Raw genomic sequence first — 72,089 nt, forward strand, 5'->3', positions numbered from 1 at the left:
ACGTTGGTCAGAATAACAACAATATTATAATCAATTTAAAACATATCCATTTTCAAAATGAAATTCTCCCGTTGGTTCGAATTTAATAATGAAAATTACATCTTTAAATACGCAGCGGAAACTTTAACATTTAATAATCTTTTTCCTATTTTCCAGAAGCAAATTTACTATTTACTGAACAAAAAATATCGTTGGATAAATTTTGTACAGAAAATTATCATAAAAAAAATCAATTCAAATTGATCAAACTGTTTTCTGGAAAATAAGAAAAACAAAAACTGTGACTTTTCTGTTCATTTGACCATTTCGGCCCAGCCAGCACACGCGCGGCCCACGGCCTGCTCACGCGCGCGCGCCAGCGCACTCGGCCCAGCTGCCGCGGCCCATCCGCGCGCTCCAGCGCACCCGGCGCCCAGCCGCGCGGCGCTCTCTCCCCCGCGCCCAGGCCGCAACCTGGGCCTGGGCCGGGATTTCGGCCTCGCGCCCTTTCCCGCCTGGGCTGCGGCGCTGGCCCAGTCGCTCGTGGCCGTCCATCTCCATCCGACGGCTCTCCTTGCTTTTCGGCCGGATAAAAAACGCACCGGCCGCTCCCCTCCAGAAACCCTAGGTTCATTCTCTCCCTCCCCTTCTCTCTCCACACCGCATCCGAGTGACTGAGCACCAGCGTCAGCCGTCCATGGCGGCCGGAGAAAAGAGAGTACGGCGTCGCCGCGGGCCCCCTCGCCGGTGCGCGCGCTCCCCTTTGGGTGAGCGCGCCGCCGTCGAGCGGCCTCGCGTTGGTGCCCTGAGCGCATCCGCCGGCGACCGCGCGTGCGTCTTGGCTCTGTCCCGCGCGCCATTCTGGAGCGACGCCGCGGTCTCCTTTCCGCGCGGTGGCGATGCCGCCGGCGGTGGGGTAAAAGCCCAGGTAGGCTTCCTTTTAGGGTTTTGGTTTGCTTTTCCGATTTGAAATCGGTTCTTCTCCTTTCTCAGTCAGTCACCGAGCGGGCGCCGGATCCCGGCGAGCTATGCCCCCCGGCCGGCCTATCTTTTTCCCACGCTCCGGCGTGACTGCAGTGCCGCGCAAACGCGAGGTATGCTACCCTCTTCCCCTTTCGGTTTCTTTGATTCGGATTTTTGCACGATTTTCCCGATTAGGGTTAGGGTTAGGGTTAGTCACGACACTGTTTTTCTTTTCCCCGAATCACCTTCGGGTTTTAGGGTTCGATCTTTGCATGAAAACTGAGCCCTTCTTCTTCTTTAACCTCATTAGGGTTAGGGTTCATCCGAACCATATCTTTTCTCAGATCCGACGGATCGAGTTAGGGTTCAACCGAACGTCGGGTGACCCTATTCTGCTTAGATCCACACTGGATCTAATCAACTTTTCCTTTTCTAATCGGTACCCGTTCTAGATCTACTTGCTAGTAGGCTCTGGTACCATTGTTAATATTCTGTGGATCGACTAGGGTAGATCTAGTCGGATGAACACTTAGATCCGTGAAGCACATGCACATTTAGACCTAGTACACTACATCGAGAGGGAGATAGGGTAGAGAGGTGCTGGTGATGAACTTGAGCCTTCAGACGAAGTTGCGGTTGTGCTGGCCATCGCTGGTTCGGTGATGGAGACAGCACACGGGCAGCGACGGGTAGAGTAGAGGTTGCACGGACGTCGATGCAGTGCGGTCGGGCGTAGCAGTGACGACGGTGAGGATCAGCGGAGCTTCCCGTCGCTGGCTGCGCGCCCTCTTAGATCGGTCTAGGGTTTGTCGGTGGGGTTTACGGCTCACGGCGAACCTCGTGCTTTGAGCCGCCGGCCCCCACCTCTTTATATAGCGCAGTGCGACGGGGGCCCACCAACCATGTAGGGTTGGGCGCCTCCGATCAGGGCGCGAGACCAAGGCCCAATAGGCCGTTGGACTTATTGGTCAAGAGATCAATCTAACAGAGATTGGATTCGATTTTTCTTTGCTTTGACGCAGCTCCTTCTGCGGCGAGAGGACGTCTAAGGAGCACCGCCGCAGATTGCCTACGCACGACGAAACGGAAGGTGCAGGAACAGAACGGAGGTCATGGATGACAGATGAGTTTAGAGTGCAATTGAGCCGGAGATGGGCTGGGACGGGCTGAGCCCAGACAGGACAGTGGGAAATAATTACAAAAATATTTAATTAATTAAATGGGTTGCTTTAAGATGTATGCAATTTTTAAAAGGAGTACATCCATGCTAATAGCTTTCCATTGACAGTGGATCAACTTGAAAGTGCTCCTGTGATCTTGGAAATAGTTTTGAAAGAAGCAACTTCGGTTGACTGGTACGATCTACCAACGTGGTTTTTTGGTGAGATCCAGAGGGAGCTCAGTTCGTGGTTAGCATTTTCTTCTCATGGTCTTTTTTTTTTTAATGCTATGTCTCCTTGCTTCATGCTTCATGCTTGATAATACGATTCCTCTTTTTGTGCAGCTGTGGCAGTGGTATCGATTTCGATGATTGCAAGCTGTTTTGGTGATTCGATGCTGCTGCGTGCTTGGATTGACATAGAGAATCTCCATGTTCTGTAGATAAAGATCTGAAAGATGCAGATGTAATAGTAATATATGTAACGTATGGATCCCGATGCAGTACAGTTGAATTGAATATATATATATAAAAGATGCATATGCTGCCTTGTTCGTCGCAGCCACGTCTGCGAATGCGAGCACACGACCTCCACGACGATGGGCATTGGTTATACGAATGCAGTGGCCATGTCCAGAGGTGCTGGAGCAGGACTCGATGCTATGGGATGAGTGCCCATGTACGACACCGATTGGAGGTCCAATCATGATGAAGGTACACGTGCACCAACTCAGTCACGTTTTCTACGTACTCAGACGTAGGCAGGGGAGGAACGAGCGGACGCCGGCGTCGACGCAGCCATGAACGACCACGTACCCAGCTTTTGTTGCCCAAGCGGTCATAGGTCATTCTTTGGGATGCAAAATCCTTCTCTTTTGTTGCTCAAGTGGTATCGGCCTCGTTTGTTTTCCTCACCGGTGTCTGTGGTTCAGTGGGACACTGTGAGGTGACTACCCAGTCCACCTTAGCCAAGATGAAGACCAGGTCAATCTTTTTCTTCCACTCTGTGTAGTTGTCACCTTTGAGAGTGGGATCTCTTTGATACAACCCATCAAGTTGTATCCGCCTGAAAACACAATTCATATAGTGTGAGAACATAAATAATGACAACAATTGTATGCCTTGATTCCAACGTTGTTAAAATAAAAACATACAACTGTTTATACATTAAATCCACATCACCATTGGGCAGAAATAGAATTAATGTATGACAAAGAACTCATCATAATATTGCCATTAATAAACGTTGGTCAGAATAATAACAATACTATAATCAATTAAAACATATCCATTTTTAAAATTAAATTCTTCCGTTGGTTCGAATTTAATAATGAAAATTACATCTTTAAATACGCAGCAGAAAAATAATTCAATTTAATGAACTTTGCCCACAGGACAAATCTCTTTTCTATTTTCTTTAAGCCATTTATTCATTTTCCAGGAGATAAGACTTTTACTGGAAAAAGAAAAAACAAAAAAATGGCTCAAGTTCGTACTGTTCCTTCGGCCCGGCCAGCAAAAGAGAGACAGAGAGGAAAGGGAGAAGGTGTTGAACCTGACACCGCAAAAGGGGACGGTTCAGCGGACGCCATCACATTCGTTGATGTAGTCTGCGCACGGGCAGCGACGGTCGGTGAAGAGGGCGATAAAGACGTCGACGTCGATGGAGCGGACGGCGCGGCTGGTGGCTTCCAGTCACTGGCTGCGCCCCTCTCTGATTGGATTAGGGTTTTGGTGTTGGTGGGGAGCTCGACTCAGGTCAACCTCATGATTAGAGCCGCCAACCCTCACTTCTTTTTTATAGCGCAGTGTGACAGGGGCCCTCCAGCCATGTTAGGCTAGGCGCCTCCGATCAGGACGTGAATCAAAGACCCAACTAGACCGTTGGGTCCGGTTAGGATTAGAGATCAAGACGTAGGCAGGGTCGGAACGAGCGGACGCCGGCGTCGACGCGGCCATGAACGACCACGTACCCAGCTTGTTCACGGCTCCCCCGACGACGCCGGGAGGACAGGCTGCCTCCTTTTCGCAGATCGGGTTGTCGCACCCTGCGCAGCGTTTGGGGCCTCGCGTCAGCAGCAACCGGCGCGTCGCGCTGCCTGACACCGATGGCTGGCAGCACGTTCTGCCGCGACCAAGCCAGGCGTAGCCGCCAGCACACCGCCAGGCGCCCCAGTTGCTTTTCGGCCGACCTCGAGGCCTCGAGGGAAGATGCCTTAACTACTTGTCGCAGAGCCACCGTCGCGCTACTTGCAAGCTGCCGCCACGGTGCTTGCGTTGCAAAGGTTCTGTCACATCGCCAAGGACTGCAAGAGGCCACGACGTCAAGCGGATGCAGCAACAGCAAGGAGACCACAAAATACTCAAGAACACCAGGATCCCAGGGTCAGCCATCGCTCGGACTCCTCGATCTTGGTAGGGTCTGTTCAATGCCCGTTGGCCACTGGGGATGTCGAGCCGGTACGGTCGTCGACGCCGAACCATGCAGCCAGGTCTCGTGCGCTCTAGCGTGACGCGGCATGCTCCAGAACGCAGGCGACGACGGGTGACCCACGACACGAGTCCGAGTCTGCCTATGTCATCTGGGGCCAGGACTGCCAGAGTGATTCGGACCCCTTTCCTCGAGCTGGATCCACTGCTGCGGCTACGCCATGCCGTGACGCCCGCGTTCCTTCCCGGGTTCGATCCATTGACGTTGTCGCTGCGCATGGATGCGGGACATGCTGGTCGGGACGTAGCAGATGACCCGATGCTGCTGGAGCTCGTCGCCTCGATCCCTGTCATCCGGACAGCTGAAGAATTGGCAATGGGGCCTCTGTCCCCTGTGCGGGCTGTTGCTGCTTCCTCGGAGGACGGAGCCCCCAGACCGTCGTCTTCGCCTTCGCGTAGTTGTGCGCCGCCGCATGGGGATGGGCCGCCTTCGGATCCGTGGATCCTTCTGGGATGGGTAATTGGCCATCCGTGGATCCCAAAATTCACCTGAACCTCTCTAATGCCTTCTCATCATTCCCATCTCTGCATTTCGCAGAGGTCAGATTTTAAAATTCAAGCAATTGACGACCACTGTTAGCTATACAAGAATTATTTCACTAAGGGCATCAATCCTCAAAAAAGTATTGGCGAAACTGGATAGCTACAAACTTTTGTAACCAATAAGGGTAGTTCAGTGAGACACAAAAGTAATAGATAGTTAAGACATCATCCTTTTTTGAGAGGAGTTTCTTTTTGGGAAGTCGTGCACAGCGACATGGCGACCCATGGCGGGCGTCCTTGCCTTGCGCAGCCTTGGCTGGGCCTTCAAAGCGGGGATGCCAAGGGAACTAAAACCATCGACCTGAATTCAGCAGATTTAGCTGTTGGGGATGCAAGCGGTTGCTTTTCACCTTCAACGTCATATGTGTTGATGGTCAAATTTGACATTATGAGTATATTTGAGCCTAACAGTCTTGTTAAGAATTTTATTTGGACAGATATGCAGAGCTGCTATTAATGATAACCATATCTGGGCCGCTGCATGAAGCATACATTAGTTTTCATGGACCTTTTCTTGCATGTACAGCTATTCCTAGTATATCTACAGCGGTAGGCAAGGATCTGTTCGGCTGGTATTAAAGCCGGCTGATAAGTCGGCTGAAACTGTTTTGTTGTAAAAGAAAAATAATATAGATTTTAGCTAATAAGCTGGCTGAGATGTACAGAGCCTTCGGATGACTTCTGTCTCGGGTATCCAGATATTTGGTGCGATCCTGTCCGGAGTCTACAGGAGTTTCACGGCAATACAATTGAGTCCAGACAGGAAATTAATATGGCCAGAATCGGCAGAGAAGGAAATAATTTCCCTGCCTTGGTGCAGTCGGAGTCATGCTAGCAGTTCACGAGATCAAGTTGGCCGGTGGATTAGTACTCATGCGGTCGATTAGTACACACGTATACATATATATTTGGACAGGAAGATATTCACGTAGCTGGCCGATCGTGAGTAGGAAGGATACGCGCCTCCGACTCTGTTTTCTGCACCGTAGAGATTTTGTACACGGAAAGACCAGCCGCCCTATAAATATAAAGGGTTATGGCCGATTGACAACACACAATCGACATATCAATCTACTACATTACTCCCTCTGTTCTTTAATATAAGTCATATAGTTTTTAGCACCAATATTAACGTACGGCTTGGGGAAGGATGTGAGACCGAGGAAAAAAAGGAAAATCATGTCATCTTCTCTCTCCCAATCAGATTGCTTCCTAAATCTAAGGGATTGGTTGGGGCATGTGCTATGTACGGTGGGAATGTTTCCAAACTAATCAGCGTGAGAGCTGATACGTACCTATATTTTGGAATTTTCTTTAGAAATCTATATGGCTTATATTAAGGAACGGAGGGAGTATTTTGCATCTACTATTTTCTCTTTAGTTTTTGCTTCTTATTCTTCGTTGCCGTCTAATTCGTTACGACAGCGAGCACAAGGTCCTAAGGGCGGTCAAGCCGACCTAGGGCAGCCCATCGCCGTCGTTCTCCCTGACGGGGTCCCTTCCGGGAGCGTGGGGTGTCGGGTTTCAAGATCTCTCGCCGGCGTGTCTTGCATATTACGCTCCCGATGAGACTCCCCTTGCGACGTGTCTTGCGCATTGCGCTCGTCGCCGGGGCACACGTGACGTGTTCGTGTGCGAACACACTTTTTGACGACTCCGCTAGGGAAAGAAGAAAATAAAGTTACATCTACACCGCCGTCCATCATGTCTGGCAATAAGATCCCAAAGCCTCCAGATATTAGCACCGACAACATTATCAAGTCTAGCTTTGATGATTTATCCGAAGAGCACCGCCAAGCTTATGAGGCATATAAGAAGAAGCGTGATGAGGAAGATTGGACAGGTTTCTCGCCAACTTCAACAAGGATCGGCAGGGCAACATCACAGCGGTTGGCGACATCACGTTCCCTCCTCTACAAGGCAAAGAAACGGTGACATCACGTTCCCTCCTCTACAAGGCAAAGAAATGGTACAAAATTCTGTAAGTAGCGCTTTTTCTCCTGAACAGTTGGCTGAATTACAGTTTTGCGTTGCACAGAATAACAATCTTCTTAATCAATTTATGATAGATATGGTGAACGCTAAGAAAAATACACCACAGCCCTCTAATAATAGACATGCTGGTGCATCCACTAGCGTAGTAAACCGTAACCCAACAACACCTATTGATTCATCGGAATTGCTGCAACAACCCCAATATGGCATGCCGATGAATTTCTTTCCTAGACAGCAAGCTAAACTTGGAGGTGGATAAATGGTAATGCCTACATATCCTAATCCCATCGTTAGCATACCATCTTTGGGAGTTTCGGCGCCAAGTAAAACCATGCCACAATTTTCTGCAGCGCCGTTGCCTACATCACAGATTTTAAATATGTGCAACACTCCTATAAATCCTATGTCATCACCCAAAGGACTCCCAACCAATTTAGAACAAGTTATGGCTGGGATACGAGAAGATATGCATAGGATGTTTGTTGAATCTTTTGGAGTTGAACCGAAGGTTAGAGGACAAACTTATCAAAAGCCATACCCATCTTACTTTGATGCAGGTATAAGGTTCCTGAATTTTCTAAATTTAATGTTGAGGATAGCAAAACCACATGGGAGCACGTTAGTCAATATCTTGCCCAGCTAGGTGAAGCGGGTTCTATGGATGAACTGAAAGTTTGTTTATTTCCTTTATCTTTAACTGGTATAGCTTTTTCATGGTTTTCTGCTTTGTCCCCTGGTTCTATTACTACATGGTCACAGCTAGAACAAAAATTTCATGATCATTTTTACAGCAGCAATAATGAACTTAAGCTATCACATCTTACATCGGTTAGGCAAAAACATGATGAATCAGTTTCAGATTATGTCAAAAGATTTAGAGATGTTAAAAACCGGTGCTATAGTCTTGTGATAGGAGAAAGAGACTTGGCTGATCTTGTGCTTAATGGTTTCAAAACTCGCATTGAAGAAAAATGAGAAGGCTATGAATTTCTAACTGTTAACCAAGTCTTGCAGCGAGCTTTGGCTCAAGAGAGCCAAAGCAAAGATGTTAAAGATAGTTATAAGACTAAAACTGATCGCCCTCGCATGCATGTTATTGAATATAATTCTGGTTCGGATGATGAAGTTGATGTCTGTGCTGCTGAATTCGTTTGGCCCTCAAAGACCAAACCATATGCTTGTAGTGCTCTTATGCCGATTCGCAAGAATCGTGAAGAAGAGATGAAATTCACTTTTGATATTGCTAAATGTGATAAGATTTTTGATGCTTTGCTGCAAGACAAGTTCATTAAAATTTCACATACTTTATCGCCGTTTGAGGAGCTGAAATGGCGAGCTTATTGCAAGTATCATAATTCTTTTTCTCATGCTACTAACGATTGTAATGTTTTTCGGTGACAGATCAAATCGGCTATCAATGATGGACGATTGAGTTTTGCTGAAATGCAAGTTGACAAGGCTCCCTTTCCCATGAACACTTTAAATTTGGAGGGCAAGAAGGGGTTACTTCGGCCTGAACAAGCCGAAGCTGCTAAAGGGAAGTCAAATGTTATTATCGGCGAACCCAGGGTCATAACCGCCGATGATAAGGTCTTGGGAAAAAGGGTTATGCTTGGGAAGGCCCCCAATGGCAAGGAGACATTAAAAATCACTATGAAAACTTCTGTACCTAGGGGGCAAGTGCAGCAAGGAGGTCATGTAAAATTCATCAAGCCCAAAGGTCCAGAGGTTGGCAAGTGGAAGGTGAATGAGTCAAAAGTGCAGCAGAAGAAAGTCAAGCCAACATTTGATATGCTGCTGTCCAAGTATGCTAAACAAGCGGCCTATTCTAGCTCTAATTGGTCATTGCAGTTGAAGCGTCCAAGGTCACCTCCACGCCATCAATTTCAGCATCAACATGGTCCATATGGACCACGGGCTCCTGCACCATGGATGGTGCCACTTCCCTATGGGCCATATTATGCGAGAGATTATTATGGAGTATGGGAGCAGACACCAATGGCTCCATATGCTTTTCATCCTGGGTGGGCAGCACCTAGAAGACCTGTATTTGAGAGGCTAATTCACTCCACAAAAGGCCGTTTGGACAGTGGTACTAATCGGCCATCACAAGCCTCCCTAAAGAAGAAGGTCATGAAGCAAGAATGGCGTCCTAAGTTACCACATGCTGAAATTTCAGAATTAGCAAGCAAGCAAGAAGGGAGGTCAACAAGTGCCGACATTATCAAAATTGGTACTAAAGATGTAGAGATGAAGGAGCTGGGTGAAGGGCCGAATATTATTGATAATCCGGCTAAATCTAGTGGTACTGTGGTTGCTGTACAGTCAGGTTCAGCAGCTAATGATCATGAAGCTAGTACCAGCGGCACCAAGAAGATTGATCCTAAGTATACCCAGCCGAGGTGGTATCCTCCCGGCTTGTCCAAGACTAAGAAGAGGAGGTTGCAGCGCATGAGAATTCAGCAAAAGGAGGAGGAAAAGAGCAAGAAGTAAAGGGACGAATTCTTTAACCTATTTCGGCCCGTCATCAGTCCAAAACAAGTGTGGAAGCCTAAGGTTGATGAAAAAACAGCAGCACCTCCACCTGTTCCAGCAGCTGTTACTCCAATTCAGGAAGTGTCTGAAGCTATTCCCACCTCACCCATGTCACCTACAGCATCTCCTTCATCACAAACATCAGTATTCACCTTAGGAGATGACGATGAGAAGGTGGAATTTGAGCCGACACCCAGCAGGGAAGGTATGGATATTAATATGGTTTATTACTTACTCGCTGAGTATCGTGCTGTTGATGAAGATGGAGAGGTAGCCCAGCTCGATTTTGGCCCTAAGAATGATATCTTTGAGAAGCCTAAAGAACTGGTGAAGCACTTGAAGCCGCTGGGTCACATCAATGGATCGCCGGTTGCTAGAATGCTTGTTGATGGTGGAGCTGTGGGAACCTTATGTCATATTCAGTTTTCAAGAAATTAGGGCTGCGAGATGAAGACTTGAAGAAGACCAATATGGCGCTCAATGGCTTTGAAGGCAAAGAAGGGATAGAGGCCAAAGAGTTATTTGTGTGGAGCTCACGGTTGGAAGCAAGACTTTGCCTACTGCGTTCTTTGTCGCTGAGGTGCAAGGTAATTACAATGTGATATTAGGCCACGATTGGGTACATGCTAACCAGTGCGTGCCATCTACCATGCACCAATTTCTGATCCAATGGGTTGAGGATGAGGTGGAGATTATTTATGCAGATGCATCGGCTTGTGTTGCCTTGGCCGATGCTATGATGGTGGATTGGCAACATCCTAAAGCTACTTGTTTGACGGGACGTAATGATCTTCCGGAGTTTGATTTCCTTAGTGCTACAAAAAAATGGTTTTGTGCCCATCATGTTAAAGCTGATTGGTGGTGATCGGCTCAAAAATATGTTATGAATAGATGGATCCTAGCTTAGATTGGTTGCAAAAGCATCTTTAAAATTATCGGTCTCAAGAGAACGATATGCATGAATCTATAGAAGAGCTAGAAAATATGGATAAGCTAGGACAAGGTTTTACATCGGCTGATCCATTAGAGAAGATAGATATCGGTGATGGGTCAGTTCCTAAGCCGACTTTTATAAATAAAAACCTAAAAGTCAATTAAAAGTTGAAATTAATCAAGCTATTAAAGGAGTATGTCAATATCTTTGCTTGAGCTGAGAGTTAGTAGAACATCGGCTGCCCATTAAGAGTGGTTTTAGACCTTTCAAACAGCCGGCTAGAAGGTTCAATCCCAAGATGTATGACCGGATCAAGGAGGAGATTGATCGGTTGCTAAAAGCTAACTTTATTAGACCTTGCAGGTATGTTGATTGGATCTCCAATATTGTGTCTGTGGAGAAGAAAGAATCCGGCAAATTAAGGGTGTGCATTGACTTCGGAGATTTGAATAGAGCTACACCAAAAGATGAGTATCCTATGCCTATAGGTGATATGCTTATTAACGATGCTTCTGGACATAAGGTCATTAGCTTTCTTGATGGTAACACGGGGTATAACCAAATTTTTATGGCCGAAGAGGACATATCCAAAATGGCTTTTCGCTGTCCCGGTTTTCTTGGTTTATTTGAATGGGTCATAATGACCTTTGGTTTGAAGAACGCCGGTGCTACGTATCAAAGAGCTATGAATTTAATCTTTCATGACTTGCTTGGGGTCATCTTTGTTGGGGTTTAGTCCCACATCATGTAGCGATGGTGGGGGAGCACAACATATAAGGCGGAAGAAACCCCCACCTATCAGGCTAGTCTTTTGGGTTGGGAAGGCCTAAGGCCTTATATGTTGTAGCTCCGGAGGACCTGAGACCTGTGGGAGCGCAGGCTCGTGATAACGAGCCAGGCCGGCTGTAAGCCAGCTCTAAGATCGTGAACTCGGTGGTCACCACCGGTTCCAATAATGTATTGTGTGGGTTTAGACCCACATCGTGTAGCGATGGTGGGGGAGCACAACATATAAGGCGGAAGAAGCCCCCACCTATCAGGCTATCGCTACACGATGTGGGACTAAACCCCAACAATCTCCTCCTTAGTCACATATTGGGGTGCCCCTGCCATATGTGTGACGCTTAAGATTTTTTATTGGGTTTAGCTTTTCTGACCACGGGCTCCGATACCAATTGTTGGAACTAGTGGTGACCACCGAGTTCATGATCTTAGAGCTGGCTTACAGTCGGGCCGGCTCGTTACCACGAGCCTACGCTCCTATAGGTCCCAGGTCCACCGGAGCTGACAACATATAAGGCCTTTGGGCCTTACTCAACCCAAAAGACTAGCCTAATAGGTGGGGGCTTCTTCGGCCTTATATGTTGTGCTCTCCCACCATCGCTACATGATGTGGGACTAAACCCCAACAATCTCCCCCTTAGTCACACATCAGGGTGCCCCCGCCATGTGTGACGCTCGAGATTTTTTATTAGGTTTAGATTTTCTGACCATGGGCTCCGATACCAATTGCTGGAACCGGTGGTGACCACCGAGTTCACAATCTTGGAGTTGGCTTACAGCTGGCCCAGCTTGTTACCACGAGCCTGTGCTCCCACAGGTCCTAGGTCCATCGGAGCTACAACATATAAGGCCTTTGGGCCTTACTCAACCCAAAAGACTAGCCTAATAGGTGAGGGTTGTCCCGCCTTATATGTTGTGCTCCTACACCATCACTACACGATGTGGGACTAAACCCCAACCGTCTTGATGCCCGAGCAGCTGCAATTGTTATGAGGACAATGAGGAATACTGTTGATACAGGTAGAACTATAGTCTGCACGATTCATCAGCCTAGCATTGACATATTTGAATCATTCGATGAGGTGAGCTTATTTATGGTGGATCTTTGTCCTTTCCAGTGATTTCTTCTTACCAACATTACTTTGCATCTGGATAACTAGGCTGATTTTGAAATTTAATCGACCATAGTTAGTCTTATAAATATGATACGAAACAATGTTGCAAAGTCTAAGGTGTTTGATGAATTGTTGCAGCTTTTCCTTATGAAGCAAGGACAAGAGGAGATCTATGTTGGTCCACTAGGCCATCATTCTTCTGAGCTGATTAAGTATTTTGAGGTGTTGTGATATTACAAGAATATTAAAATAATTGCTCAACTTTATTGCTTCAATTTACTGATTACATTGTATTGCTCATATTGTCTAGGGAATTGAGGGAGTCAAGAAAATTAAAGATGGCTACAATCCAGCAACATGGATGTTAGAAGTTACAACAGTCTCACAAGAACAGAGACTAGGTGTTGATTTTAGTGGCCTGTACAAGAAATCTGAATTATACCAGTGAGTAACTTACAACCCTCCTATTCACTTCATCTCTAGAATTTCCTATTGCCCCTACGTTGCCTTTAGTTTAAACTACACCACTAGCAGTCCTGGTGAGCAAAATCTATGTCGAAAGTCTTTATTAACCCTTAAAATATAGGGTCCAATCTACCCTGTAATTGTGGTGCCATTTAAATACCCTCTGAACTTACAAATTCTTTCTAGTCAGTACTGAAACTTTAGCTTCTAGTTTGTTCCCTTGAAAAAAATTGCAGCACGTAACAAATGTTGGAACCGGTGGTGATCACCGAGTTCACAATCTTGGAGCTGGCTTAAAGCCGGCCCGGCTCATTATCACGAGCCTACGCTCCCACAGGTCCTAAGTCTACCAGAGCTACAACATATAAGGGCTTTGGGCCTTACTCAATCTAAAAGACTAGCCTGATAGGTGAGGGTTCTCCCGCCTTATATGTTGTGCTCCCCCACCATCGCTATATGATATGGGACTAAACCCCAACAATCTTCCCCTTAGTCACACATCAAGGTGCCCCTGCCATATGTGATGCTCAAGATTTTTTATCGGGTTTAGCTTTTTTTTCTCTGACCATGGGCTCCGATATCAATTGTTGGAACCGATGGTGACCACCTAGTTCACAATCTTGGAGCTGGCTTACAACCAGCCTGACTCGTTACCATGAGCCTGCGCTCCCACATGTCCTAGGTCCACCAGAGCTACAACATATAAGGCCTTTGGGCCTTACTCAACCCAAAAGACTAGCCTGATAGGTGGGGGCTTCTTCCGCCTTATATGTTGTGCTCCCCCACACCCCCACCATCGCTACATGATGTGGGACTAGACCCCAACAATCTCCCCCTTAGTCACACATCAAGGTGCCCCCGCTATATGTGTGATGCTCGAGATTTTTTATTGGGTTTAACTTTTCTGACCATGGGCTCCGATACCAATTGTTGGAACCGACGGTGACCACCGAGTTCACGATCTTAGAGCTAGCTTATAGCCAGCCTGGCTCGTTATCATGAGCCTACACTCCCACAGGTCCTAGGTCCACCGGAGCTACAACATATAAGGCCTTAGGCCTTCCCAACCCAAAAGACTAGCCTGATAGGTGGGGGCTTCTTTTGTCTTATATGTTGTGCTCCCCTACCATCGCTACATGATGTGGGACTAAACCCACACAATCTCCCCCTTAGTCACACATCAGGGTGCCCCCACCATATGTGACGCTCGAGATTTTTATCGGGTTTAGCTGTTTTTCTCTGACCATAGGCTCCGATACCAATTGTTGGAACCGATGGTGACCATCGAGTTCACGGTCTTGGAGCTGGCTTACAGTCGGCTCAGCTCGTTATCACGAGCCTACGCTCCCACATGTCCTAGGTCCACCGGAGCTACAACATATAAGGCCTTGGGCCTTCCCAACCCAAAAGACTAGCCTAATACGTGAGGGTTCTCTCGCTTTATATGTTGTGCTCCCCCACCATCGCTACACGATGTGGGACTAAACCCCAATAAAGACCAGAGGTTGGTTCAACCATGAAAAAGATTGAGGGATTTGCAACTAGCTCCACAGCAATGGTCAATCTTTTCCTCTGTTCAGTTGACAAACCATTCACACCAGGAAGTCCAACCAAAGCATTTCTCAATGGCTTGAGCACCACAAGCTCCATGACCTCCTCAACGAACATCTGCATGCATAAAGGTAAGCAATGTTGTCTAATATATGAAGTATACATAGAGGCTGGAAGTTGAATCTATTCTGTTTGGTTGACCTTTCTGGTGTTTGAATCTACATCCCTAGGAAGGCGGAGCCACGCTAAGAAAACAAGTGACTCATAGACTGTCACCTGCGGCGAGTGGATATCATTCTGCTCATAGTATCCTGATACACGTCCAAAGGTCTCTTGTTTCTTTGGGTATCCTGAAATGCTAATGTTTCCTTCAATGTAACCACTGGTCTTTCTCCCAGCCAATACATCCATTAGAGTTGTCTTGCCAGCACCACTAATGCCCATCAGTGAGGTCAGCACTCCTGATCTGAAAGATCCACTAATACCTTTGAGGAGCTCTAACCGGTGAATTTTTTTTATTTTTAACACTTTTTATAAAACTAATTTTAAATCTAACAATGTTTGTTTTTTTCAAAACTAACACTTTTGGTCGCGCCTATTGCCATGGCGCGACGTAAAGCCTGTGTCGCGCCATGCATGGTGGTGCAGAAGGTGGATGATGTGGCGACGACCAGAAATGCTGACCGGTGACGTGACAGGGCTTGCCGCGCCACCGATCTTGGCACGGTAGTGCTGTGCCCTGATCGGTGGCGCGGCAGAGCCGAATAAAAGCACCGCGGCCTAGTCCCACCTGCCTGAGCACGCCCGCCTACCCACGCACGCCCGCGGCTAGCCACCGCACCGGTGCCCTCCCACGCCTACCGTCGGTAGGGCCTGCCCGCCGCCAAGCATGACGATCGCACCACGAACGTCGGCACGCCACGTTCGCTGGCCGCCCGCTATGCCCGCCACGCCCACACGTTGGCACGCCGCCCCCTTCGGCCACACACGGTGGCTACCCGCCGCGCCCGCTGAGGCAAGCACCCACGCCTCCTGGCCTGGTCTAGCGCGCCACCGCCGCGAGGACGAGCGCCACTACCGCGAGGTACTCCCCTAGTGTATTTGTTGATTGAATCGACATTGTTAGTATAGTAAGTTAGTAAAATAAATAAAGTTAGTATAATTAGTAAAGTATAGTTAGTAAAGTTAGTTAGTTTAGTTAGTATAGGTAATATAGTAAGTTAGTATAGATAGTAAAGTTCGGTAGTTTAGTTAGTACAGTTAGTGAGTCTAGTTATACATTGTATTTAGTCTAATTAGTTGTTGTAGTTAGCCTTGTATAGATGTTAATATTAGATTAGTTAGTATAGTTATCGTTAGAAAAGATATTAATATTACTATGGACATTACGTATGACGATTTTGATGACTTGATGAAGTTTCTTAAAATGCTTTTGCAGATGGATTGTTTTGTTAGAGTTTTTATGGAGGAAGTGTTAGGAGCGAAGATGTTATGTTTGAGGATATGGAAGAAGAATTGGAATGGTTTGATGAATCTCCTAGCTTCAATGACCTTTGTGTCCGTTTGAATGCAAAGTTTGGTGGTGATTCAACACTGAAGGGGGGGTTTGATACTAGGAAGACTAGGGCACATTATGTCCTCATGCCCTTGTGCGACCCTGCTCACTGGTCCTGCTACACTAGGGTGCTCTAAGGTTCCAATGTGCCCATGGCTGAGGTGGTGGTGGAGACTGGGTATAGGATGCAGGGTGTCTAGGATGGCCCGTCCATTGACGGTGTTGGAGGCAATGAACAAGAATTAGGGGTCAAAGGGGAACCAAATCATGATAACATGGATTTGGACGGTCAGTTGACACAGGAGCAGTTTCATTCAACTATAGTAGGCTGTATAAGCAATGACTTCGATGTGAATGAGTTTGAATGGGAAGAGGAGGAGTAGGAGGAGGAGGACAAGATCGGTGATGTAGTTAGCAGTGATTGAGATGATTCTGATGATGACCAAGGAGGTACAGATGCTATGCCAACACCGGTTGATGATATGCCAGTACCGGTTCATACTATGCCATTACCAGTACCAACTAAGGTTTTGCATGGTATCTAGGCTCAGGGTAGACTAATCACAGATTTGGCAGCAGATGATACCCCCTATGATTCATGCGCTAGAATTAGCGAAGCACAGCAGTATGTTCCACCACCACCTTACACAGCGACTGAGCTTGAGCAACTAAGGTCGATGAACGTACCTTTCAGGGGCGTTTCGAACTATAGGGATGTCAGCATGACAGATATGGTAGTTTGTGACACCGGTCTCCAGATGTGTAGGAAATTATTGTATGACCATGAGAAAGAAACCCTTAGGAGGGGGATGATATTCAATACAATGTCAAAGATGAAGCTCTTCCTTCAGGACTATGTTGTGTATCACCATAGGTCGTACACCATCACTCATTCAGACCAACAGTTGAGGTACCACGTGATATGCAAAAACGGTTGTATGTGGAGGTTAAATGCATGAAAGAGACAGAGTGATGGCAAGTGGAGGATAAGTAAAGTTGTCGAACCCCACACTTGCCTAACAAATAGGGGGAAGGAAAATCATCAGCAACTCACTGCACGTTACCTTGCCCATCGTATATTGGGGCTCGTTGATGACAATAACGACATTTTGGTGTCTTCTTTATAACAGTCCATATCTAGATTCATTAAGTACGATGTGAAGTATGAAAGGCTTAGCGTGCTAAGCAAATTGCCCTGGCGATTTGTTGGGGTAGTTGGGAGGAAGCGTACAATAGGGTGCCCCGCATCTTATGTGCAATGCATTACTATAACCCTAGCTTGAAATGATTTGTGGACACTGGAGTGATGTGTTTTTGGGACCCATTGAGGCATGTCCTCTATCGTGTGTTTTGGTCGTTCGAGCAAATGGAACATGCATTCTAGTTTTGTCGGTCTGTCGTACTTGTTGATGGCACTTTCCTGATAGGAAAGTATAGGGGTACCTTGATGATGGCTGCTACTGTTGATCATAAGGACCAGATAGTACCCATGGCTTTTGCTTTGGCAGAGGAAGAGAACAATGAATCGTGGTCATGGTTCATGCGGCTTCTACATGTACAAGTGATTGGCCCATCTTGCACTATATGTTTGATCTTGGACCATGTAATACCCCAGGTGTTTGTCACCAGTTAAGCAATGGGTTTGAGCTCAAACATGACCTGTCAAGTGGTAATCAAGGTGTCAAGATCAAATCTACATGATGGAGCTCCAACTTAAACTTGGGCCACGCACAATTGCTTACATATGGACCCTTGTTAAGATTATGCAAGAGTAATGTTAAACCTGCTTATTCCATGTACATTACATCCACATGCATCCATCTAGACCCGTGGAAAAGTTTCATGAAGTTTGGAATCAAAAAGTCACATGAAATGATAAGTCATATCTTTGCATGAATTGCTTTATCAAGTGGATGGAAACCTATGAAGTCAACCAAACCTTGGTACCTTGCTCAACATACTCTACTTGCACTCATGAACAAATGTTATGAAGGGTTCATGTTGAGCAGGTGGCCAGAAAATGCACCAATGGATCAAAAAGGATAATATAAGCTTCATCGTGATCCTATTTTGGTCAAAGTAGAACAGTAGGTTTTATACCAATTTTGAGATTGGACCCTAAATGAAAGTTGTAGTCCATATCATGTAGAACAAACTTTGTTTTTGGAACAAGAGCCATATCAACTTGGAACTAAGTCAAACAGAGGCTCGAAAATTGAATCAGCGGCTGTTTTCAGACTTAGAATTTTTCTAAGTCTGGAATTCATCGTCGTCGCCATTGGCATTCCGCGTTCTCCAAATTTTGCTAAGCAACTTGAGTTGGTCCAAAAATAGAAGTTGGAGATATTTCATTAGAGAAGAGCATGTAAAAAGTTGGGACAAGTGTGATCATGTTTGACCAACAAATTGGAGTCCTAACCGAGCAAGGTTTAATCCTTATTATGTTGTTGACAGTGGCATTTTAGGAGTTAATTAGCTGCTAATATACTGCTCCAATGAACAGGCAGCCTTAATCAAGTTTGTAGAGCATCCTGAGTAGAGCAACTTTGCTATTGGCGCCAAGGTCCGAATGTGCGCGGAATATGCCGAAAACAGACTCCCAGTCGGGCTCCATCGCGCGCACCACGTGTTCGACGAAACGTCGTCGTGGCAGCCATGCACCGCAGAGAGTCACCCATGGCCGACGCGCGTTCAAGCGTTGTGCCACGCGCTGCCGAGCGCCCCTGCCCCTCAAACCGAGCGCACGGGCTGCTCCATCACTCGCTCACCTCTCCGCTCTTCCTTCCTCGCTCTCTGGCGTCGAACGCGCACTCCAGCCACGGCCGCCATTGTTGCCGCCGGCTGAGCTCTCTGCCTCCGCGTGGTTCCGCACCTCCGAGCGCCTGGCAGCCCTGCATCCTCCGTCACTGGCTCCGCCGTCCTCTCCTGGTCCTCGCGCGCCCCTCCTCGGTCTTCCTTCGCCGCTGTAGAGCGTGGCCACGCGACAGCCATGGCCGCCGTGTGCCTGCTCACGTGGACAGCGAGCCTCGGGCCGCTGTGGGGCAAGCCGTTGGCACCTACGGGTGTGTGCGGGTCCCTCGACCCTTCCCCGCGACTCGCCGCCGCCGGCGAGCCTTCTTCGGCCGCCACCGGCCGATTCCCCGGCCTCCTCTGTTCCCAACTCGCGACAGGGACTTCGGACTCAAATTTGACAAAAGTAAGGGGTCTAACTGCGAAGTATGTGACTCAAATGAATAGTGCCGATAAGGACCTATTTGCTGTAAATTTGCTGAATCTTTGGAAATTCATAGTAATTCATAGGAAATTCGTAAAATAGCAAATGAGGACTTTTTGGAATCCTTGTGAAATTCTCTATGCAATAGATCTATAATATTACATGTTTTACTTTAAAGTTTTAGCTGTAAAAATATATTTATGCAGCTAGGTTTGTAATGCTAGTGGTATTTGTCTTTTTCATAACTGTAGATCTAGGGCTCCAAATGAAGTGAAATTTTTGTGGCATGCTAATCATGTGATAGTTGATGTGTGGTAAAAATTTCATGAGTATTGGATGAAGTATGAGTGAGTTATTGGTTTATCTTGCTCTCACATGATTTCTTGCTTTAGCAACTTGTCTTTTTCATAGAGGTTGCTATACATATTCAAATGGAGTGAAATTTGGACAGTAGACTATTGAGAGGATATGTGAGCCACTGTAATTTTTGTAGAATTTATTGTATACTTTTGGTATATGTTCATTAAGTCACCTTGTTATCTAAAATAAATTAAGAAATGCATTAAAAGAATTTATTTGGTCATGGACCCTAGGTTTTCTGGTGTTCTTTAGTCATGTGTGACATGTTGGTAAAGTTGGTTTTGCCCAATTATGTGTTTGCAACATAAGTTAATAATTATTTTCTTGCCGATGTGGTTTATGGACAGATCTGAGAACTTAGCAAAGTTCTTCATGATAATGTGCTTTGTTGTGAAACTTGTTTATACAAAAAGTGTAGATAATTCATGTACCTAGCTACTGTTAAAATTTGGTGTCATTTGGCCAAGTAGTTTAAGAGTTACAACTGTTTAAAGTTAGAGTACGGGATTTGTTGCTCTCTGTTTTGTATGAACCAGTTTCTGTAAAGGTATAATTTCGACCTACTTAACTTGTGAATCATGCTATGATGGTTACAGATGAAATGTAGATAATTTCATAAGCTTTCCAAAATGTCTTCTTGCAAGTCATTTGGATTTGTGTAACTACAGTTATGCTTCTCTGAAGTTGCAATCAGTTTTATGTCCATGTCTGGACAGGTCTGAAACATCTACATGTTTGACCTGTTTAACTTTGTAATTAGCTTTTTATGTAAACATCAATCTTGTATACAATTTCTATGGATTTTCATAAAGTCTTAGATCGTCCTTGTGGGATGTTTGTAGCTTAAGTTATGTTTGAAACAAGTGACTGTTTGCTGCTGTCCAAATCTGCTTGTATCTAGAATTGTTTGCTTCTACTTGCTCTTGTTTGTATGATTGCAAATGGTTATCTTGGACACCTAGAGTTAAGGTAGCATGCCTAAAATGTTTTGCTAAATTGTGAAGTACTTGATCATGTATAGCTAGCTGGTTGTATGGCATGCTTATGTGTGTATAGTGTAACATATGCTTGTTTAGTATGCTTGTTGCATTCCTTCATGTGTATTCTTTATGTTCATGCATCTGCATCTATGCATCTCATCCTAGGTACGCTAGGTACAGCACGTGGATGTGGAGCGCATGATGTGGAGACAGACTATGGTGTAACGGTGGGCTGTCCAGAAGATGGAGGAACTCCTGAATGCAAGTGCTAGGACCTGAGATGTCACCAGGACGGTGCAACCTAACTGAACTGACTTGTGTCGGATCCCAGGCAAGCCCCGGAGCATTCTAAGCCTCCCATGTTTTTACAAATATCTTGAGTCTCTTTTATTGTTGATGATGCATTAAGTATAGGAACTGGTTGGAACCAATTGATGCATTATATCCTTACCTTGTCCAGATAAAATCCTATGAACCCTAATTAAGTGTAGGATCGAATGATGCTTAGCTATGCTTAGACCGGTAGAAGTCGGGTGATTTCCTGTCACCTGCGAGATGTAGGATGAGCTCCGGTCACGGTTGGCTATAATTGCTATCATGGAAAAGAACCATGTGTTAATAATGAAAATAGACCAGATGGGATGATGGTAGTGCAGCAACAAGGCATGGAGGTCTTGGGTGTGAATCTATCCCCGTCTGTGTCATTTAAGGACCGATTCGCTGTACGTCCTCAGGTCATGTTGAACGCAGCCTAACACTTAGCTGGCCGGATAAGTCTTTCCGACCGCGAAGCTGAGTAGCTCAACTCAGGCCGGGAACGCGAGCAGTGGCGGCATTCTGGAGGTAGTAAGGATGTGCGGAGAGCCATTGGCATAAGCCCAAGGCGGGTTAGAGTCCCGAACAACCTTGGCAGAGTGGTTCTCTGAGAATGCCGATCTGTTCGGACTCGCGACTCCTGAATTGTGCCAAAGGTGACTTGTTTGCGACCCTGACGGGGGAAGCAGGGTTTGTGTTAGGAATACCGCTCCAGCTGGATAGGAATCGATTCGAATCGCCGTCTCTCCCGGATAGTGAGAACTTAACTTGAGCAGCGGCAACGTAGATTCACTAAATTTAATGATATGGTTAAATGATGATGATGATGACTATGATAATGAGCCACGAATTACCTGATATGGTTATTATTGTTTGCAACTTAATTAAGTGATTGATTAGTACAGGTGCTAATATAGATGGTAGGTAATGGCTAAAAGTCGCTGCTAGTATAGGCGGATAATGCTAATGATTACTCAAGCTTTTATGCAAAAAGGTTGTCAGCTCTGCTCCATCAAATAAAGCCTTGCATAATCCTTGGTGTCACTTATTTCTGGTTTACGACGGGTAAGTCTGGCTGAGTACATTCTCGTACTCAGGGTTTATCCCACCATGTTGCAGGTGAAGTTCTCGGCCTGTTGAAGATGGTGGATAACCGCCGGTGGGCTCGGTGATTCTATATTTACTTCTCATCTATATGCTTTTGTCTGAGGATGTCACTTATGCTAGCAATATATTTGGAACTTATATTAATGTAATCATTTGAAAGCTATGTTGTTTTCACTAAGCGGTTTTGAAACCCAAACTTGTGCTATTATTTGTGAATCCATTTGTAATATTATTTTCCACTGCAACCCTGGGGATGTGATGTGTATTTGCTTAATCCCGCGATCTTGGTTGTGATGTTGATTTACCGAGGTCTCTCGGGACACTCGGCGGACTACCGGGTTTATATGAGTGAAAGTATGCGCGTGTCAACGTGTTAGCGGGGACAGCCGTACTTGATCTTGTATAAATTGGGCGGTTCTGTTACAGCTGGTATCGGAGCAAGATTAAGCATAATACTGTCATGTACATTGTTTTAAAAACAAAGTTTTGGTTTTAAAAAGCCTATTTTAACTAAAACTTTAGCTACAGAAAAATTTGTCAAAACTAATTTGCAAAAACTATGCTAGCGACATCCTCCTTTATGCCCAGTTAAGGACTATTAGGTGGCTATCTAAGTACTAACATGGGGGTTTTTACTTTCGTCGTCCATACGGCGTGTTATTGTATGGATGCCATTCGCTTGAATGGTAATGTATGGATCAATTGTCTCTACGCTTAGGTAAGTGTGAGTTGTGAGAGCATGACCGTCCAACTATCGGTCTAGGGGAGAGTTAGCTGTGGTTACTAGAATATTTACATGGTACACCCATGTATATATGAAGGTACTTAATTGTGGGTATATTTATCGGGTAGCTATGGATATCGATGTATATACATCTGGGGATGTATATATGGAGAGTATCTTAGTTTACTATTTTCATTGTGTGCTTATTTATCTCTTGTGGGAATGGGCTGCAATGAATTTGCCTGCAGGTACGCTAACCACGAATGCGTAGATTGAATATAGCTGACGACTAGCTATATATCGAGAGAGTACGTGTTATGCCACCGACATAGAACATGATTGCCACCTTAGGCTGGCAATTTCGTGAGGACGAATAGGACGAGCATGCATCATGATTATGCTTGTGCATAAATATGCTTCCCTCACCTTGTTCTAATGCTAAGTGACTTGTGATCAATGTGATGTTACTATTTTCCCTATGTGAAGCTAGCCAAAATGTCTTGTCCCATGCTGCTTGAATAGCTATGCTTGACGATAGGATGTGATTAGCTTTGCCTTGTATGTTTGCTTCCAAAGGAAATAAAAAGATAACGATACCTTACTACCACGTTCACATGTTTATGTGTAGTGGTGTTACTGTAGGTGCCTGCTTGTTGTGTGCGAGCTTCGTGTTTAGTATTAGTCACCTTAGCTAATTGGTTTGAGTGTTTCGAAATGCTCGCTTAAGAACATGATATATGTGTGGATGCTCGTTATCTAGGTAGTGCCGTAGTTGTCACCTTTTTTTTTTCCTCGGTAAGCATACGAGTGTGGAAGAGTGCTATCCTTGAATAGCATCCAAGTTTTGGTAATCTCTGGGTTGTCGTCTATAATTAAGTTCTCTCTTAGGAACCTGAGTCTGTACACGTGGTTGCTAGCCTTGAACGTTGTGCTACGAAGACTTTATCTATGCCTTTGCTTGACCTTAGGTCAAAGCTTAGTTCCCTTGAATGCTTGCATGTTTTGTGGTTGTCCCGCTCCTATGTGGGAGGACCTTGCTCAAAAAAAATCCTTGTCGGACTTCATTGCTCTTTCTCCTACTAATGAGCTAGTGCAACGCTAACCGCTATCTGCCCTGGCTTTGGAACCTTTTCCTCACAGATCATGTCATTGCTTTATCAACTCAATCCCTAATCAGTGCAATGGCTCTGTCTCTCGAATCTCATTTATTTTGCCTCCAACCCTTTTAAGTCTCTGGATGTTTATCAGTCTTGATCTTATGATGCTACTCGACAAGACCAAATCTCATGTTAATCTTTATCTGGTAATCACTTGGGTGGAAACAAGACGTATATGGAAATTAGCAAGAGTCTCCTACTTAGTTGCCTTCGACAATTAGGCTATGTTCTTTTGCGCTGTGTTTTGATCTTCTGATCGCCTCCTTGTTAATTCCTAACCTTGTGACTATCCTTGTTTGCTATCCCTCTTTTGCACAATGCTTGTTCTTACAATCTAATTGGTGCCACTGGAAATTTCACTTTGGGTGTATGTCCAGTAATGGTGCCATGATTAGTGATCTACGGTGCCGTGACGGAACCTAGGGCCTCCTTGTGGCCGGCCGGCACATGGTTGTGCTATTGGGTGCGCGCAGGTATCGAGGTTTCTAGTCATGATCCAGTGCAAAACTGCACCAATGTGTTATTTTCACGTGAGCTCTTCCTTGGTTATCTATCCATATCTTATTGAAGATCCATATATCAGACCAAAAGTAGTAGAGCTTCCTTTTGAAGTCACAAAAAGGATAACCTTTGAAGAACAGGTCACCGACATAAACATTAATAGACTACAAGAGGTGGTAGACAAGTGACTCCACTTGGTTGTCCCAGTATTGACGTCCGTCACCTAGTGAACAACTTATGTCATCACTGTTGGATCAGAAAGACACACAACAATTAATGTTGGATAAGTTGTTAGTCAGATAAGAATTGAACGTAACATTATGATTATGACCTGGCTATCCAAGTCTGGATTATTATGTGCATGACTGATCGCACAGTCGAGATCAACAATCTCTAGTGTGACCCCTTGTCTGCTGACTTCGATGGCGACCATCTGTTATGCGTCAATCACAACTATTGTTAGCAAGAGTGCAGATTTAGAACTTTTAGTGTTGAGAGACAACTGATTAGTTACTAGTAGGAAGCTTAACCTCCAGCAAGGTGACAACTTTTTGCTAATTATGAAGGCTATGTCTCACAGAGCAATGTTAAGCTAAGGAACAGCAAGCCGTTAGCAATGCAACTACTGCCTTGTTTTCCAAAACCTATGCTATCAAGTCAATTCCATCTTGGACAATTACACAGATAGTACAAGATGTGGTATCGGCTATGTAGGAGCTAGTGACAGCACGTCCCTAATTTCAGTCAGCATCTTTGTGCCCCAAGGTGCCACTAACACAAGTGTTCGGACTCTATTGGATGAAGTGCCGAAGGATATATAGGAATGGTTCCTTGTCTCTGTAGGAATGCCCTACATGTGAAATAATGCTTTGTGTCCTAAAAACATAGTCACGAGTCCAATGCTTGTGCATCATCAAGTTAGTGTCTAACTCAAACGAATTAAGTTGTTTCCTGAGGACCACATATGGAAAACCTTAGTCTATATCCTCAGAGAAAAGAGCTGTTGCTGTTACACAAAGAGATCAAGAGTATAGAACACACACCACAACGTACGAAGCAAAGAAAGAGAAGAACGAGAAATATGTCTACATTTTTAAGATACAGAGCCGAACATCTTCAAGCCAACGATTAGTGACTCAAACGAAGTTGGATTGACCCCAAACTTGGTGATCTCATTCCTTGCTTAGGACCCTTCAATGTCTTAAGTTGGTTTGAGTATTGGTTGAGTAAAACATCGGATTTGAGAGATATCTTGTTGGCTCGGTTTGCTGCCATTTCAGAACAGAGCAGTTTTGGTAGATGAATTGTTTAGATGGTCAAACGATGTCCGGTTGAGTTGAATTTTGGTGAATAGTTAGAAGACCCATGGATCTACATGCCCACCAAAATTTGTGCATATTGGAGCAGTAGTTTGTGAAATATGAATAGAAAACAAAAGGGTACAGAATCTGCAATTTCGCTGTGACTGCGATCATCCTTTGCATTAGACGGTTGTGTTTGTAATTCATGCCAAGAAATTACAACTTTTAGGTGTATTGCTGTTAGACAACCCTCCATACCCTTGAGAAGACTAATTGCACCCCTATGTGCCTTGCTTTTGCCCTCTTAGATCAGCAATGCGCGAGCAGTCCAGGTGTTCTAGAAGTCAAATTGTGCCCTTGCAATTCGAAAGTAATTGGAAAGGTGTTAAACCATAGATTTTTGGATTATGGTTTTTGAGATATTGATGGACCTAGGAATGGAAGCCTCGACGTCAAATATAGTTTAAGAAAGCTGGTTTTGCTACGATGCAAGTCAACCCAACTTGCTGTGCAACTGCACCACGAAGGCAAATTGTACTTAACCTGCTTGGTAGTGATCTAGTCCCTAGTTTTGTGATTACTTGCAACTTGTGTTGCCCTCCAAGCCTCGCTAACATCCTTCTGCATCAAGGGTTCTCCAATGCTGACATGCCTAAGGTGTCTTCCATGTGTTTTACCCAAGGGTTTGCCTCAGATACAACTCAGATAACTATTACCGTTTGGATATGAGAATTCCCTTAAATAATGGTCGTCGAGAACGCTGAGTCAACAGAGTCAGCTATCACATTCACCGCTCACTCAACAGACTCAGATAATACAGTATCGTTATCAGAGAAAGAGCACTATATATAAGGAACATTATGTAGCTTTCCATTAGTTGACATATGAGTGAGTGCACCACTACAACCAGTTTGAATATTGGTTAACTAGCTTCTCATGCCCTCAAAGGATGTTTACCCTATCTATGATCACATCCTTTATGAGAAGTTGTGCTCAAGCCACTTTAGTAGAGAACTGCTTTTCAACCCTTGGGAACAAATATAGCACCGTTGCAAGGAATATCTGTCAACAGACTGTGGGCTAGTGCAAAGTCCATAGGTCTATGCTATATCCACTAGGGAAGTGGATGTTACAAGTATTGAGTCTACGCTTGTATCACTCTTCGTACATCAAGGACGACGTATGTAGGACAATGCTATTTTGGATTCCTTCCAATGTAACAATGCTTTATGGACGCCAACGAAAGAAATTCTTCAAACAACAACTTACGACGAAAAGCAAGTATCAGAAAGTGTCGTGACCAAATTAGCCTCTATGATACTTCAAAGTTAAGTGGCCTAATGCCATCACTGATGTTGGAAACTGGATGACAAGTTTCTCTTCCCTTAAAAGTCTTTCGCACCGAATCTCGGGACGCGATTCCTTTAAGGGGGGAGGGCTGTAACACCCCAGGTGTTTGTCACCAGTTAAGCAATGGGTTTGAGCTCAAACATGACCTGTCAAGTGGTAATCAAGGTGTCAAGATCAAATCTACATGATGGAGCTCCAACTTAAACTTGGGCCACGCACAATTGCTTACATATGGACCCTTGTTAAGATTATGCAAGAGTAATGTTAAACCTGCTTATTCCATGTACATTACATCCACATGCATCCATCTAGACCCGTGGAAAAGTTTCATGAAGTTTGGAATCAAAAAGTCACATGAAATGATAAGTCATATCTTTGCATGAATTGCTTTATCAAGTGGATGGAAACCTATGAAGTCAACCAAACCTTGGTACCTTGCTCAACATACTCTACTTGCACTCATGAACAAATGTTATGAAGGGTTCATGTTGAGCAGGTGGCTAGAAAATGCACCAATGGATCAAAAAGGATAATATAAGCTTCATCGTGATCCTATTTTGGTCAAAGTAGAACAGTAGGTTTTATACCAATTTTGAGATTGGACCCTAAATGAAAGTTGTAGTCCATATCATGTAGAACAAACTTTGTTTTTGGAACAAGAGCCATATCAACTTGGAACTAAGTCAAACAGAGGCTCGAAAATTGAATCAGCGGCTGTTTTCAGACTTAGAATTTTTCTAAGTCTGGAATTCATCGTCGTCGCCATTGGCATTCCGCGTTCTCCAAATTTTGCTAAGCAACTTGAGTTGGTCCAAAAATAGAAGTTGGAGATATTTCATTAGAGAAGAGCATGTAAAAAGTTGGGACAAGTGTGATCATGTTTGACCAACAAATTGGAGTCCTAACCGAGCAAGGTTTAATCCTTATTATGTTGTTGACAGTGGCATTTTAGGAGTTAATTAGCCGCTAATATACTGCTCCAATGAACAGGCAGCCTTAATCAAGTTTGTAGAGCATCCTGAGTAGAGCAACTTTGCTATTGGCGCCAAGGTCCGAATGTGCGCGGAATATGCCGAAAACAGACTCCCAGTCGGGCTCCATCGCGCGCACCACGTGTTCGACGAAACGTCGTCGTGGCAGCCATGCACCGCAGAGAGTCACCCATGGCCGACGCGCGTTCAAGCGTTGTGCCACGCGCTGCCGAGCGCCCCTGCCCCTCAAACCGAGCGCACGGGCTGCTCCATCACTCGCTCACCTCTCCGCTCTTCCTTCCTCGCTCTCTGGCGTCGAACGCGCACTCCAGCCACGGCCGCCATTGTTGCCGCCGGCTGAGCTCTCTGCCTCCGCGTGGTTCCGCACCTCCGAGCGCCTGGCAGCCCTGCATCCTCCGTCACTGGCTCCGCCGTCCTCTCCTGGTCCTCGCGCGCCCCTCCTCGGTCTTCCTTCGCCGCTGTAGAGCGTGGCCACGCGACAGCCATGGCCGCCGTGTGCCTGCTCACGTGGACAGCGAGCCTCGGGCCGCTGTGGGGCAAGCCGTTGGCACCTACGGGTGTGTGCGGGTCCCTCGACCCTTCCCCGCGACTCGCCGCCGCCGGCGAGCCTTCTTCGGCCGCCACCGGCCGATTCCCCGGCCTCCTCTGTTCCCAACTCGCGACAGGGACTTCGGACTCAAATTTGACAAAAGTAAGGGGTCTAACTGCGAAGTATGTGACTCAAATGAATAGTGCCGATAAGGACCTATTTGCTGTAAATTTGCTGAATCTTTGGAAATTCATAGTAATTCATAGGAAATTCGTAAAATAGCAAATGAGGACTTTTTGGAATCCTTGTGAAATTCTCTATGCAATAGATCTATAATATTACATGTTTTACTTTAAAGTTTTAGCTGTAAAAATATATTTATGCAGCTAGGTTTGTAATGCTAGTGGTATTTGTCTTTTTCATAACTGTAGATCTAGGGCTCCAAATGAAGTGAAATTTTTGTGGCATGCTAATCATGTGATAGTTGATGTGTGGTAAAAATTTCATGAGTATTGGATGAAGTATGAGTGAGTTATTGGTTTATCTTGCTCTCACATGATTTCTTGCTTTAGCAACTTGTCTTTTTCATAGAGGTTGCTATACATATTCAAATGGAGTGAAATTTGGACAGTAGACTATTGAGAGGATATGTGAGCCACTGTAATTTTTGTAGAATTTATTGTATACTTTTGGTATATGTTCATTAAGTCACCTTGTTATCTAAAATAAATTAAGAAATGCATTAAAAGAATTTATTTGGTCATGGACCCTAGGTTTTCTGGTGTTCTTTAGTCATGTGTGACATGTTGGTAAAGTTGGTTTTGCCCAATTATGTGTTTGCAACATAAGTTAATAATTATTTTCTTGCCGATGTGGTTTATGGACAGATCTGAGAACTTAGCAAAGTTCTTCATGATAATGTGCTTTGTTGTGAAACTTGTTTATACAAAAAGTGTAGATAATTCATGTACCTAGCTACTGTTAAAATTTGGTGTCATTTGGCCAAGTAGTTTAAGAGTTACAACTGTTTAAAGTTAGAGTACGGGATTTGTTGCTCTCTGTTTTGTATGAACCAGTTTCTGTAAAGGTATAATTTCGACCTACTTAACTTGTGAATCATGCTATGATGGTTACAGATGAAATGTAGATAATTTTATAAGCTTTCCAAAATGTCTTCTTGCAAGTCATTTGGATTTGTGTAACTACAGTTATGCTTCTCTGAAGTTGCAATCAGTTTTATGTCCATGTCTGGACAGGTCTGAAACATCTACATGTTTGACCTGTTTAACTTTGTAATTAGCTTTTTATGTAAACATCAATCTTGTATACAATTTCTATGGATTTTCATAAAGTCTTAGATCGTCCTTGTGGGATGTTTGTAGCTTAAGTTATGTTTGAAACAAGTGACTGTTTGCTGCTGTCCAAATCTGCTTGTATCTAGAATTGTTTGCTTCTACTTGCTCTTGTTTGTATGATTGCAAATGGTTATCTTGGACACCTAGAGTTAAGGTAGCATGCCTAAAATGTTTTGCTAAATTGTGAAGTACTTGATCATGTATAGCTAGCTGGTTGTATGGCATGCTTATGTGTGTATAGTGTAACATATGCTTGTTTAGTATGCTTGTTGCATTCCTTCATGTGTATTCTTTATGTTCATGCATCTGCATCTATGCATCTCATCCTAGGTACGCTAGGTACAGCACGTGGATGTGGAGCGCATGATGTGGAGACAGACTATGGTGTAACGGTGGGCTGTCCAGAAGATGGAGGAACTCCTGAATGCAAGTGCTAGGACCTGAGATGTCACCAGGACGGTGCAACCTAACTGAACTGACTTGTGTCGGATCCCAGGCAAGCCCCGGAGCATTCTAAGCCTCCCATGTTTTTACAAATATCTTGAGTCTCTTTTATTGTTGATGATGCATTAAGTATAGGAACTGGTTGGAACCAATTGATGCATTATATCCTTACCTTGTCCAGATAAAATCCTATGAACCCTAATTAAGTGTAGGATCGAATGATGCTTAGCTATGCTTAGACCGGTAGAAGTCGGGTGATTTCCTGTCACCTGCGAGATGTAGGATGAGCTCCGGTCACGGTTGGCTATAATTGCTATCATGGAAAAGAACCATGTGTTAATAATGAAAATAGACCAGATGGGATGATGGTAGTGCAGCAACAAGGCATGGAGGTCTTGGGTGTGAATCTATCCCCGTCTGTGTCATTTAAGGACCGATTCGCTGTACGTCCTCAGGTCATGTTGAACGCAGCCTAACACTTAGCTGGCCGGATAAGTCGTTCCGACCGCGAAGCCGAGTAGCTCAACTCAGGCCGGGAACACGAGCAGTGGCGGCATTCTGGAGGTAGTAAGGATGTGCGGAGAGCCATTGGCATAAGCCCAAGGCGGGTTAGAGTCCCGAACAACCTTGGCAGAGTGGTTCTCTGAGAATGCCGATCTGTTCGGACTCGCGACTCCTGAATTGTGCCAAAGGTGACTTGTTTGCGACCCTGACGGGGGAAGCAGGGTTTGTGTTAGGAATACCCCTCCAGCTGGATAGGAATCGATTCGAATCGCCGTCTCTCCCGGATAGTGAGAACTTGACTTGAGCAGCGGCAACGTAGATTCACTAAATTTAATGATATGGTTAAATGATGATGATGATGACTATGATAATGAGCCATGAATTACCTGATATGGTTATTATTGTTTGCAACTTAATTAAGTGATTGATTAGTACAGGTGCTAATATAGATGGTAGGTAATGGCTAAAAGTCGCTGCTAGTATAGGCGGATAATGCTAATGATTACTCAAGCTTTTATGCAAAAAGGTTGTCAGCTCTGCTCCATCAAATAAAGCCTTGCATAATCCTTGGTGTCACTTATTTCTGGTTTACGACGGGTAAGTCTGGCTGAGTACATTCTCGTACTTAGGGTTTATCCCACCATGTTGCAGGTGAAGTTCTCGGCCTGTTGAAGATGGTGGATAACCGCCGGTGGGCTCGGTGATTCTATATTTACTTCTCATCTATATGCTTTTGTCTGAGGATGTCACTTATGCTAGCAATATATTTGGAACTTATATTAATGTAATCATTTGAAAGCTATGTTGTTTTCACTAAGCGGTTTTGAAACCCAAACTTGTGCTATTATTTGTGAATCCATTTGTAATATTATTTTCCACTGCAACCCTGGGGATGTGATGTGTATTTGCTTAATCCCGCGATCTTGGTTGTGATGTTGATTTACCGAGGTCTCTCGGGACACTCGGCGGACTACCGGGTTTATATGAGTGAAAGTATGCGCGTGTCAACGTGTTAGCGGGGACAGCCGTACTTGATCTTGTATAAATTGGGCGGTTCTGTTAGAGACCATCACCCAGGTCTTCTTAATGATGCAGCTAAGCATATAGATGGGTTCACACCTCTAGTGCATATATGGTGCATGAGACACTTTGCCTCTAATTTCTGGCAGCATCAGAGGAAGCAGGAGGTATGTGACAAGGTAAAGGCTCTATGTTGTGTACGTACAGAGCACTATTTCAAGGAGACAAAGCGAGAACTAGACAAGATGGTAAATGAAGCGGGAAAGGCCTGGTTAGAGGCGCAGATGGAACAGAAGGCTTAGTGGGCATTAGCATATGACGAGGGGGGTTTCAGGTATGGATCATGACCACTGACTCCTCAGAGTCTTTCAACCGTGTATTCATCGGAGTTTGATCATTGCCTGTGTCTAGAATTATTGAGTTCTCCTTTCATAAGTGCAACGAATATTTTGTCAAGAGGTGGGAACTTACGCAGAGGAATATAGCTGAGGAGGGGCATTTTAGAAAGGCCAGAGCTGAACATTTGAAGGAGGCCGAGGAATTAGCCAAGCAGCACACCACCGAGCCGTATGGACCCCGCCGCCATATCTTTAGTGTATGGGGCAAGGGTGGCACAAGCTTGGGCGACGAATGTTATGGTGGACGAAACTACCGAGTTGATCTTAAAAAAGTAGAGTGCAGTTGCAATATCCCTCAGATCATGAATGCCCCTTGCTCTCATATGATCACGGCCTGCAGGTTTCATGGGTACAATTATGAGGATCTGCAATATATGTCACCCTTGTATCTCCATTCGAACACCCTTAGTATTTGGAAGATGAGCTTTGAGCCATACCTTGACCTGACACAGTGGCCACCTTATAATGGTTATGATTACGTGCCGCATCCAGATCTAATGAAGGTAGGGAAGGGTAGGAGGAAGAAGAAGCAACTCAAGGGGGACATGGACGCTATGAGAGGGTACGGTGAAGACAAGTACGGAGGGGGAGACTTCAACAAGACCCATGGCAGGAATCTTTGCTCTGTTTGCAAAGAATCTGGTCACAAGGCTAGTAGGCATAGAATACGAGGGCAGCAGGTGCTTTCATATTGTGTTCGTATTACATAACAAGTGTTTAAATTTTACAATGCTACATAATGTTAATTTGAATACTCTAACCCTTTGTTTATCAATTTCTAACAAGATGGCCCCTCCCATGCTATACTAGATGTACCCCCTTCTTGAGGTGGAGTACGACGACGAGGTTTCCAAGATGCGTCTGAGGGTTCCTTATGTCGAACGAATATTGTCGTCCGAAACTTGTAGACTTATGAACCAATGAAAATGTTATGTGGCAACTTGTCAACTTGTGCATGGTCATGACAGCACTTGTAGTTGTTTACAGCACCGACAACAGCTCCTGTTCAGTTGCAATTGAGGTTGGTCAGCTTCTGTCTGTGTCCATGTCCTACCGCGCCGTGGGGCTTGGCACGTCAGTGCCACGCTGTGGGCTATGGCGTGGCTGAACCTAGACACAGACAGAACCTGGGCTTAGGGTTGGCGCGTCGATTTTGTTCGTTTTAGAAATTCTCAACGCATTCGCTATTATTAAAAAAACTTGGACAGCGACAAATGGATAGGTCGGAGGGTGACAAACGGATGGGATCACTTAAGATCGACCATGGGTAATCCAAGTACATGATACATGGGTACAATACATCAATAGTTCAAATGGAAAACAAGACAACATAATGAAAGTTCTGATACACGGCGCAATTCAAAAACCCTCAGTTAGAAACATACTGAGTAAGCAACTCATCATCTGAGTACTAATCCTCTACCACAACCCTGTTGCTATGGCTAGGTTCACCTGCATTGCCCTGATCTACCTTTCGCCTATAGTAAGCGGCCTCCGCTTCATCTACGGCCTCTGCGATCTGAGTGAAGAACGCGTCGTCATCCTCCTCCACCTGCAAGCCTGCCTCTGCTAGAGCGATGAGCTCGCTTAGTCTACCAGTGTCGTCCTCAGCCTCGTCCGCCTACAAGCCCACCTCTACTAGAGCGATGAGCTCGCTTAGTCTGGCAGTGTCGTCCTCATCGTCGTCCACCTCATCAAACAACACAATCGGTGATTCAACGGTGTGACCAGCTCGCGTTCTATGCTCATCTAACTTCTTTTCCTCATACCTTGCACGAGCCACCTCTGTAGCATATTCCTCGCTGCATCCTATCCCTTCATGTATAAAATGCAATCATTTAGCAACACGATTATATTACATTTAAAATTAGGCAACGAAAAAAAGCTTTCAAGCACTCACTGGCACATAATGCAACAACATGCTCATTCAAGACCTGCATCTATACTCTTGTCTCCTCCCTTGCCCCCTTCTTTGCCCTCTCTTCCTCTAACATCATCCGTCTCTCCAATCCCCATTTATCAAGCCCAATATCGATTAGGTTACAAATACCGCGCTGTCTAGCAAACTTACGCATCCTGTCTTTGTGATGTTTAACGAATAGGTTGACGTAGTCAGGTTCATATCCTCTCTTCTGTGCAATTACTTGCTTTTCCTTCAGTTCATCCAAGAACTTAGCTTGACCATCAAAACATTTCCTAGTGCTCTGTTCAAACGAAAAATTATATCATATATGTCTTAGCAAATGAAACAAAATACGACTTTATGTTTAACACAAAAATAATCAACCTCATCATAGTCAACCGTATAGCCGCAATAATGGCCCATTCCAAGCTCTGAAGGGATTAGACCGTAGTTGGATTTAACACCACATTCGCACTTGACTGGAGGTGCTTTGTAAATTAATCTTTCTTTCTTCTTTTGCTTTGCCTTTGGCGGTTCTTCCGGCCATTGGTTCTTAGGACTATACAACCACTCCTTGAAACGACACTTCGCCATTAAAAACACCTAAATAAGGTGACATTAGTACATGAACACATATATTTCAACATTTCAACACATACACTTTGCACTTACTTCATGCTTGTTTGGACACACAAACTCCAACGTATTCTCAGGGTTTATCACAGCTCGATCTCTGCAATAGCACAGAGTAGGTTCCTCGAGTCGTCTAACTGCTGCTAAGTGCTTCTCCTTAGCTGTCATTGGAGGGGGGTTAGGGGGAGGTGGAACCCACCACTTGAAGTGCTCTCGTGGATGTCGCCTTCTCCACCAATCGTCGAAAAGGAGGTACCTGAGGTCAAACTTGTCTGCACCGTCGATCCATTGAAAGAAAAAGCACCTCTCATGGGCCTATACAACAAAATTCCAACAAAATATTAATAACCTAGTAATACAAATGAAGAAAAAACATACGAAAACAATTACTTACATTAAAACGACTGCATGTGTAGAAGCAACGAGCCGCTGTGTCCGGATGTCTCGATTGAAACACATCGGCCGGACGACCATGGTCACAGTTAGGGACAGGGAGGTCAGGAGGGACGGGGGCATCTTTGCTAGACTCGTCAGGGTACAATTCTCTCGGACGACCCCGTTTTCGCCACAACTGCTCCCGAAACATGTCTTCCAACTAATAAAATGGTTCAGATTAAACATCAGTCGAAACAACGCAAATTAATTAAAAATATAATCATTTGCATTGCAACTCAAATAATATAACAAGCACTTATAGCAACAAAAATATACATGGTAAACATACTTCTAACTAAATAATTAGTTAAGGGGGGCGGGCATGCGTGAAGGCGGGCGGATGGGCGCGGCAGCTGGCAAGCGCGGGCGGGCGCGTCGGCCACGTGCGGGCAGGCGGGCAGGCGCGGGCGTGCGTGCGGACAGGCAAGCGGGCGCGGGCGTGCATGCGGCAGGCGGCCAGGCGTGCGTGCAGTGGCAGGCGCGTGCGGCCAGGCAGACTGAGTGAGGGTGGCTCGCGGGCGATATATATGCCGGGAGTGACGCGCCGTGAGGGATGGCGTGGCACTACCGCGCCAAGATCGGTGATGCGGCAAGCTCTGCCACGTCACCGGTCAGCATTTCCGGTCATCGCCATATCATCCACCTGTCGTGCCACCATGCATAGCGCGGCACACTATGATAATAGGCGCGACCAAAAGTGTTAGTTTTGAAGAAGAAAAAAACAGTGTTAGATTTAAAATTAGTTTACAAACAAATGTTAAAAAAAATCTAACCGGTCCCCGACTACACCATGTGTTTTCATCTCCTGAACGAGTTTCATCAAAAGATTACTGTCTGATTGTTAATTGCTCACGGTTGATGATTTACCGAAATAATTTCAATACTTACCTGGGGCATGTCAACAAAGTACTTGATGTTAATGAAAGTCAGTGAAAGCGGGGCAAACGGAAGAACCATACCCCTTTGCGTAGTGCCAGGATGATTTTCAACAGTTGCTGAACCGGATCTAGTGATGCCAACTGTTTCTAAATGGCTACTTCCTGGTCGCAAGCTATCTTCAGCCGCATTATCATTGAGGTTTGCATACTTCTCCTTCAGTTCCTCTTCAGATATCGATGGATGGGACTTGCCATATGCTGTAAATTCAAAATAAACCCTTATTAATTTTAGGTATTTTCAAATGCAAAAACCATGAGCAAACCAGTCCTAGAGGAACTCACACTTCAGGTACGCTAGGGCAAGCGTGAAGAGACAATTGAAAAGCTTGACAAATCCAATCAATGCAACCAAGCCGATCCAATACCACTTTGCTTCTGGGAAGATTCCACGGGACTTCAGGGATTGCACACCTAGGGTTTCATTGGACACAGAGCTATTCAAAATTTTGTCCCAACTGTGCCCTAGCATCTCATTTACTGAGATGGCATTCTGGGCAGATCCAGTAGCCCCATATCAACCAGTTCTTCACTTTATCTGCAAATTCAAAATGAAAGAGGCACCCACCTTTTTTTCTACAAAAAGGAGCAATAATAAAGTACTGCATATAGAAAAAAAACGGCGAGGTTTATTCTCTTTGTTTTTTTTCAAACAAAAAATGGTGAGGGTGTACCTCTTACTAGAATAAATCCACCCAACACCAAAAAGATTAGCAGGATGAATGATCCAAAGACGTTTGCAACAATCATATTCCTTGCTGCCCACCAACAAATCGGAAGAGTAATTCTGCCATCTGGTTGAGTGCTAACAAAAGGAGATACTGCTTGAAGAACCTTGCATTCCACAAAGCTGGGATGTCAAGTGAAGGCCTGTGATGAATATTTGGTTAACAAGCTAACATTAGTCTCTCATCAATCTCACCTGCCTACATTTGGGTCAAACCCGATGACATAGTACGCCATGAAAACAAAGCCACCAACCTCAACAAAAGAGATTGGGATCTTGAGGATCCATGTGGGTATGGTGTAGGCCCATGCTGGAAAGAAGAGGAGATCTCTCTGCTTGAAGAACACTGGCAGCTTAATGACGGTGAGTGCAATCTCGGAAAATCCATTGAACATGATCGTGATCACCGCAAAGAAGAGCGCACCCAAGTAGATACCACCATCAGTCACCGAGTCACGGTGCATCTTGGTACGAAAGAAGAGAGTCATTCCTATTATGGACGCCATCATCAGCTGACATATCAAAACACCAAGTCAGGCATTGTAGTTATTGTTCACACCATCTTACTCCCTCCGTTCCAAATTATAAGTCGCCTTAACTTTTTTGGTACATCTATTTTGTTGTGCATCTAGATATAATGATATGAAGTCAAAGTGACTTATAATTTGGAACGGAGGGGTACTATGTTTGAAATAGAGTTCCTAATGACCTGCAAAGCTCTGAAGATGTAGACGAAAGAATTCCTCTTCATAAGCAAGATTTCTCGGTCGAATGTTTGCTTTCAACAGCTCCCAGCCACTAACACCATACCTTGAGGTGGTCAGAGCAGCGGGATGGTTTTTGCTCTTGTCGAAAGGAACGGCTAGCTCATTTGCTACAGCTCCAGGGATGAAAACGGATCAGATACAGACGGATATCACCGATATTATATTTATTTTCATATTTTTGTCCGGATTCAGATTCGAATACGGATAGTGTCAACTATGTCGGATAGGATACGATTGGATATCGACATCATAAATATGCGATTTGAGTATTCGGATACGGATACGGTATCGGATGTTGGATATCCGGACTCGGATACGGACAGATCTCAACCTCTCTAAACGGATTCGGTTTCAAATACGGTCGGAAAATATCCGTACCGTTTTTATCCCTATACAGCTCTCCCAACATGGAAAGACTGGAATGCGGATGCAAAATCCTTAACCGACACGTATCGGTACGGCTTGTCATGCCGTACCCAGTATTGCTTCTGATCTTTCCTGGGCGTCACCTGCTCAGTGAGCCCGTGAAGATTGTTACAAGAAGCAAAGTATATGGTTGACACCGTATTTCAAAACGAAGAATATGTCTGTTAACTTACTTCTTGCAAAAAGTCAGCCACACCCTTCCTCTCATGACACTTGAACCCAAGAGACGAGAAGAATTCGAGCACGCTTTCTCGGGGGCCCTGATACACAATCTGCCCATCCGAGAGCAGTATGATGTCGTCAAAAAGATCATATGTCTCAAGGGGATGAGAGCTGTGCCACCAAGGATGTGGATTGCCTGTCTAAGCGACTTAATGATCTGGTACGTAGTGGAGCTGTCAAGCCCAGTCGAAATTTCATCCATGAACAGTGCATTGGCTGGACCAACAAGCATCTCGCCAACAGGACTGTAGCCAGTCACAACATTTTTCACTACTCCTAGCTAATGTTCTGAATTGAAGTTAATATTTTTTTTAGAGAACACGATGGAGAGCCATATATCTATGTAAGTAAAAGAAAAGTTCAACACAGACTGCTAAATAAAAATGAGCATATTAACAATAGAAGATGAGCAAGTAAATTAGCAACAAAAACTTAGAGCTGACACACCACACAAGCTGGAAGTTACCATGGTAAACAGAAAGGAAGGTTACCCGTTACTGAAATTATGTATATCTCTACCTGTTGTGACACGCTTCCGTTGTCCACCAGAGATGCCCCTCAACATCTCATCTCCCACCATCGTGTCAGCACATATTTCTAATCCTAATATCTGCAATACCAGATGTATGAGTGTTGAATAATGAACAAGATACATTAAAAAAAAGTAATGAACAAGAAAATTTTGGTAGCTCAATCTGAAACCACCACCAACAGTTGTAAGTCAAATACCTTCAAAATATAGTCACAGATCACATTAGCTTCCTGTCCTCGCATTGAACGAGCCTGAACAAGATGAGCCAAAAAGGTAAGCTAATTGTCCTTAGCTACTGTGCAAGTTATCATAAAAGATAGAACCAAAGCCATAAGATACTCTTATTTTATCTAAGAGTGTAAATCCATGCCTTCATGAATGCATCGATATCGGTATTGGGCTTGATATTTCCCCCCTTCTCCAGCCTTGAAAGCTCAACCAACATATCTGCCAACATAATACACACTCGATAAATACATCAATTAAAAATGCCAATCCTGCAGAATCTGCAAGCAGCAGAAATGAACACAAGCCCTTGTGAGTAAGGGGGTGTTTGGTTCTTTAGTCGCTCCTAAATTTTATATCACATCAAATGTTTAGATACTAATAAGGAGCATTAAATATAGATTAATTACAAAACCAATTACATAGATAGAGGCTAATTTGCGAGATGATTTTTTAAGCCTAATTAATCTGTCATTAGTACATGTTTACTATAGCACCACGTTGTCAAATCATGGACTAGTTAGGCTTAAAAGATTCGTCTCGCAAATTAGTTGCAAGTTGTGCAATTAGTTTCGTAATTAGTCTATATTTAATACTCTATGTATGTGTTCAAACATTCGATGTGACAGGAATTTTAGGAGGCACTGCAGGAACAAACAGGGCCTAATTGTTCAGAGTCATACCGAAGCGAGTGCCAACACCTTAACAACGTGGCAGAGAATTCAAGCGTCTCTCTGACAGTCATCTCTCCGATGTGAAGGTCATGCTGGCTGATATACGCGGCTGTCCTCTCGGGCACAAACTCATCCATTTCATGCCCATTGTAGGTCACTTTGCCTGAAACCTGCTCATCATTTGACCCAATTATTACCCAATGCCGAATGTACCAAAGATCACTGTGAATCGTTCTATTTCTACATGAAGATAGTGCACTATTTTAGACGTTGCCTCTACAAAAGCTGTCCTAGTTGTTGGCTGATTATTTTGTGCTAAGTTGATGTGTGTGCGCTAATTGATACGAAAAAGTCTGCAGGAACCTTTAATTATGGCAAACTTAAAGTGATTGATTATATATACTGAGTAAAACACTAAAACTAGAGTGAATTTACTTTACCTTTACAAACCTTGAGGCCTTTAGAGCATCTCCAACAGATTAGTCAAAAGAAATATCTAAATTCAGTGATTTTGGTATTTTGTAAAATGAATCCATCCTTCAAAAAAAAATAGACTACTCCAACAGACTAACTAAATTGAGACTCTCTATATTTAAACTTGCCACGTCATTGGATTTTTTCTCTTCCTATCCATCCCGATCCCGTCCGCTCTCTTTTCGGATCATCGTAGGCGCCGCCTCGAACTCAAGTTCTGCAGTAGGGGCCGGCCGCCTGGAACTCCATCCCGATCCCGTCAGCTGGTTGCCGGCTGCCCAGGCATCATCAACGCTCACGTCCACCGGCCCACAAGGGGCAAAGTCGCCCAACCATCTGGGCACACGCAGGGGCCGGCCATTGCCGGCCGCACGTCTTGAAGGGCATCACGGCAGCCTGCTGGTGGCTGCCCCAGCCGTGTAGGAGGTTTGCTTAATTTGGCCATAATTTTGTAAATTGACATTATCTCGGTTGATTAGAGAATTTATCCTTCTACCCTACAGCTCAAGGTGTGTCAACGATGGATTCTGAAGACGAATTCTATGATACAGTGTTTAATGAAGTGCTTGAGTCATCATCTTCGGACGATGAGGATGATTTATGTGTTGCTGCTGCACACATAGTAGGAGAGGCCAATGACAAGCAACCATATCGCCGAGGTTCTATTGACGGACATCGTGTGTTGAATCGTGATAGGCAGTCCGGGCACTCCAGACTTTTTCAAGACTATTTCTCAGATGATCCAACGTATGGGGCGAACTATTTTAGGCGAAGGTTTGTACTTTCCCCTCATAGTATGAAATTTCTTTTGTACATACGTGCAGGTGTGGCTAATTAATTAGTCTTGTGCCATAGATTTCGAATGAGGCGTCATGTGTTTGTTCATATAATGAATGTTGTTGAGGAGCATGATGACTACTTTATGCAAAAGAGGAATGCAGTCGGTACCCTAGGACTATCTTGTTTGCAAAAGGTGGTGGCAGCATTTTGGAGCCGAAGAAGCTCTGGGCATCGGCCGGCTGCTCTGTTCTAACATGCTGAGTGTCAGGCTATGTCGGCATGGATCAGCCTCCCCAGGTGCGCCTTCTGGAGGCTTCTTGGTGGCTAAGGAAGCCGGCTCGAGGGGCTGACGAACGGGCCCGGGAGCCCCCGGGCCCTTGGAGGCCGTGGAGGAGTTTGTCTTCTTGTGTCACGCCCCGTGCATGATCCTGTCGGAGAAGTGGTTGACAGCCCCGCGCCTGCGGGGCAGCGTCAGGGAGCCCCAGAGCCTTTGTAGCTCGGGGCGTACCTTCTCGTGCCCGGGCCTTGGCTGGTGCCGAAAGCCGGGAGGGAACCAAGGATCAGGTCTAGGCTTCCGTCGATCGAAAGCCTAAGGCTCGGTCGAGCCCCCGACCCCTGAGCGAAAGCGGCGATCGCTCTCGGGCTCGGCCTGAGGGTACGCGCGAGCGTACCCGATGGGTATAGTCCCCGAGCCCCCGGGCAATCCTGAAAGGGTCGGTCGGGGGGTCTCTCGGTCAGGAACCTTTGATCCCGAAGCTTAACATACCCATATGTTATGATCTCATTAGGAGCCCTCAAGCCCTTCATGGCCTCACTTTACTAGATTCGTGATGGCGATGAAGGGCTGAATTCGATCTTCTGGTAACCGAGGTAGCCATGGCGGGGATGACTTCCACTAACGAGAGTGTGATGCCCTTCGTGGGGCCCTTCCCAAGTGAGATGGGGAGCGCTCGGCTATCGATGGTGGTGTTGACCCCTTTCTTGACCCATGTTGCGTGAGTCTATGGCCCGAGCGAGGGTTCGGTGAACTCGTATGGGAGTTGCCGACCTTGGACCCAAGGGCACCCTCCTTTCTAATCTAGGCCTATCGTGGGTCAGTTGATCGAGAGCATCTAGGCTCTAGCTCGGGGCCACCTGATCACCCGGTGCGCCACGCCCTTCTGAGAGCTTCGGTAGCAGGCCCCGATCCTCTCGGGCCGACCTTTGCAGTCATAGGTCAGGGTGCGAAGAGCACGCCAAGCTCAACGGGAGCCCTCGTTGGGTCCACTACTCAATGGCTCCTGACCCAACTCTAGAGAGTTGGTTTGTTTTAGGGGCATGTCGCCCAGTCGCCCGTCGATCGGGAGGCAAAATTCTCCGTCTAGGGAGATGGCGTAGCCCTTGAGGTCGTCGTGGGGCCTCGAGGCTTTTTGGTGCTCAGGTGAGCTTGTAGCTCGGAGCTGTTGTTCCCTCATGGGGCTAAGCTGCTACGACAATAGCCTCGGTGGCCAAGATTCTCATGCCCGTGCTACTAGCGGGTAAGCCTGTGAGAACCCCAAGTTTATGGTCATTCTGTGCCATGGTCGTGTCCCCTAGGGGGGAGATTCTTGGCTTCCCGACCAAGCTGCTTGTTTGGTTCCTAAGCCCATTCTACCGAGCTCGGGGGCTCTCTGTCTCCCTCGGTGGGTCACCATGGGCGGCTCAAGGTCAGTACTCGTACATCGTTCAAGGGCGGACGATTTCGCTTTTGAGCATCCGGCTAAGGCCTGGGGTGCCCACCCGTGAATGTCCCTTGTACTTTTGGGTTCCTTGGGTGGCCTTAAAGCCTAGTGGGCCAGCCTTGAGACCCTCAGTGTTGCCTCTTCTGGGGGCCCCCATACCGTCATGCGGCTAGGTGACACAATCCATTGAAGGATCAGGAGATAGAGAGGTAGCTGCAAATGAAACGAAATGGACACAAGAGAGGGAAAGACGACATAGCTGGTAACATGACGGTCGGGGCCGTCCTATTAGCGCTCGCTGATCTCTGGCCTAGTCCCCTTGTTGTCTGGCTCATTCCATCCGTCCTGACTTCGCTCGCCCAAGGGCCTCCAGTCGTAGCCTTCCTTAAGAAAAGGGCAACAATTTATAAGTTAGCTATTCCTTCGGTGCAGCCCAGTGTTTGCCAAAGTCGCTTGGGAAGAGGGAAACAGTAATGAGATAGGGAGAGCAAAAAGATCGGGAGAATAAGACTTATCTTCGTTTTTGTTGTTGGAGAGGTGGGCTGGCGATAAAGGTCGGTGGGCGTGTCTTAGCTTGAGAGGACGGGCTACTGGGCGGATGGCTCGGTGGTGGCCTTCTCTCATGGGGAAAGGTCAGAACTCACCTTGATCAGGTCAGCCTCTTCTAGGGAGCTAAGCGCCTAGATGGAGGGACTAGTCAAGCCATCGCTGCTGCTAGGAGCCTTGGGCACCTTGTCGATGCTCGATGGACCGAGCGTCACCGTCGCCTTGGTTCCTCCCTTCGCCGGCGCCCTTCCTGCGTCATGGCCAAAGCCGATGAGACCACAGGGGGGCGGACAGTGTGGCCGCTTGGGCAACACAGTCCTACTTGTAGTAGTAGGCTTGCTCAAAGTTACCCTCGATGGGGATGACCCTGTTGGGGCTATATATCTTCAGCTTCAGGTAGGTGTAGTTGGGGACGACCATGAACTTAGCGAAGCATGGCCGACCGAGGAGAGTGTGGTAGACGTCGGGGAAGTCCACCACCTCATAGGTAAGCGGCTCCTTCCAGAAGTTGTCTGGCTGGCCAAAGGTGATGTTGAGCCAGATGCGTCCAAGGGGCACGACCTCCTTCCCCAAGATGACCCCATAGAATGGTGCCTTGCTAGGGCATAGGCTGCTCCATAGGATGCCCATCCTATCTAGGGTACTGGCATATAGGATGTTGAGGCCGCTACCTGCATCCATCAGCACCATGGAGAGGCGTGTGGTGCCCACGATTAGGCTGACCATGAGCGGGTAGTGTCCTAGATGAGGAACACGGTCAGGGTGGTCTCCCTGGTCAAAGATGATGGTCGTCTACAACCACCAAAGCCATGTTCGGGCGGTGTGGGTGTGAACGGCATTCATCTCCTGCTCGGTGATGCGGTGCTGCCGGTGGGACTCATACGCCTAGGAGCCCCCAAAGATCATGATGCACTGCTCGGCCTCGGGGAACTCAACGTCCTCCTCATAGGCACCATCCGTTGGTTCGCCGACCTTTAGGGCAGGCTTCTGGGCCTTGCCCTATTGGTCGAGGGTGCCATGGATATATCCACTGATGGTGGTGTAGTCCTCAAGGAGATGCTTCACCTACCCTCCATGGAAGGGGTAGGGGGCCTCAAGCGCTTTCTCGAAGTGCTCGGGGCATGGGCCCTGTCCGCAGGGTTGAGGCCTAGCGAAGTGGACAGGCGTGGCCACCATCTCCTCCCTATGGTGCTTTCAGTCCTTGGCCCTCTTGTCACAATGAAGTTGGGCCAAGGTAGGGTCATCGCAGCCATCTCCATCAATGAGGTGGTTGGCGGCCTTGGACTTGCCACTGAAGTTGGCCTGGATGGCCTCCTCGCCGATGGCGTACTTGTGGCGATGTCTAGGAGCTCCTACGTTGTGCGCAGGGTCTCATGGCCAAGCGCATCGATGAGTGCCTCATAGGTCATGCCATAGGTGAAGGCATTGATCATGTCAGCATCGGTGATGTTGGGGAGCTCATTGCGCTTCTTGGAGAAGCACTGGAAGTACTCTAGGAGGGTCTCGTCAGTCCTCTGCCTACAATTGTGTAGGTCCCAAGAGTTCTTGGGCTGGGTGTAGGTACCTTGGAAGTGACCAACGAGGATGGAGTGGAGGTCGCCCCAACAGCGGATGCTACTAGGGTCGAGCTGTTCTAGCTAAGCTCTGGTTGAGCTCAATAGGAACAGAGGGAGCTATTGGATGACAAAGTAGTCGTTCGATCGGCCAGCCCTCATGGCAAGGTGGTAATCCTCAAGCCAGTGGTCTGGATTGGTCTTGCCATCATACTTGGGGATGTGCGCCAATGGTTGGAATCTCTTGGGGTAGGGTGCGCTCAAAACCTGGCCCCGAACGACAGGGGACTGAAGTGATCTTGGGCGGAGCACCCATCCTAGTGCTCTAGAGTGTGAGGCTGGGCCTGAGCGTGGCGTCTGGCCTCGATGGTGTCACGCACATCATGGTCATCGTCGATCCGATTGCATGTGGGCGGACAATGAGGGGAAAGCTCGTGCCTTCGATCCTTCTAGGGCTTGGCGATCAGAGTTACTGCTGGAGGAGTCGCTGCCGCTTCCTCCCATCGGTGGGCATGCACATCAGAGTGGTCCCTGTTGATGGTGGCCATTGGCTAGGGCGGCTAAGAGGGTGTAGCGTGACACTGAGAGGCCAAACTCCTAGCTTGCTGCTTGAGGGTGACACGAAGGAGTCACCTTACCTTATGTAGCCGCTCGTTGGTCTTCGAGTCTAGGGTGTCGGAGATGTCCTCCAGGCGGCAGGCGGTGGCTACCATGTTGTAGGCCATGTGATGGAAACACAGGGTGCTAGGAGCCCCCGTGCGGGTGTCATCGTCATTGATAGGGGCTACATGGGTTGCTACCGCACAAGCTCTTGACTTTGGCGCTCAAGCTCTGCCTTGGCGGCCTCCAAGTCTACCTACCGAGCCTATAGGCGAGCCTTATCCTGAAGGTAGTTCACGTAGCTACGGGGCTCTGGTCTAGCGGCATGAGCTCAGGTGCCTCCTCAATAGGGTCCTCGCCGTCGATGTGGTAGCACATGTGAGGCGGGGTGTAGCAGTCGATGTTGTTGGAGTCATACTCTGGGCCATTCCCTGAGAGGATCTCAAGAAAGGTGCATAGTGAGGGGACGTCGGTCCCCACCGCACTAGAGAAGATGGCACTCCATGGTGCCTCACAACTGACGAGGTGCTCTAGCTCTAGCTGGAAGGCCACCGATGCATTCTGGATAGTGAAAGGCAGGTCCAGGAGGTAGTACTAGAAGCGCTCAGGCAGCAAGAGGACCTTGCTAGTGGCGATCTGGTGATGGAGGTTGGCCAGCATGTAGAACATCTAGCGTCGGGCCAACACAATGGGGTGCGGACCTAGACCGCGCCAAATCCGCCAGGCCAGAATCTCGAGATCTGCTCCCAAGAGGCCCGACAGAGTGGGTAGCGTCGGGGGCTCATTGCCTATCAACGCAGCCTTATTGAGCGGGTGGAGCTCACCGTAGCAATCAACGACGTAGGCCAGGCTCCCAAAGTTGAGGACCTAGCCAGAGCGAAGGCACCGACCGTGACAAAGAACTCACCAGGGAAGCAGACGCCACCGGCTAGGTGGGGCCGCTTGCTTGAGCGACAAAGCGGGTGGCTCTGGCCACCGTAGAGCCAGAATCATACTTGATGTGCCCCCCCTATCTGACGGCCAACTATCATAGGGTTGGAACCGCTGCAAGCATTGTTGTTCGTGGTAGTGTTAGAGTGCCTGTCTTCTGTAAGGGACCATGTCACCGAAGAGGGGGGGGGGTCAATTAGGCAACTTAAGGCCCTGTTTGGTTGAGCTATGGCTGTGGGAAAAAGCTGCTGTAGGCTGTGAGCTGTGGAAAAGCTGCTGTGGGCTGTGAGCTGTAGAAAAGCTGAAAGCTGTTTGGTTAAACAAGTATAAAATATACATTCTATCTTTATCTCTCTTGAAATAACTATGGAAGAGCTTTTTATTCCACCAATTTTGAAAAGCAGAAAGCCAAAAGCCAAAAGCAGGGTCAAACCAGCTTTCAAAAATATACTACGGAAAAGCAGCTGCTTCTGAAAAAACAGCCTCCAAAAGCAGCCCCTTTGGTTGGGCTTTTGGCTTTTGGGGCCAAAAGCCAAAGCCAAAAGCCCAACCAAACAGGGCCTAAAACTCTAATTCTAAACTATGGCCTCTTTTTCTATCCTTAGCAAAAAAAACTATGCAAAACATAAACTATTTAAATGTGCAACTATGGTTTTGCTAGTGTGTTGCTATCTCTACCCCAAAAAGAAGTTATGCAACCTAGGTTCCAAACCTATCAATTAGCATATCACTAAGCTAAGAAAGTAAAGCACAAACCAAGATTACAATGTAAATGTGGAAGCTAAAGAGTAAGGTATAGATATGCAAACTCCCATCGACGACTCCGGTATTTTTACCGAGGTATCGAGAAGCGTGCAAGCTTCCCCCTAGTCCTTGTTGGAGCCCCTCACAAGGAATCCCTTGCATGGGCCAAGCTTCTGGTCGGGTAACTCCGTGGATAGCCCCAGGCCTTCCCCATGCGCAAGTGGGTCTCCGGTGTGCCTTCCGGCAAGCCTCTCTAGGACCGCTCCTCGCCGTCTTCACTATCAAGCTTCTGGCCAAACTACCGTGGGCCTTGTTCCCTTTGGTACATGGTGGTGGCCACACCACAAACATAGTTGGTGTGATCTCGCAAGACTACAAGCCCCTCCGATGTACAACAATGGTGCGTGCAAGCATCGAGTGGTAAGAGGTGTGCAAACCTCACTAAACACTAGGCCTAAACCTAGAGCAAGCGCATAAGCAGTGGTCTAACTAACCAAAGCACTTCGCAAAGCACCTACGCTAATCACTGAATGTATCACTAAGCACTATGTAAGTGGAGATAACTAAAATGGTGTATCAGCACCCTTGGTATGTTTCCTCAGCTCTCCACACCTCAAATGGTCAGTTGGGGGTCTATTTTTAAGTCCCATGGAGAAAGTAGCTGTTGGGGATAAAACCCAGCTTTCTGCCATTGACCAGATGCGCAGGTCGTCCTAATCGGACGTGTCCGGTTGTCCCGACCGTTGGCGCTCACTGTTGATTGAACTCTCTTGCGAGTCCAGACGCTTACCATCTGACGTGTTTGGTCAATGTTTTGCTGTTCTGGAACCTCTCTAGACTCGATCAGACGGCACTGCCTGGCGCATCCAGTCGTCCACAGCTGCTGCATTCGGTCCTCACTGAGTTGTTGCCACGATAATGAATAGTGAAGTCTGTGCGTTCGGTCACTGCCTTGCTCAGAGTTTGTCACTACTGCTGATGCCTACTATCAGGTTCATAAACCCGAGGTCCCTCATGGACCTACTTCCCAACAAAAGCTCAGCCCAACAGACGACATTGCGAATGACACGCAACTCCTAGGCTAGCCCAAAAACCTAATGATAGACCAGGAGGGCGATCCAGTCTCTGACCGAAGGCCTAGCCAAGAAGAAACGGCGCTTCCATCGCTTTCGACTCTAGCTCGCCTCTCTGACTAGAAGGCCTAGCCAAGGAGGACCAGCACTCGCCTCTGACTCTGGCCCGCCTCTTTGACTAGAAGGCCTGGCCCGATTGCCTCTGACTCTGGTGCTCGCTTCTAACTCTGGCCCACCTTTCCTACTGGAAGGCCTAGCCAAGGAGGGACGGCACTCGCTTCCATCGCCTTTGACCCTAGCTCGCCTCTCCGACTGGAAGGCCTGGCCGAGAAGGAACAACACTCGCCTCCGACTCCAACTCACTTCTCCGACCGAGAGTACATCGAACCTCTGCTTACAGCTCTTCTCCGACTAGGAGGCTAGAGCCGACTGGGGAATGACCGACTGAGGACGCCCACTTGATGAAGACCTAGGAAACAGACAGAGCAAGTAAGGTAGGGCGCTCCAGTCAACCACAATATCAAGGGTCGTACCCTACACACCTGCAGGATAGTACTATTAGGCTGTGTCAAAAGGATGCACCACAACCTTCCAGACATGTCAGAAAATGAATAATGTTGTGGGCGCCGACATTTATCCTACAGTATGGTAGGAGTTGACATCTGCCATACCAGAAGATCACGATAGAGCCTACCACATGCATCTAGACATCAACAGTGTTGTGGGCGCCTACAATCATTTTATACCCGATGGCATGGGCAACAAGACTTAGTAGCATACGTACACTCCCTCTCTCACTTGTAAGGTCATCCCCTTCATCTATAAAAGGGATGTGATCTCTCCCAATAAGGACAATTCAACCACGAGGATCGATTTCACATAGACGATTCAAACAACAAATGAACAATAGATGTTCAAACACTTAGTGCATGTCGAAGCTCCCATCACTCTTGGCCCTTCGGTCCAGAGTCCAATCAGACCTCTTGCACCCCCCATCTTACTCCCTTCGATTTGTGACCACACAGCAAACTTTGAGCACTTGGGCTTAGGAATAAATTTATCGACCGACTCAAACTGGACATAGGGCACGTTGCCTGAACTAGTATAAACCCTGTGTCATTGAGTGCTAGGCCACATCCAATCACAACGTACGGCAAAACTACAAATATTTACGTGTTGGTCACTTTCTGCACCAACAGTTGGCGCCGTCCATGGGGAGGACACCGTATGTTCATGCTTTTGGTCATCGGATGGCCCATCTTTGCACTGTCTTTGGCACGGTGGGCTCAAGCAATATGACTCGCTTCGGCTCGCTGGAGTTTCCCGTGCTCCCACCTGTTGGGATGTGGGTTCCTCCCGTCTTCGATCTGTCCCAGGCCTTCCTCTTTGGAAGCCTAGACTTTGTCGCTGATTGGCTCGACGTGCTTTGCCTTCTCGAGAAGGCGCTTGTTCCGACGCCCATCAAAGGGGTGCCTCCGTTGGCTCTAGGCCACCCGGTGACCTCAACAATGAGGCGCCTATGCTTCACTCTGAGCCTACGCTAGGCTCAAACCCCACTATGAGTAACGTACATACTATTATTTACTCGTTGTTTACTATTTTCTGCCGATTCTCCGGGGGGACCCCATTGTCCCTGCCGCGACCACCATGCAACTGGTTCCCCTACGGCCTCGCATCCCCCACGGATGCGTATGCCTAGGGGCTCTAAAGGATGCTGGCGCTGCCCCCTCTCACATCTGAAATCGTGGGGATGGCGAGCGACGCTCCCGTCTCTTTTCACGACCTCATGGATGATGATGTTGAGAGCGATGGCTCCAGTATTGGTGACATCATGGCACCTGGCCACCCTCCGTCCTAGGAGTGTGCTATGGCGGATGCCCCGGGATAGCCGTTGGTGGTAGTGGAGCCTCTACAGACCCACACCCCTCTGGACCCTCGCGTGGAGGCCCTCGCGTGTGCACAGAAGCATAGCGAGGAGCTATGACAAAGGCGGTAGAACCAGCCACCTCCTACGCTGGTGTGCTCAACGCAGCTTGTTGCGCCCCACGCGCGTAACTTGGCGAGCAGCGCCTGGGGTCACGCTCGCCAGGTCCAGCGCAACATCATCAATGGGGGCAACAATCCCCCATAGTTTGCTCGGGCTGGCCAAAACATTGCCGTGGTAGCGATGCTCTGCGCGGCCTTCCTGAGCCCGTTGACCCATAGGAACAGGCGATCCACCAGAACCTCCGAGCACTGGTGGAGACCACCACCATTCAATAAGCGAAAAGCTCTGCATCGTGCCACCGACTCGTGGCCTCTCTCCCCACCAAGAGAGTAGGACGCACCAGACAAATCTCTCTATCCCCTCACCACTACAGCCGCCAGGCGTGGAATAGGATGTCACAGCTGCACCACGGCCTGACCCGGCACCCGTTCCACACTGGCCACCTATGCGCGAATGCCTTGGGCTGAACTGAGATGCTTGCAGCGTCATCAGCAACTAGTGTCAGGCCCAGCATGATGATGACATCCATGAGAGCTGGCGACACAGGCTCCGGCCGAACCATCGAGGGGAGCAGTGAGATGCACCCCAAGAATGGTCGTCGACCAAACGATCGGAGTCCTAGCCTAGATGGCCCAGGACCATGGGCCTTTGGCCAACGCATCGAGAGAGCACTGTTCCCATAGCACTTCTAACCACCTACAAACATTGCAAAGTATACCGGGGAGACAAACCCCGGTATATGGCTCAAAGACTTCCGACTCGCCTACCGAGCCGGAGGAGTGGATGATGACCACTTCATCATTCAGTACCTCCCCATCTGTGTGGGGGAACATGTTCAAGTGTGGCTCGAATTCCTCCCGCATGATAGCATTCACAACTAGGCGGACCTCAAGAGGATCTTCATTGAGAATTTCCTGGGGACCTATCCTCCTAGGGAACTCTTGGGACCTCAAGAGCTACCAGTAGGAGCCCAATGAGTCCCTATGGGATTACATCCACAAGTTCTCAAAGCGGTGCAACTCCCTTCCCAATGTCGTCGACACGGACATCATCAGCGCATTCCTCTCCGGGACAACCTACGAGTCCCTAATCCACAAGCTTGGCTGTCTAAAGCCCTGAACCACCCGTGACCTGCTCAACGTCACCATGAACCATGCCTCTAGCAAGGAGGCGGCCGGAGTGGTCTTCAACGGAGGAGGCCAGGACAAGGGCAAGGCCAAGGCCAAGTGCGAGGATCAAGATGAGGGCCCCTCCACACAGAGGGGCAAAAAGAACAAGAAGGATCAGCGCCGACCGGCCAACTCTGCGTTGGTCGCCACAGCTGATCATGTGGGCAAGCAGCCCTAGCAGGGCTAGCCTAACCACTTAGATAAGCTCATGCACCAACCATGCTTACCCCATCAAGCACCTCTACAAGGACTGTGAGCTCCTCAAGCACTTCCTGTGACAGGCTGATAGGCCAAAAGAAGGAAAGGCAAGGAGGCAGCAGCCAAGAAAGGAGGCACGGCAGGCAAGGATGGAGATGGCTTTCCTGACCCTGAGGAATGCATCATGATCTTTGGGGGATCCGATGCCATCTACTCCAAGCGCCAGCACAAAGTGCACTATAGAGAGGCATGTGTCACCGAGATGGCCGTCCCCTCCTTCCTTCACTGGTTAGAATCTTCGATCACTTTTTATCAGAGAGATCATCCTTCCCACATCGCTAGACCAGGTCGCTACCCGCTCATTGTCGACCCCATCATCCACAAGAAGCGCCTCACCAAGGTGCTAATGGACAGAGGCAGTGGCCTCAACATCCTCTACGTTGACACCCTTGATGCCATGCGCATCCCCCCAGTTGGAGCTCTGCCAGGTGAGCTCTCCCTTCCATGGCATGATCTCGGGAGCGCAGGCATACCCGCTCGGGCAGATTGACCTACCCATCATGTTTGGTGACCGAGCCAACTTCCGCTCAAAGGTGCTCACCGTCAAGGTGGTGGACTTCTTGGGGTCTTACCACGCCATCTTGGGGCGGCCATGCTACACCAAGTTCATGGCGGTCCCCAACTACACCTACCTGAGGTTGAAGATACCGGGACCGAGCAACGTCATCACTATAGGTAGCACCTTTTTGCATGCCTACACGTGCGACCGTGAGCATTACGAGATCGCCATTGCCATCATCAACTCATCTAAGCTCCCTTGGCTCAAGGAGTTGTCGACCCTAGCAGTCCCGGACTGCAATAAGCCAACCTCCTTGACTGCCTTCCACCCACTCGAGGAGACTAAGGCAGTGGGGATCGACCCCACTGACCCTACCAAGATGGTGCGGATCAGGACCCAGCTCCTCGACCAAATAGGAATGCGAGCTCACCGACTTTCTATGCCCAATCGCTGATGTCTTCGCAATGGAAACCTCCGACATGCTAGGCATACCATGGGAGGTCACCGAGCACACACTATGCCTCGTCCCTAGGCTCGAAGCCCACCAATGCAACGCCTGTGTCACTTTGACGATGAGAGGCGCAGGGCCATAGGTGAGGAGATCGCCAAACTCCTGGCAGGCGGCTTCATCAAAGAGGTATACCACTCTGACTGGCTTGCCAATCCTTTCTTGTTAAAAAGAAGACTGGAAATAGAGAATGTGCATTGATTATACTGGCCTCAACAAGGCATGTCTGAAGGACCATTTTCCTTTGCCACACTAGACCAGATAGTCGACTCCACCTCAGGATGCGAGATCCTCTCCTTTCTGGATGCCTACTCAGGCTATCACCAGATCGCGATGAAAGAGTCCGACCAGCTCGTGACTTCGTTCGTCACCCCATATGGTTCGTATTGTTACGTAACCATGCCGTTTTGTCTGAAGAACGCTGGCACCACCTATCAACGATGCATGCAGCAATGCTTCACCGATTAAATCAACCCGCTCGACCAACCTGATCAAGTCAACCGGCCAAAACCAACAATCGCCGTCTATGTTGATGACATAGTGGTCTAAATAGCTCAAGCTTGCGACCTGATCGCAAACTTGGCCACAACGTTCACGAACCTCTAAAGGTTCAACATCAAATTGAATCCCAAAAAATGTGTTTTTTGGGTTCCAAAGGGGAAGGTGCTTGGATACATCATGTCCGAACATGGCATTAAGGCCAACACTGAAAAAATCATGTCCATCTCCAACATGGGCCCTATACGTAACATCAATGGCATACAGAGGCTCACCGGCTGTTTGGTCGCCTTGAGCCAATTCATATCCCGGCTCGGCGAATGGGGGATGCCCCTCTACAAGCTACTCAAAAGGACAGACATGTTCATCTGGACTAAGGAAGCACAGCAGGCTTTAGAGAGCCTCAAAGCATCACTGACGTCGGCCCCAATCCTTGTTGCTCCTGAATGGGGAGAACCCCTCCTCCTCTATGTCGTGGCAAGCAACCACGTGGTGAGTGCTGCCCTAGTCATCGAAAGGGAGGAGCCAGGACACCACCTTAAGGTCCAACAACCTGTATACTTCAATGGGGAGGTACTCACCGACCCCAAGGTCTGGTACCCCTAGGTGCAAAAACTCCTATATGCCGTGCTGATGGTGACCCGAAAGCTCCTACACTACTTCACCGACCATGAAGTCTCGGTCATCACTTCATACCCGCTCGAAGACATCATCCGCAACCGCAATGCCGCGGGATGAATCTCTAAGTGTGCACTTGAGCTAATGGGCCATGACATCAGGTATATCCCCCATACCGCTATCAAGTCTTAGGCTCTCATGGACTTTGTTGCTGAATGGACAGAGGTCCAGCTCCCAACCCTAGACGTCACCCATGAGTACTAGATGATGTACTTTCATGGGTCCGTAATGGTGCCTGGCTCGGGGGCTAGAGTGGTTCTGATCTCCCCAGACGGGAGCAGACTCCGCTATGCGATCCACCTCCACTTTTCGGCCTCAAACAACGCTACAGAATATGAGGCCCTCATCAATGGACTGTTCATCGCCATCGAGCTCGGTGCTATGCGGCTCTACGTCCACAGTGACTCGGAGTTGGTCATTGACCAAGTCATGAAGGAGTCCTCCTGCAAAAGCCCCCTCATGGCAGCATACTGTCAGGAGGTGCACAAGCTTGAGGACAAATTCTAGGGGATCGAGCTACATCATGTCCCCTAAAAGGATAATGACACCGCTGATTTTCTCGTGAAATTGGCTACCAGACAGATTCCATCTTCGGACGGGGTCTTCATCAATGACCTCCATGAGCCATCCACCCACATCCTAGAAGGCCCGATCCAGACATGCCCCGATGTCGACCCAGTGCTTGGGGCTCTGAACCTAGTGCCTCCATGATGACGTCGCCATATGGCACTCGATCAAACCGACTAGCGAGCACCGCTACTCACCTACCTCCTCGAGGAGGTTCTCCCACCTAAAGGACTGAAGCACGATGCATCGCTCGATGCGCCAAGACATTATCGCACTCGGTGATGAACTTTACAAACAAAGTCCATCGGGGGGTACTCATGAAGTGCATCCCAACCAACCAAGGAAATAGCTCCTCCTCGAGGTCCACACTAGAATCTACGAACATTAGGCGACACCGAGGTCGGTGGTCGGAAAAGCCTTTCGGCAAGGTCTTTACTAGCCCCCACACTATGAGATGTAGAGGAGGTCATCCACAGGCGCGAGGGATGCGAGTTCTACGCTCAACAAAATCATTTGTCGGCATAAGAGCTCCAAACCATCCTCATCACCTAGCCATTCGTGGTCTAGGGCTTCGACAGTGGTAGGACCCCTCAAAAAGGGCCGGCGGCTTCACTCACCTACTCATAACGGTGGACAAATTCACCAAGTGGATAGAGGACAAAGCCCATCACCAACATCTGCTCGAAAGAGGCGATCAAATTCTTCCTCGACATCATCTACCGGTTCAGCGTTCCTAACTGTATCATCACTAACCATGGAACTAACTTCACCAAGAAGAAGTTCCTAGACTTCAGAGATGGATATGGCATCAGGATCGGCTGGGCCTTGGTCGAACATCTATGTACTAACGGATAGGTCGAGCGTGCCAATGGCATGGTCCTCCAAGGACTTAAGCCACGCATCTTCAACCGACTCAACAAGTACATCGGGCGATGGGTTGCAGAGGTCCCAGCAATCCTCTAGATCCTGAGAATGACCCTAAACCAATCCATAGGGTTAACACCCTTCTTCCTGGCCTACAGAGCAAAGCAGTGCTGCCCTCCGACATCGACCACAAAGCCCCAAGAGTGAAGGCCTTCGACCATGATCGAGCCATGGAGGCTCAATGAGACATGGTCAACCTTCTCGAGGAGGCCCACGAGACGATAGTCATCTGCTCCGCTCACTACCAACAGACTCTCCGTAGGTACCATGAGAGGAAAATCAGAGGAAGGATCCTCAAGGTTAGAGACCTCGTGCTTCAAAGGACTCAATCAACCAAAGAGAAACACAAACTCTCTCTGCCTTGGGAAGGACCCTATATGGTGACCAAAGTGATCCGACCGGGCGCCTACCGACTGAAGGACAACAACGGCGATGTTCTCACCAACACTTGGAACATCGAACAATTATGCCGCTTCTTCCTGTAAAAATTCAGTCTTACCATTTTCTTTCATTCAACGTTTGCTCCTACAAAGCACCCTAGCCTGAACACTTTTGGCCTGGGTCGCTCGAGGGCTCCACGGAGGTGCAATACCACCTCTCTTTTTTACTATCATATTGTAAATGCTTTTTTACCCGAACGAAAGGGTACTCTGTTCCTTTAATTACCTTACGTGACTTTGCTTTAAACATTCCGACCGATCACACCTCGCCACTACCTACAGTTACTAGCAGTTAAGCCTCATAGGCCATGCCTAGGCTCTTAAGGTTGTAGCCTATAGGACAAATGGGCAGGTGCAAAAAAGAAGGAATAAAAACAAAGTTATGCTAGGGTAAAAATAAGGAACGGATGGGACAAGCTTTCCTGAGTGAAGTGATTCCATCACAAAAAACAAAGTTGCGGTATTCATGGATACACAAAAACATTTACACAGGGCCCCCCCACAAACTTATCCTTTACATATGCTAAGTACTTCTACTCTAAATTTCTACTACGGCTGCCCTGCGGCATCGGCTAATGGTACCACCGGTGAAGGTAGGGGCTGCTGGCCCTCCGATGGGGCGACGTTCAGTTCAATCGGAGGTGGGACAACGTCCGCTTCTAACCTAGGCTCCACTCCATCCATATGCTGGGCGACGTACTCCTGGCGTGCGCCTTCAGCCGTGCCCACATGGCGAGCCTCCATCGCCCACTGTGCGGTGACTTGCTCTGCCACCAACTGTGCATGTGGCAGCAAGCTCTCCCTGAGCGCATGGATGGTGTTTGGGCTCTAGCCGTCGGCATACCCACTGTAGATGGCGGTGAAGTCTAGGTCCGTGTGGTGCGTCACCACTGAAGTCAGCACCCCCGACATCCCATAGAACATCTCGTCGGAGATGAGGGCCCAAACCTCATCCAGGACCTCCACTAGTCCGATGGCGGGCATGCTGGTGCTTGGCACCGACCCAAAGACTTATGAGACGATGACCTGGGTGATGTTGTAGAGCCAGTGGAGCTCCCCCTTGAGAGCATGTTGCTCCTCAAGGGACTTGGCTAGCGCCTCAACGCTCCGATCGATCATCGTCTTGGTCGTCTTCAGGTCCTGCTCCAGAGAACCAACCTTTTCGCCAGCTCTGGAAGAAGGATGCAAGCTTAGAAGTAGGCTAAAGGAAAAAACCAAGACATCAAAAGCAGAATAGGTACATACCAAGGTGGGTGTTCTCGAGGATGGAGAGTCCCTCCTCCTACCGAGTCACCTACTCGCGTAGCCAAGCGTTCGCCTCCTCTGTCCCCAGCACCCTACCCTGGAGCACGAGCACTTCTTGGTTGACCTCCAATCGGGCCTTTTGCTCTGACTCTAGGGCCTCTAGGGAACTCTGGAGTGCCACCTCGGTCTCCACCTGGGACTTCTAGAGCACCGCCTTAGTCTCCACTTGGTGGACCTTCACCACCTCAAGCCCTCGCTTAGTGGCAGTCGCTCGCTCCACCATGAGCAGTCCCACCACCCGTGCCTCCATCACCTTGGCTACCCAGTCCTGAGACTCATGGTGAGCATACTCCAGCTGGCACTTGAGCTCGGCAACCCGCCGCAACATCGCGGCCTCTCAAGCATGCTCCTCCCGGAGGAAGCGAGACTTGCGGCTCAACATCTCCTCTAGACCCTACAAAACGAGAAGCAAACATGTTGAGGCAACCGATGAAAGACCAAGGAGTCAAGGATGAATGTAGAAAATGCACCTCTGCGACATGGGGTAGGTTGACCATGACCGCCTGATGGACGACCTTGACCCACTCCCAGGCCTCCTCGAGCTTCACCCTGGTTTGGGTGAGATCGGACTCCGTGGCAAGTCCTCTCCCCCCAAGCACGTCCTAGAGCTGCACCTCCTACTCATCCTAAAGGGTGAACCGAACCTTCCTCGGGTCCTCGAGGCAGGGCCACACTAGGTCGGTGGTCGCCCCTAGCCCGCTGGAAGGCCTAGCCAACAATCGAACCACCGCCAGCTCCTGCGATGGTGCCGGCGGCTCCACCCTATCACCTGCTTCACCATCAGAGGAGACCTATCACCTGCTTTGCCAATGAATGTTTTGCCTCTAGCCTGGCCATGCCTCCCCCCAACACCTCCAGCTCTGACCGAGAGGGTGAGCCATGCGGCCCTCTGACTGGTGAGGTAGGGAGCCTAGTCTCCCTCCCCTCTTCCACCGCAGCCGGGGCGGGAGGGATCATGAGGGTCACCTCCAACCTAGCCTATGTCCCCACCAAGATCACCACCATCACCTCCGCCACTGCTGCCATACTTGCGACCAGCTTGGAAGGCACCACCCTCGGAGGGGAAGGATGCACCACCACCGGTCTACTCTCCCTTCCACTCACCGTGGCTCGATGCAAGCTAGGTGTCCACTCCACCCACATGGGAGTTGGGACAATGCTAAGTCCCGTCAGCATCTGGTCGCTATCGAAAAGTATAGGTCAGTCGCACTTCGAAAACTCAACTATGAGATCAAAAAAGAAACAGAGAAAGCATACCGAGACACAAGCGGCAGGGCTCTGAAGCCCTGACCTGTTGGCAATGGGCCTGCCAGACGAGGGCCACTCGCAGGTCGTGAGCCACGTCCCCTCACCTCGACCAGGGGAGGAGTCATCCCGGTCGGCTCCCAATTGGCCCGTGCATCACCACGACAGCAGGCCCGAGGCGAGCTAACTAGAGCAATTGGCAGGGTGTCCCCTCGCTGCGGGTCGCATGCCAGCATCGGCCCCAAAGACACACGGGTATGAGCCCGCTTCTTTGACCGCCTAGCTTGCCCCACCACGCCTAGGGTAGGTGGGGACAAGGCCGACGACACCTCTAAAGGGTGTGGAAACCATGTCCGCCTCGTCTCCCGCTCGCCGACGACGTCTGAGCTCGTGGCATGCTTCCTTGGCGCGAGAACGTCGCCGCGTCTCTCTGCCTCCTACCCATCGTGGGTGGACACAGCCGTAGGCTTGCGACGCTCCACCGAGGTCACGATGACCTCCCGGCCTCCCTCCTCCTCGGAGGAGATAACATTGTCACCCATCTCCGTGGGGTCATCCGACTCGAGCTCCACCTCGATGTTGCTCCTATTCTTCCCAACCCGCATGTGTCGGGCGATATCCTACTCCTTCTAGTGCCTCCTCCAAGCCTTCTCAGCTCTCTTCTTCTTCTAGCTGTCTGCCACCTCCTTCAGGGCCACCTGTCGAGCCACGCCCTTTGCCCCCATCGAAAGATGTGGTCGGGACTTGTAATGTTCGAGTCCCTATGAAACGGATGACTTGAAGTCAAGATTATAGGAGACTAGGATCGAAAGGGACATGAAGTAAGAAGAGGAGAATGTACCAGGTTGGATAGCTTTGAGGCATGAAGAGGTCTGAGCTTTCCTTTGAGGGTCTCTTGGGCCCTCAGTTGCAGCACCCGATCTAACCGGCTCTAGACTTTGTCCTTCGCCAACTCCTCTGACGACGCATGGTCAAGGTCCATCGAGCCAGTGTACATCCACATCGGTCGCATCCTCTCCACCAGCGGGGCAACCCAATGGCGGAAGAAGGTGTGGAACACTCGTAGCCCATCAAGGCCCTGCTACACCAGCTTCTAGAGCTCCACCCCGATGACGTCTAGCTTGTTTTGCCGACTGGCAGTCCCCCACAACCAGCTATCCTGCCTCTCCAGCCTCCTTCCGGTAAACGATGGGAATGGCACCCCTAATGGGTTCCTAATGTAGAACCACTCCCCATGCCACCCTTGATTGGAATCACAGGAGGTGTATGCGGGGTAGGCGCTCGATGCACTCGACTTCTTCTATAGCGCGAAGCCCCCCACTAGCGTGATCCTAAGTGGCTTCCCCTCCAACAAGGCTTGCCTAGAGAAAATCTGCCAGAAGAAGTCCATGTGTGGCTCCATCCTAAGGAAGGCCTCATAGACGGTGATGAAGCCGGCGATGTGCAGCACCCTAGTCAGGTTGAGGTGCTGCAGCTCCAGGCCCCACTCATTAAGGAGCCCGCGCAATAACCAGTGCATGGGGTATCCTAACCCGCGCTCATGGAAGGCAAGGAAGGAGACAACCTCACCAGCTCGAGGTCACGAGAAATCCTCCCCCGCAGGAGCCCTCTAGTGCGCCACCTCCTTCGGCGGCAGCACCCCTTTCTCGGTGAAGGTGGCTAGCACCGACTCGCTCACACAAGATGACCTCCAGCTCAACATTGCGCTCTAGATTCACGAATAGATCTATGAGTTTCTCCTCTCCCTCGCTCTACCCTTTTTCTCCTAGGAACCACCGTGGCACATGAACGCTCTTGGTGAGAAGGAAGAGGGAGGAGAGGCGGCAGATGGGTTATAGGCAAAGGAACGAGATGAAAGCCCTCTCCCTTCCTCTATTTAAAGAGGAGGTGCAATAGTTGGGGAAAGGCGAAGGATTGGGGTGAAAAACCCTCTCCCTTCCCCCATTCAATACAGATGGGATGCGGCGGGACGCGTCCAGACTGATGGGATGAGCTCTACCCGATGAGACGACGCCTAGATAGATGGGACATGGCCTGGGCATGGCCCACCACTACCGCACATCGGGCACAGGAAACAAGGTGCAACCGCGCATAGGCGGCCCTCCAGCTTCCCAGGCAAGACTTGGAAGGGCCCAACAACGGGATCTCCGCCCATGGGAGACCAACGGGCTTCTGAGTCGATCGGACGACTCAGGCAAACGTCGAGAGATAGGTAAGGAGTAGAGGGATGCCCCATGTGGACCATGCCGACTCCATCATGAACGATGAACTCAGATCCTATTCAGACATATCTGATAAAGACTCCTCAAACCTGTCACTCGAGTCATCAAGGTAACTCTACCAAACCCCTCTTACTTCATTTGATTTTCTGAATGCATAAAACATTCATTCATCCATTCTCATACACGCATTCACACATTCATTCATAGAAGCCATTCATTCATCCCATACATCTGAAGCATCGCATATGCAATTGATGCATCACAACTCTCTATGTTGCGTCATGAAGCGGTAGTTGCCTCATTCAACATGAGCAATGATCAACTGGGGTTCGAAGGCCGGCCCACGAAGGGCTTGAGGCCACCTCGCATCAAATAGAGCTAGGGGAGAAAATGTTGATGAGCCCCAGCGGCCCTCGCCTAGTCCACTATGAAGCAGACAGGGTCATCTCAATCTTCTCGTTTGATCCTAACCTCGAGCCATGCCCATAGAATCTAAATCAAGGGGAGGCAAGCAGGCCACCTGGGTTAGTCTTTGGAACGACCCGAGCATCTACTAGGACATGGGTTAAGGAGCAGTGGAATGCCACATGAGGGCTATGCTGACCCCGTCACGAATGATGGACCCAGATTTCACTCGAACGTGCCCATTAGTGAGCTCACCGAGCACATCACTCGAGCCATTGAGGCAAGCAACATTAGCTCAGCCCCTCTCGTTGCGAAAACCACGGATGGGGTAATGCACAAAACTCAACCAACCCCTACCGAGCCCAACGGAGCTCAGGGGCTCAGGACGCCCAACACCTCGGCATGACCTCGGCTGTGCCCAGCGATCGACATCTATGACTCTGACTCACCTAATCCCTCGGCATGTCCGACGCCTGGATCCATGACTTCGACTCGCTCGATCCCTCAGCGCGCCCGACGCCTAGATCCACGACTCCGATTCACCCGATCCCTTAGCTATCCCTTGGCACGCCCGACGCCTTGGTTGGTGACTCTAACTCACCTAATCCCTAGATCCGTGACTCTGACTCACCCGAACCCTCAGCGCGCCCAATGCCCTTGTTGATGACTCTGACTTGCCTGATCACTGGATCTGTGACTCTGACTCGCCCGAACCCTCGGTGCGCCCAACGCCCTGGTTGATGACTCTGAGTTGGCGACTCCGACTCGCCTGATCCCTGGATCCGTGACTCTGATTCACCCGATCCCTCGGTTGTCCCTTGGCGTGCCTTACACCTTGGTTGGCAACTCTGACTCGACTGATCCCTAGATCTGCGACTCCAACTCACCCGAACCCTCGGCGCGCCCGACGCCCTGATTGATGACTCCGTCTCGCCCAGTCCCTCGGCCATGGCCAAATGCCTAGGACCGCGCTCCTAGAAATGATGGGTTAGAAACTGGAAAGAGGAAGCTACACCCACCAAGGTGCACACACACACGCCCGCTGACAAAATCCCTAGGCGATTCTGCCCGAATCGCCCTAGGGCTCGGCGGCTACACCCGCGGGTGCGCTCACGCGTACCCGCTGTCAAGACAAAAATCACCCAGATGATTCTACCCGAATCGCCTAGGGGCTCGGGGGCTACACCTGTGGGTGCGCTCGCATGCACCCACTGTCAAGACAAAAATCCCCCAGACGATTCTACCCGAATCGCCCAGGGGCTCGGGGGCACCTGTCGGGTTCATAAACCTAGGGTCCCTCTTGGACCTGCTTCCCAGCAAAAGCTTGGGCCAACAGACGACGTTGCGAATGATGCGCAACTTCTGGGCTGGCCCAAAAACCTAACAACAGACCAGGAGGGAGATCTAGTCTCCGACCAAAGGCCTGGCCAAGAAGGAACGGTGCTTCCATCGCTTCCAACTCTGGCCCACCTCTCCAACTAGAAGGCCTGGCTGAGGAGGACCAGCACTTGCCTCCGACTTCGGCCCACCTCTCTGACTGGAAGGCCTAGCCAAATTGCCTCTGACTCCAGCGCTCGCTTCCGACTCTGGCCTGCCTTTCCGACCAGAAGGCCTGGCCAAGGAGGAACGGCGGTCGCTTCCGTCACCTCCGACTCTGGCCCACCTCTTCGACCGAAAGGCCTAGCCAAGAAGGAACGATGCTCGCCTCTGACTCTGACTCGCTTCTCCGACCGAGAGTACATCGAACCTCTGCTTATAGCTCTTCTCCGACCAGGAGCCCAGAGCCGACTGGGGAATGACCGACCGGGGATGCCCGCTCGGTGAAGACCCAGGAAACGGATAGAGCAAGTAAGGCAGAGCACTCCAGTCAACCGCAATATCATGGGCCATACCCTGCACACCTACATGACAGTACTATCAGGCCATGTCAAAAGGATGCACCGCAACCTTCCAGACATGTAAAAACTTGAACAATGTTATGGGCGCCGACATTTATCCTACAGTATGGTAGGCGCCGACATCTGCCATACCAGAAGATCATGATAGAGCCTACCACATGCATCTAGACATCAACAGTGTTGTGGGCGCCTACAATTATCTTGTACCTGATGGCATGGGCAACAAGACTTAGTAGCATACGTACACTCCCTCTCTCACTTATAAGGTCGTCCCCTTCATCTATAAAAGGGGATGCGCTCTCTCCCAATAAGGACGATTCGACCATGAGGATCGATTCACATAGACGATTTGAACAACAGACGTTTGAACACTTAGCGCATGTCGGAGCTCCTGTCACTCTCGGCCCTTCGGTCCAGAGTCTGACCGGACCTCTTGCACCCCCCATCTTACTCCCCACCGTTTGTAACCCCACAGCAAACTTCGAGCACTTGGACTCAGGAATAAAGTCATCGACCGACTCAAACTAGATGTAGGGCATGTTGCCTGAACCAGTATAAACCCTATGTCATTGAGTGCTAAGCCACATCCGATCACAACGTACAACAAAACTACAAATATTTACGTGTTGGTCACTTTCTGCACCGACACCTACTGTTGCCGAGCAACTAATCGGACGCGTCCGGTCCTCATAGGGCCGCGTCTGATCACCTCTGTGGAGCTTGTTTCTTCGCGATCTTGTGTCTGGCTTGGTTCCTATCTTCGTGCTTGGACTTTGCTTGATATCTTGGATCCTCTCTTGTACTTCTAGGGTTTTGCTTAAGGTATTGATCATCGGATCATCATCTCGCCTTTGTCCAAGTCACATTTGCACCCTATTCAACTACAAAACAATTACTTGCAAATTTATTAGTCCAATTTGGTTGTGTTGGCCATTAAACAGCAAAATCCAAAGTAAATAGGCCAAGGGTCCATTTTCCTTACATCTTCGGTGGCTCGGGTGGACTCACGAACACAAGAATCACAGAGAGGATGTAACGATTTATCCTGGTTTGGGCCAATCGATGCCTTATGTCCAGTAGCTGATGATCCTTATACTCAAGAGCACCCAAAATCTAGGGTGTTACAGCAGAGTGTACAGGAGAAAGAAAGATTTGGTAGGGGATCGCTCGATGCTGATCCTTGGGAGGCCTCACCGTCGGTAGAGCCTTCCCCCTAGCCAGAGAGGAGGAAGACAATGGGTGTGGTGGAGGAGCTCTCGGTGTCCCTCTCTAGGTTGCTCTGCTCTCGATGCAGAGCTCGAGTGAAACGGTGAGGACGCGAATGATCTACGTGGAATCGTCCTCTCCCCAAATAGGATCTGACCTCCCCATTATATTTTGAGGTTAGTCGGGTACATGGCGGTTTGAGGGAGTTGAGCCTATGGTCTACATGCGCCAGAGTCTAGGAGGGTCTTGCAGCAGCATCGTGTGGACCGTGACGATGTCATGGAGCCGAAGAAGCTCTAGGCGTCGTCCGGCGGCTCTGTTCTGACACGCTAAGTGTCAGGTTTTGTCGGCTTGGACCGGCCTCCCCTAGATGGGCCTTCTGGAGGCTTCTTGTTGGCGAAGGAGGCCGGCTCGAGGGGCTGACGCGTAGGCCTAGGAGCCCCTGAGCCCCTGGAGGCTGCAGAGGAGTTTGTCTTCTTGCATCATGCCCCGTGCATTATCCTATCGGAGAAGTGGTTGATAGCCCCGTGCCTGCGGGGCAACGCCAGGGAGCCCCCGAGCCTTAGTGGCTTGGGGCGTACCTTCTCGTGCCCGGGCCTTGGCTGGTGCCGGAGGCCGGGAGGGAGCCAAGGATCGGGTCTATGCTTCCGTCGATCGGAAGCCTAAGGCTCGGTCGAGCCCTCGAGCCCCAAGAGAAAGCGGTGGTCATGCTCGGACTCGGCCTAATTCCTTGGCCTGAGGGTACGTGCGAGCGTGTCCGATGGGTATAGTCCCCGAGCCCCTGGCCTATCCTGGAAGGGTCGGTTGGGGGGTCTCTCGGTCGGGAACCTTTGATCCCGAGGCTTGACATACCCATATGTTAGGATCTCGTCAGTTAGTCTGTTTTCAAAGTTGTTTTTCTATGCCCTAGAACTTGTAAGCGTTAGTCTGTCAATTATTTTGGTGATATATATTTTAAGTTCAACACTTATTGCTCGTTGAATCAAATGACGATTGCATGAACCTATCTACTACATGTATACATACATGTAGTAGAAAGACTCAAATAGACCTATCTACCGGGCCGTGGTGAAGCTCCCTGTGACCGATTTGAAGCCGGCAATCAAGTGCTAATTCCTCTTCCAAATAATTGGAAATCGGCAAATCACGTGCTAACTAGTACTAGGAAACTAAACTTTCCATGACGCTGAGCTGAGGGGATGACGCACTTCATTGCTTTCTCTCACTTCACATCCCTCTTCAGTTATACGTCGTTCTAATCACGCTTTATTGTCCACGAGTCAGCCCACCGTCATGATCGGGAAATATGATCATGGGCTCTTCGTCCGTGACGCCGACCGGGGTCGCAAGGTTAGCCATCGTCTGGTCCGTAATACCATGTGATCCAGTTATTGTCTTACAATGGAAATTTTAGGAGATTTTAGTTCCCATAAAAGTACTACAAGGCTATCTTATATGTATCATGGACAAAACGTGCTAGAAATGGCACGATTTTCACAGACTAAGATTGTCTCAGATTCACATCAAAACTTGAATTATATTCTAATTACTCATGCTTCATGAATGATGATAGACTACAAACGGAATATTGGGAACATCATGCTCAAAAATACTGTTTTTGGTAAAGTACAACACGTTCAAACTAGGATTATCGTGGTGTGTTTGCACACGAACACGTCACCGTGTGCCTCCGGCGATGAGCGCGATATGTAGAACACGTCGCCGGAGGAGCCTCGTCGGGAGCGCGATACGCAAGGCACGCCGATGAGGTCTCTTGAGACCCGAAACCCCATATGCCTGGGAGGGACCCGTCAGGGTGTGCGGCGGCTATGGGCTGCCCTAGCCGACCTGACCACTCTAGGGCTTCGCCGTCGTTGAAGCAACGATCATTGTCGACAACAAAGAACGAGAAGCAATAATAGATTGAAAGACATGAGAAATAAAAGATAAAAGTAGATGTATATTGGTAGGTTCGATCGTGTGTTGTCAATCGGCCATTACCCTTTATATTTGTAGGACTGCTGGTCTTTCCGTATAAGAGTCCACCTCATTGTACAAGATGGGTTCGACCATATTAGTTTTCGTAGCTAACATCGCTAGACACTACAAGTCCGAACCAACATATTGTTTCCTGTTCAGCATGGGCCAATCACGTAGCACGTTCGTTTTCCAATTATTGCATCTGCTGAAATCCCTCTCGGAATCTTCCTATCTCTTCTCTAATTAATCACCGCATGGTGGCATGCTATAATAAATCACCTGCCGAGTCCATTACGCACAGGACTTAGTATTTCCTAATTCTTCTCCATGGGCACCAACAAACCTCTGGGTTGCATGCAACTAGACCTCGTGTTGCACCACCGGATGACTTCTGGATATGCAATGCCTCCGCCTGATCTGAGATGTAAGAGTATTATTATGCTTTTCTCTTCCATTTACGCATACTAAAATTTATTTCCTTCCTCCTCATCCAAATGTGCAATCAGGGCCAATGCTCTGCATTCACGTCATGTATACACCATCACACGTGCTGGACCTGGACTTCGATTTCTATATGCCACGAGTAATACCTGCAGCCGGAAACAAGTTGCCTACAGAACCCAGACGAAGTCGTCCATAGCCATGGCCCATGGACAATGGAATCCTCGGACGTATTTTTCTGGAAAGAGCAGACATATCTGACTGGTGCAGCAGCTTCAGTGAAATCACTTGACTCTTGTATATGTCTCATCAGGCTTGTATATGTCTTAGAGCTTAAAGATGAAGACCGACCAGTAATCCTTCACAAACATTGATGGCCTTATCCATCTCAAGCTTGATGAAACTAATCCCCAACCAACTCACATGTAATCGGCCAAGCATTATTAAATGCATCCGAATCAATTAAACTAAAGCACTAATCACCAAATCAATTTATAAGTCATACTAGCAAATATGCCCATGCGTTGCAACGAGGGCAAATAAGCTATTGAATATTCATAGAAAACGAGAATAAGAATGCTGAGAAAGTAAGCTATAATATTCATGGAAAATGTGAACAAGAATGCTATATAACCATTTATATTTTATCCTTCTATAAAATTTTAAAACTACAATTTATTTTACGATGATCATGACATTGACAATATTTGAGGATCTATATAAATCTATAGTTGTGCGTCAAGTATTGGTATGTCCGATGGTCATTATGATGAGATAGATTTCTCTATTATCCACGTGGCAACACTCATTGTGGATTGCACTGATGTATGTAGATGTGTATTTATTTAGAAAGGACTGGACAACAAATTACCCAATATTTTAATTTATAGTTTAATTAATTTGACCATCAATTGGACCACGTTGTAATCGATTGGACCATGTTCTAATAAGAAAAGTCTTGTTCTCAATCAAAATTTTATCACAATTTGGAGGTGAAAATTTCAGTGGTCTTTTATTATTGCTTTTTTTCTTTAGTATTTATGGGAAACAAACAAAAAAAAGAAATAAGAACTACATTCACGGATGCATGGGAAGGAAAAGCAAAAGAGGGAAAATTGTCCCATACTTTACTAACAGGAGCAAAAAAAAGAAACTTAAAGGTAGTGCAAAGTAATGGTATTTATCGGGGTCAAATTACAAAAGTTCATGCACGAGCCTTTATTTTCTCAGTAAAAGTTGTGTGGCTACTGTAAATGTGTTTCTTTCCTCACCTCGAAGGCTCGAACGACAGCCTGCCGCTTGCGTTCCTTCACCGCCTCTCGCCTCGTCTCACCCGCTTGCTTGGTCTCGTCCCACAAAGCGAGTTCCATGGGGTGTTTGCTTTTCTTGCCGACACTCGCTCGCCACACAAGTTGCTCACGTCAAACTCGATTTGAGGCCGAGATCGAATCCCCCGCTGAGTAGCTCTGCTCCTAGCTTCCCGTCCGTCCATGGATCCGTCTGCGGGGGCGGCCAAGCGACGGACCTGGGTGGCGCTTTTCCTTGCCTTGTATGCTGCGCTGCTCGCCTGCTCCCCTCCTCCTAGTGCCTGCTCGCATCCGTCCGTGCCTGGCACTACGCCACCTCCTCCGCGGATCCGCCTCCACCTCGAGCGGTGCCCGCCTGGCCCACTGCGCTCTACGCTCGCGTCACATACGGCACCGTGTTCAGCCTGCTCTCCATGGGCGCCACGCTCACCGTCGCCATTACGTACGGCGTCGTGTTTGGCCTGGTCTCCATCGGCACCGCGCTTGCCCTCGCCGCCCCGGCCATGCTCGATTCGAGGTCGGTGAGGTTGATTCCACGACAGGTCCAGCTGTTTGGAGCATCTGATTCGCTCGAGTAATTTGATTGATTGGTTTAGTGTTTCGTTCCATTGTATTTGATAAATATATATAGGATATGATTAACTAGGCCTAGTGCTTGCCTATTTGATTTTATTATGACCTGAAAAGAAAGAGTAGTAGAGGATATGGACACGGATACCGTATTTGGATTGAAAAGTAGAGGATATAGACACGGATACATATACCAGAAGGAGGACGGTGGAAATCGAAAGTTCCTTGTTATCGAACGCGGGAGCGGTAGGTTGGATGAAAAAAAAGTGTGCAAGAAATTTTGCCTCTTTTTTATTAGGTATAGGTATAGATATAGATTTGGCTATTGGACGTTTTCTTAAAATACAACATGAGCCAAATTCGAGTGTCAACACGTGGCATTATTTTGGTGATTTTGTATGCTGCTGCGTGCTTGGATTGATGACATAGAGCATCTCAATGTTCTGTAAATAAAGATTTGAAAGATGCATATGTAGTAATATGTAACATATGGATCCCGATGTAAATTCAATATATAAAATATTACTTTTGTTTGTGATTTGTATGCATGTGAATTTTTGTACATATGAGATGTGAATGTTGTACATTTGAGATGATAGAATCAATAACTAGTCAATTAAGTTTATGATTAGCACTATAAAGTTTCCCTACCGTTAATGAACCCTAGGGAAACCTGCTTTACACGTTGGATACAACGCCGTGGCCTCGCCCTCTCCTTCCCAGCCGCCGGCAAGCTCCAGGCGAGAGGAAGAGCTGCTGCCAGAGGTAGAAGAAGCAGGGTGTACTCGTAAGTGAGATAGATTGACCTTAACCAAACGGTTTTTTTCTTCTCTCAAAGCTTTTTACAGAAGGGAGAGAGCCGTAGGGGATGTTTAGATACCCTGACTACCTATCACATTGGATGTTTGATACTAATTAGAAGTATTAAATATAGACTAATTATAAAACTAATTACATAAATCGTAACTAATTCACGAGACGAATCATGGATTAGCGAATGTGATGCTACAATAAACATGTCCTAATCATCATGGATTAATTAGGCTTAATAAATTCGTCTCATGAATTAGTCATGGCTTATGCAGCTAATTTTATAATTAGCTTATATTTAGTCCTCCTAATTGACATCCAAACATTCGATATGACATGGATAAAACTTTAGTCCTTGATCAAACACAAGCGTAAAACTTAATGAATCTGAGTGTTTATTTTATTTTTTATAAATTTTATCTTGTTTTTTATTTTCCTGAAGCATTAGCATGGGCTACTTGGTGCCAAGTGCAAATCTTCTCTATTCTCTATATCACGAAATCAGGACCCAGCTCTGACCAGGGATTGGGCCACGTCACCAGAAAATTATTGATCCTTGGATCATGATAGGCCGTTTAACCTCAGGCACATCCAGAGCCTTCGTCCCACCGCAATGAACCGCTGCCTCCCCCTACTCGTCGGGCTCCCTCCGTGGCTCCACCGGTCCGGCCACCAAGCCTGCCCCCACCGACGCTTCCCTCCGAGCCCGTATGCCCATGCCGCACCCTTAGCAGCATGGGAACAGGTTCCACGTTCTGCAAAGATCGTCCCGATTCGTGGAACGGAAACATGATAGGACATCGTTCTAAACATGGATGGAACGTGATCCACACCATAGGAACACCGATGGAACATGATCCACAACATGAGAACACCGATGGAACGTGAGGCCCAAAATTCAATTGATGGAAGAAAAATAAAGAGGACAAGCCACACGAGAAGTTCAGTTATCTATTTTATCATTATTATTTTAGAACTTTCTAAGTCTTACGTTTAGTGAAAACGTGTGCTAATTAATTCGTTCATGATATCAACCAGTTTAATTAGGATCATGTTCATCATTTCGGCAACATGTTCTATTTACACTTGGTACGTGTTCCATTAATCGAAGGAACGAGATCAAGCTATATACCCTTCCTCCCATGGACTTAAGAAACGACCTATCGTGTATTGCATTTTCGTACCACCCACCCTCTTCGACTCTTTCCTCTGTGCTCCCGAACCCTACGCCCTACTCCCGTGACACTGATCCGGTCGACACGAATCGTCGCCGCCCCTTCCTCCACCCACTCCCCTCCACGACCGCCTCCTCCCCCTATGGCGCCACCTTGACAGAGGTGCATTGGTCCACAGCGCACAGCAGCTCGCCCCACTCCTAGCTAGGCAGGCCCGCTTGACTGTGTCGTCACCGATCACTCGCTGCCCCGCCGCCTGCCGATTCGATGGCGAGCCGCCAACTGCCCAGGGATGCTTTGAGGTGGGAGTTGTGGCCCAGGGCTGCAGCTGTTTGTGGCCGGGAGTTGAGAGAGGGCACTGGCGCACCGTCCGACTGTGTCTCTTGCTCGCTAGTCAAAGTGTGTCGACCGCGCCCGGGTAATGCAGGAGTCGGATGCGGCTCCGTTCCAGCGTGCTAACCTACTGGACATAGTTATTAGGGCTAGATCGGACCGACGGTTAGAACGGTAAAAGATCGAACCAGGATCTAAACCGGTCACGTTCACTTGAAAGACCGTTCGTACTGGTGTAAACATGTTGAACCGGCCAGCTCCATGCCGCGGGTGTACTGCAGTCTTGCTGGCTGCTGTGCAGCGTGCGTGGTCCTAGTTTTTTTTATCCTCTCCTCTATGTACAGCTGTAGAATCTGTTCATGTACGAATACACACCCCACACACACCATACACACCCTACATACACCACGCGTACATAACCAGACCTACAACTACACGCAGATAGGAAGATCGCGTCCTTCTTAAGATCACCAGAGCCATCAATGACTCCATAGGCAACAGACGCGTCACAGTCCTTTTATAGTTCTACGCGAAGCTATAGATTTTTAGGAATAAATTCCGGTAAGAGACATGAGTCGAACCCAGAATTGGAAAGCGAGCTCACCTGGCTCAGCTAGTCACCCGAACCAAGTTCGGTTCTCGTGGTCCTAGTTGGTGGAGTGGAGTGCATGCACATGCCACCGGTGGGCCCGCCTGGCTACCGATCACGTTTGGAATTTGATCGTTGCATGCACGGTGGCGCTGCTCCTGCCTCAGTCTGACCCTCTGTTGACTTTTTGGAAGTGCTGGCGTCACTGACATCTCTAGTGCCTCGCCGGTTCGATCTCCCGTCCGATCCTACTGCAGAGGGGAATCGATCACGGGGAGATAAGTCGGGCTGTTTACAATTCGTGGGCCATATCCAAATCGATCTAAACGTATCATATACTAGTTTGCTAAAAAAAACGTATCAGATACCAGTATCCGGTCAATACGTATCCAAAATTTGTAGTATTGATACATATCGGGGCGTGTTGGTATCCAGAACGCGTGAAGTATCGGCGCATCATAGGTGGCAGGTACCTTGCTAACCACGTGGTTTATAAAAAAAATTATAAAATGGGATACGTTGAGATGCTTACCGTCCTCCCTCGTGGAGTTTGATTGGGTTATTGTACTAATTAGCTGTTGTCTCACTCATGTGCACTGTCGGTGTGCACATGGGTGGACGATGCCAATCTTTTTTTTTATAAGTTCGAATGGAGAAGGTACAAGTGTCCTTTTTTTATCATAGAAGGTATTCCACACCTATTAACAGCCTGTTCGGCTGGGCTGAAACGATCGTATATGATTATGAATTATTACCGCTGGTTGATTTAGTGTGAGAGAAAAAATACTGTTCTGGCTGGAAATTTACGATCGTTTACGACCAAACGAATAGGCTGCTCAGGAACAAAAAAAAAATTGTTGTTCAGTTACAGGTCAAGA

At 48.0% G+C, this 72,089-nt stretch overlaps 1 pseudogene; it reads right to left on the minus strand.

Moving 5' to 3' along the window:
- Positions 1-14,401: 14,401 nt before the first annotated feature.
- Positions 14,402-44,023, minus strand: LOC136460754 (ABC transporter G family member 35-like; annotated as a pseudogene).
- Positions 44,024-72,089: the final 28,066 nt, after the last annotated feature.

Source organism: Miscanthus floridulus, chromosome 6 (assembly GCF_019320115.1).
Source record: "Miscanthus floridulus cultivar M001 chromosome 6, ASM1932011v1, whole genome shotgun sequence".
Classification (NCBI taxonomy): Eukaryota; Viridiplantae; Streptophyta; class Magnoliopsida; order Poales; family Poaceae; genus Miscanthus; species Miscanthus floridulus.